At 36.0% G+C, this 72,089-nt stretch overlaps 5 protein-coding genes, 3 long non-coding RNA genes and 1 pseudogene across 9 annotated transcripts; 8 read left to right on the plus strand and 1 right to left on the minus strand.

Moving 5' to 3' along the window:
• Positions 1 to 5,803: 5,803 nt before the first annotated feature.
• Positions 5,804 to 6,547, plus strand: LOC133868275 (cysteine-rich receptor-like protein kinase 10; the record flags this gene model as incomplete). The annotated part of the gene is made up of 3 exons (XM_062305087.1): positions 5,804 to 5,921; positions 6,053 to 6,174; positions 6,284 to 6,547. Coding segments are annotated over 3 exons (489 nt in total), but the record flags the coding sequence as incomplete, so codon positions are not given.
• A 527-nt stretch (positions 6,548 to 7,074) lies between these two features.
• LOC133868065 (uncharacterized) lies at positions 7,075 to 7,880 on the plus strand. The gene is made up of 2 exons (XR_009900280.1): positions 7,075 to 7,232; positions 7,392 to 7,880. It is a non-coding gene; the product is annotated as an uncharacterized LOC133868065 (long non-coding RNA).
• Positions 7,881 to 15,972: 8,092 nt separating this feature from the next.
• On the plus strand, positions 15,973 to 24,637 carry LOC133868276 (cysteine-rich receptor-like protein kinase 10; annotated as a pseudogene).
• LOC133868094 (uncharacterized) lies at positions 19,370 to 23,474 on the minus strand. Its single transcript, XR_009900286.1, has 3 exons — positions 22,907 to 23,474; positions 21,096 to 21,194; positions 19,370 to 19,703 (listed from the first exon to the last, which is right to left on the minus strand). It is a non-coding gene; the product is annotated as an uncharacterized LOC133868094 (long non-coding RNA).
• Positions 24,638 to 44,386: 19,749 nt separating the features above from the next.
• On the plus strand, positions 44,387 to 48,810 carry LOC133868093 (cysteine-rich receptor-like protein kinase 10). Its single transcript, XM_062304917.1, has 5 exons — positions 44,387 to 45,286; positions 46,072 to 46,212; positions 47,228 to 47,465; positions 48,038 to 48,188; positions 48,283 to 48,810. Exons 1-5 carry the CDS (start codon positions 44,461 to 44,463, stop codon positions 48,598 to 48,600), a joined length of 1,674 nt encoding a protein of 557 aa, XP_062160901.1. The 5' UTR covers positions 44,387 to 44,460; the 3' UTR covers positions 48,601 to 48,810.
• Positions 48,811 to 55,456: 6,646 nt separating this feature from the next.
• Positions 55,457 to 58,557, plus strand: LOC133868092 (cysteine-rich receptor-like protein kinase 25). 2 transcript variants are annotated; one of them, XM_062304915.1, is made up of 7 exons: positions 55,457 to 56,393; positions 56,502 to 56,639; positions 56,760 to 56,881; positions 56,996 to 57,206; positions 57,451 to 57,688; positions 57,794 to 57,944; positions 58,046 to 58,557. In XM_062304915.1, the coding sequence occupies exons 1-7, from the start codon at positions 55,568 to 55,570 to the stop codon at positions 58,364 to 58,366; spliced, it is 2,007 nt and encodes a 668-aa protein (XP_062160899.1). In that variant the 5' UTR covers positions 55,457 to 55,567; the 3' UTR covers positions 58,367 to 58,557. The 2 variants fall into 2 exon arrangements, with proteins under 2 accessions (XP_062160899.1, XP_062160900.1); XM_062304916.1 differs by having other exon boundaries at positions 55,459 to 56,393; positions 56,763 to 56,881.
• Positions 58,558 to 59,790: 1,233 nt separating this feature from the next.
• LOC133868278 (cysteine-rich receptor-like protein kinase 25) lies at positions 59,791 to 60,441 on the plus strand. Its single transcript, XM_062305088.1, has one exon. It carries the CDS (start codon positions 59,791 to 59,793, stop codon positions 60,439 to 60,441), a length of 651 nt encoding a protein of 216 aa, XP_062161072.1.
• A 217-nt stretch (positions 60,442 to 60,658) lies between these two features.
• LOC133868279 (cysteine-rich receptor-like protein kinase 10) lies at positions 60,659 to 63,316 on the plus strand. The gene is made up of 3 exons (XM_062305089.1): positions 60,659 to 60,881; positions 60,977 to 61,101; positions 62,930 to 63,316. The coding sequence occupies exons 1-3, from the start codon at positions 60,815 to 60,817 to the stop codon at positions 63,314 to 63,316; spliced, it is 579 nt and encodes a 192-aa protein (XP_062161073.1). The 5' UTR covers positions 60,659 to 60,814.
• A 3,148-nt stretch (positions 63,317 to 66,464) lies between these two features.
• LOC133869410 (uncharacterized) lies at positions 66,465 to 68,971 on the plus strand. The gene is made up of 3 exons (XR_009900436.1): positions 66,465 to 66,575; positions 67,475 to 67,510; positions 68,826 to 68,971. It is a non-coding gene; the product is annotated as an uncharacterized LOC133869410 (long non-coding RNA).
• The last annotated feature ends 3,118 nt before the right edge of the window (positions 68,972 to 72,089 follow it).

Raw genomic sequence — 72,089 nt, forward strand, 5'->3', positions numbered from 1 at the left:
ATTTGGTCATAAAAATATTAATGACCAAACAGTAATAACGTCAAAAGCATTTGTTATTGGTCATATTGTCAAATGCCATAAAATCTTTGTTAAAATCCAACGGTAAAGCCATAAAAACTAATTTAAAGTTGATTTCTTTTTTCTTGTTTTTCTCATAAAAACTCATCAATGTCTTAATGTTAAACAAAATATTTTTGAAAACAGTAACAAATGAAACCATGTTTGTAACATTACAACAATCTCCACATGTTACCAACACTAAAATATAAGAAGATTGAAAGCATGCATCAATGTGGTACCCGAAAGTTTTAACCGCACCTAAGATAAATAAGTGGGAACTTAATGAATCGTGGTAGAGTTAAAGTCTTTTAACCAAATTCACAAGTTGACCAAACTTATCACCCACATAACTTTCTCCAAAAAAATTGGGTTATTCTATAGCGGGTTAGGGCCTTATACAGGCCATACGCCCCTAAGTTTCATGAGCGCTCTAGAGACCTACCCAAGTCTCGTAGAAAATGGCACCACCTCCACACTCACATAGGTGACATCTATCAAGAGTGCGTGCAAGGAATACTTCATCCCAACATGTAGAGACTATGGATCCATTAAAAGTTTTAAGCTCATCCTTAGCCACTCTACATCTTGTACTGTTTTACACCATAGGGATGGACTCCTCACTAATCTTCTCATTTAAGATAGTGGATAAACATAGAATATGACAGTACCTCACCATGATCACTTTTAACTTTGTTTCCCATGAAACCCCATTCATAGAATCTCTAATCACAAAGGTTGGGTATCAATCACAGTGTCATAATTTGGGTATAGACAAAAATTTCCTACAAACCAGTTTGTAGGAAATTTCATACAACTCACATATAAGATTGACATGTGTTCCTTGGCATGTGAGAAACACATGTTTTAATAGTATGTGCTTCTCACATGCTTTCTTAATAGTATTAATAAAAAAACATATGATTCTCACATGTTTAAAGGACACATGTCACTCTTATATGTAGGTTGTTCTATCCTTTGGGTATTAGTCCTATCCCCCTCGATGTTTCACTCATCAGCCTTCTTGCTAGTTGTAACGCCCCGCTTTTGCAAAAAGCATAAGTAAAAATTTTGAATTTTCACTTGACATTACTACAACATCAGAGTTATAAATTGGTAGCGGAAAATATAATTATCCAACGTATTTGAATTAAATAACACGACAGAGCTTTTAACTAAAATACTTCTAGACATCCATAAATAAAATACTTAGAACAAATACATGGAAATAGGTGTCAATAGTGACACAAAAGAATATATGGAAATTATTAGCAATCTTCTCAACATAAAAGGTTTTAAACACAGAAGATTACAAACAAATTACAATTTATGTGTCCTTAGCTTTAAAACATCTTGAGCTCTAACCATCATTTATAAAACCTGCAATAATATACATATACATATTTATAGAAACAAAAACACAAAATACCCTAAGTGAATCCGTTGTTTCCAATAGTAATATAAATGTTGATTTATTTAATAAATGCAACATAACGCATATGACTTTATAATCACATGTATATACAATATATAATCCATGTCGCGAATCATAGACATAAATTGAATATATACACAATTATAAAGCAGTAATATGACAGTTTTATATGCAAAGTTTAATTATTATCTTTTACACTTCTCTCGTGATGAAACCAACGGTCCGGATTAGTGTGTTGTTGGAGCCAACGGTCCCAACTGGCAATACCATCACCCCCCGCTGTATTAGCCAACTCTCACTTAAAGTTTATTTGTTTGTTGCTAGAATCCAAAGGTCTCAGCAGACTAAGAGCCAAAGGTCTTAACCCGTTTATTTATTAGGTTCCATTGGCAGCCATCACCCCCCGCTGCATACCAACTTTGTTATTAACCATTTTAGTTAAAATAGAAAATATGTAAAATCGCATGCGAAAACAAATAAATAAAGCAGTAAACACAATATTATAGGAAAAATCCACCAACTTCATCCTCAGTAAGTATAGAGATACTTACATCCCTTTTGTGCAGTCTCTTAGCTCATTATCTGCAATAAATGTACTCCGAGTGTTAACATCATCACTCATTTACATAGATCCATTTATTGTTTTATAAATCCTACTGTATACTTATAGATACAATTATTTATATATATTTACCTTCCATAAATCATTTAAAACTCATATTATTTTAACACTCAAAATCCTTTATCTTTAAATAACAATTCCTTGTGATAAAAACCACTAATAAGATAACTACCAAAAACCATTATGCTAGCACAACCGAAAACAGGGGAAACACAAACCATAATCGAGACAGGGGAAAGTGGGTAGACACCACACACAAAACAGCTAGAGCGCCAAAATCCAACCAAAAGCCATTCATCAATACAACAAAATCTTTACACCAAATACACAACTGAAATCATCAATCAAATACCCAAAATCAATATCACAAAATTATATTCCAAACACCCACTCTAAATCAGTGAAGACACTCCCCCCCCCTAAACCTGGTCTAGTCATGATATCCAAACACCAAATGGCTATAATACCACACACGCACACACACACGGCAGGCCAAGACAGGGAACCCAAAACAGAGGCAAAGCCGATCATCCGCACACACAGGTTCTTCCCAAAAATACATACAATCGGGTCAATACACAATAAATCCAAATACCCAGCAGAAATCCACAAGAAATCAAATAGAAATCATGAGAATCACTTACGTAGGGGAATTTTCGCTCAATACAGAAAATCCACTGGAGAAATTCACCGGAAAAACTTCTGATTCCACCGGAAAATATCTCTGGGCTTCATCGGAAATTTCACAGGAAGATCTCCCCTGGAAGTTGCCAGATTTCCGGCCAGAACCACCGGAAATCACGCCTCTGCTCGTCGGAAATCGGGTCTGGGTTCCTCCTCTCCGGCGGTTTCCCTCTCTCGGTTCTCCTCTCTGAATCACTCTCTCTCCCTATCGGGCTATCTCTCTCTCATGATCGGTACTCTCTTACTCTCTCTCTCTCTGTGTCTCTCTGGTTCTCTCTCTCGTCCTCTGTCTGGGTTCGGTGAATAGGAAGGGAAAAGGAACAAATAAGAAGAAAAGAGAGAAAGGAGAAGAAAGAACAAGAAGGAAAAAGGAGAAAATGTGAAAATGAGAAGAAAGGGAGTGGTTTGGTCTCTTGGTTCCTTTTCTATTTCTCCCAATCTCCCGATCTCTCACTCTCTCGCTTAGTCTCCCTGTGTCTCTCAGAAAAGAGAGCAAGGGAAGGAACGGGAAAGAAGGAGAAAGGAGAAGAAAGAAGAGAAGGAAGGAGAAGCAGTTCAGTGAGTGAGGTGCGAAATTTGCTTGAAGGAGGGTTTAATTTATAGACAGCGAAGCCCGAGTTGCCGCCAACGATGGTGACTAGCCCAGGAGCTCGGCCAAGAAGGAAGAAGAGCACGAGGAAAAAAACTCAGTCGAGATTTTTTTGTAACTGACTTAGGTTTTGAATGGTTCCCCTGTTTTTCCGTTTGGTGTTTGGTATGACTGTCAGTGTTCTGGATTTTCAGAAGGTTGATGTTTGAATTAGAATAGTTTTTTGAGTTAAAAATCTTGTTATTGGACAATGTATTCATTTTCTTTAATGATTATAGGGAATACTTTCCCAAGATATTGTCCCTGGTTTATGCTATATGTCCATGATAATAGCCCATTGCTTAGAAGATAAAGCTGATTTCCGGCGATTTGATTGTAGCCATTTAGTCCAGCTCATTGGTGTTGTTTCTGGTTAAGGGGATTCTTGTTTGGATGTATAGTGTACTGAAAAAGGGGCTCTAAAACGACTCAATTTTATTTTTTTTTTTGTAAAATTTTTTATTTAGAATCGTTTTAGGGTCCCTAAAACGGCTCTAAAAAAATTATTATTATTTTTTTAAAAAAAAATCGGTTTGAGCCGTTTTAAAAAGCGGCTTAAACCGGTTTGACCCGTTTTAATTAAAACGACTCAAATTAGAGTCATTTTAGTTCAAAACGGATCAAACCGAAATTTTAATACGCTATATGTTGAGCCATTTTGAAAACGGCTAAAAAAAAAAGGGCTCAAAATTTTAAGGCCTTAAAACGGCTTTAAAAAAAAGGGCTCAAAACACCTCTTTCTTTTATTTTTATTTTTTTATTTTTTGTAGTGTCATCTGATTCAAAAATCAAGTTAGCATCACAATATCCTTTCAATATAGTAGGATAACCACAATATGACAAACCAAAATTAATTACGCTTTTTAATTATCTCAACAATTTATTGATAGCATCCTAATGCTCAACACCAAGATTTTGAGTATATCTACTCAATCTACCACAATATAAACAATATCATGGCATATACAGTTTGCCAAAACATAAAGCTACCAATGACTTGTGCATATTTTTCTTGCAAAACACCGTTACCATAATTCTTAACTAAGTGTGTTTTTTTTTTTTTTTTTTTTATACGATGTGATATAAGTGGATTAAAGTACTCAAATATTTTAAACATCTTTTCAACATAATGTGTCTGAGATAAAATAGTGCAATCTTTATCTCTAATAACCTTAATGTCCAAAATGACATTGGCTTTACCCATATCTTTTATATTAAAATTAGATGCAATAATTCTTTTAGCTTTAACATAACATTAATGCTAGTTCAAAAATAAGCAAGTCACCAATATATATATATATAAACAAATAATGACTCATTCATTATTGTAAACTTGCTATGCATTTACCTATACCATTAATCAAATATGCATTAGACAAAATCACATGTCAAACTTTTCATGCCATTGTTTATAAGCTTGCTTTAATCCAATAAAGATTTCACCAATTTATACACTTTGTGTTCTTGACCGGGGATTACAAGTCCCTTGGGTTGCTCCACATAAATCTCTTCACTATTTATAAAACAATTTTGACTTCCATTTGATGTATAACAAGTTTAAAAATAGAAGCAATGGCAGACAATATTCTAATAGATAAAATCAGTGGTTTGGGTCTTCTGGCTGCAAAGACCCAAATCACCTCTTTTGATCTTAAAAAAAAAAAAAAAAAAAAAAAAAAAAAAAAAAATTTGAAGAGAGGAAACCTTAAAAAGATCACAAGATCGTATTTATTTTTACAGATGTAAGGGTGTATTTTGGGTTTGGGGAAAAAACTCAAAAATTAAAAAAAAAAAAAAAAAAAAAAAAAAAAAGAAAAAAGAAAAAAGAAAAGAACTTTTTGGAGAGGGGGTAAAAATTGAGCCATCGAGTTTTGTCATTTCGATATCTGTACTTTAATATTTATTTTTAAAACATTGAAAAGTAATGTTTAAAGAAAGTAGAAAGTTTAATAAAGAATTTGTTAGAGTTTATATTGAAAAATTAATAGCTAAAAACAAATATATATTTTGAATAGCTAATATAGCCTAGAATAGTTGGAGATGCTCTTAGACCATCCCAAAAGTCAAAATCATTGTTCAATTTCCAACTACGCCAAAGCCTTTTGAATTCTCAACTATTTTTTCTGGTTAATGTTTCGGTACCTACCAGATATTTACTATTATTGCATCTAGCATATGGATATTATTATTGTTTGAGCTCTATTGTGGGAAAATAAAATTACTGTTATATATATATATATATATATAGTCCCACAACGAACAATCATATTTTTTTTTTTTTTTTTTTTTTTTTTGTTAAAGATAATTTCATGCATTCATTAATCACAATGACGCATGTTAATCGTTGATGCAGGAAAAAGCAAGTCGTCTCTAATTATTATCATCGCCATTGTTGTCCCAATTGCTGGCCGGTTCTGTCGTGCTTTTCTCCATTGGCTGTTTCTTCCTGCGTAGAAGAACAAAGAAGACTTACAATACATTCCTAGCAGAAAATGGTAAACAAAAAAGAATAGCTTTAGTTGATCATCATATGTAATTAATCTCTAATCTCCTTGCAGCTAAACATTCGGCTATAATAATTTTTTGAATTATCAGAATTCAATATATTTACTGTTTTGTTGTGTAGTTGGGGTTGAAATTACATGTGTAGAGTCCCTGCAATTTGACTTGGGTACAATTGAAGCTGCCACAAACAACTTCTCTGATGATAACAAGATTGGAAAAGGAGGATTTGGTACGGTTTACAAGGTAGAATATAGTTAGCAACGAAATTTATTTATATTTACAAATACATACACATATACATGTGTGTGTTCATTGAATGTTCTATATAACCTTGTTTCAAATATATTCTCAGGGAACCCTTTACAATGGACAAGAAATAGCAGTGAAGAGGCTATCCAAAAGCTCTGGGCAGGGTGCAGAAGAATTTAAGAATGAGGTTATGTTGGTTGCGAAGCTTCAACATAAGAATCTAGTAAGGCTCTTAGGATTTTGCTTGGAAGGACACGAAAAGATACTCGTTTATGAATATGTGCCCAACAGCAGCCTTGATTACATTTTATTCGGTTTGGCCAATCCAAACTTATATCTACTTCTTTATTAATTTTTCATTTTGGGTCTATTTGAGACTTATTTATTTTCAAGTTGAATATTTAATTTTGACAAATACAGACACAGAAAGGCTAAGACAACTGGATTGGTTAACCTGTTACAAGATTATAGGAGGGATTGCTCGATGGCTTCTTTATCTTCACGAAGATTCTTGGCTTAGAATTATACATCGTGATCTTAAAGCTAGCAATGTTTTATTAGACGGCAATATGAATCCAAAGATTTCAGATTTTGGCATGGCAAGGATATTTGTAATGGATCAAACCCAAGGAAACACAAGTAGAATCGTGGGAACATAGTAAGTTTTTTATTACCATAACTGTATTTTCATAGTTTAAATCAACATATTCATTTCTTTTCTAGCTAGTAGCTTAATTATGAGAATTGCTGATAAGAAAAAGTTGCAACCTTGATAATTTGAGAGTTCTGTTTGAACTGAAATTATTAGGAGATAAATTGGCCTTTGAGCTTCCAAAATGTTACTTCTTCTTGGTTTTTTTTTTTTAATATAAAATTATTACAATGTGGTTCTGGTTTGTAGTAGTTATATGTCTCCAGAGTATGCAATGCATGGACGATTCTCTGTTTAGTCCGATGTATTTAGCTTTGGCGTCCTACTTCTAGAGATTATCAGTGGTAAAATGAACAATTGTTTCTACCAATCAGAACATGATGAGGACCTCTTAAGCTTTGTGAGTGTGGATCAGATTATTTCAATTTTGCTTTACTTTGTGAAAGCCAATGTAATCGCCCCCTAGTGCTGAAGAGAAAAAAAAAATACTAATAATCAATCACTACTGAAAAAGTTGAAAAGATAAGGATTCTGAATATTGTTTAATGAATTATTGCAGATATGGAAACAGTGGAAGAATGGAAACCCCCTTGAAACTGTTGGATCCAACATTGAGAGATTCATTTTCAAAAAACGAAGTCATTAGATGCATCCATATTGGCTTATTGTGTGTTCAGGAGGATCCAGCCAGCCGACCAACAATGGCAACAGTTGTTCTCATGCTCGACAGTCACTCTGTGAGCCTGCAGTTGCCGCAGCAGCCGGCATTTTTGTTTCGGAGAAAAGCAAAGAGGAACATGAATACAAAGGAAGCAGGGCATGATGATTCTACAACCCAATCAGTTCCATATTCTGTTGATGACGCATCGATCACCCAAATACACCCTCGATAGTGTGAGGAAGCGAGGTGTTGTCTGTCTTGGTGTTATTTGCTACCTAGAATTTAAACTTTGGTCGAACATATGTACATTCATATATAAACATAGACGCCCGTTTAAAAGTAGATGTGCCTAATAAAATGCAGAAGTGAAAACAAATATATTTGAATCCGGCTTCAGATTCTGGAATTTTATGAACGGCCATGATTGTTTTGGGTTCTTATTAACCCAAACGTCATCATTTTAAAAAGCCTGAGGAGGCTGAACCAAACGTTGGAAGTATTTTTGGTTTGAAGCCAATTTTTTGTACTCTGTTCTGATTTCCTCTTAACCAAACAAAAATTTTCTTGGCAACGTTCAAGATCAGAGAGAAGCTGAAAATGAAGCTGCAAAGTATTGCGACTTGCTGCAAGGCGGAGGTAAAGGTTGCAGAGATAGAAGCCTCATCTGTAAGAAACAGAGCAATCTTCAGATCTGGCACAGTATTTGAGAAATTGGAATATTAGGGAAAAAAAAAAAAAAACACCCAGTTGCTGAATTGCAAGGAGTGTGGCAGTGTGAGGAGAGGGCTGCAGGATAACTCCCCATGACCGCACGTCATCGAATTCAGGCACTGATGAACCCTAGAAACGGTGTGAAAATCCGCAGGACTCCAATCATGAAAACTTTAACAGCATGTACAAATTTATTGAGGAATTTTCATTGTAGTGCTGTAACGTGGGATTGGGCTGCTTTAGGGAAAAAACCAATCACTTTTAGGAGATACGTAGCTTAAGGTTAGTTATAATATTGACAAGTCTAACATTAATTATTTCACTAATTATCATCCGTCACCTCAATTTGTAACGAATTTTGTAATAAAAATTGAACATCTGCTCTTTTTTTTGTTTTTTTTGGCTACGACGCTTGTGCAGTGTGGAACTTTTTATTATTATTTATTCTTGTCTCAATGTCGGTTTTGAAGTTTTAAAATATAATTAAATGATTGAATTTATTTATTCATACCAGCTTAATCAAATCCAAATAAGGGTCCTGATAGACGATCACCTCTGGGCCTACTAGCATGCCCCTAATCCTTTCAGAAGCGATAAGCCTTAAGAATTTTCCATATACGCTTCTTCATCAAGGTATCCAATTGACATATGCGCTGGTTAAAGTTAACTACAAAAACGAGAACGTACTATGGGGATTGTTGCTGATTTGGTAACTCAACTAAAGGTCTCATAGCAGTCACTTCCACTTTCTAATCAAACGCCTTGGCAACTAATTGGGCTTTGTATCTATCTATACTTCCACCAGGTTTTTCTTCAACTTTAGATACCCATTTATTTCTCATCACATTATGATTACTAGGTTGTGGACAGAAAGTCCAAGTCTGATTATTCATTAAAGCACTGTATTCACTGCTCAATGCAGCACACCACTCTGGTTTAGCAGCAGCTTGTCGAAAAGTTAATGGTTCAAGAAGAAGATGAATCATATGAAAAGCTTGGATAGGATATCGAGTGGAGTTATAGAGTTTAAAGAATGGGAAGGCTTTGGGTTAACAAAAAAAAATAAAAAATAGTGAGATTCATAATCATTTATATAGCACAATCTCACATAGTACTTTACATTTATTTATATTCTCCACCCAATATAAGTTTTTATAAAAGCTATTACAAAATCAACAATCCTTTATTACTGAACATAGCATTCAACATTAACGATCCATATGAAACTCTAATTTAGCGATGTGTCATATATCGGCATATTACTAAATTTTTAGTAGTGACGAACTGATTAGTGCCACAAATCATATGTCACTAAAATTTAATGACGTGTCAAACCTCTTGACACGTCACTAAATACTTGTCAGGGAAAAAAAAAAATTTGTAGTGCCCTAGGCCTGTGGTTCATTTTGTATCGTAGATGATACTTCGTTTATGGTTAAAGACGGAGATTATACATTTGTCCAACTTCCGTTTAAAAATTAAGGGTGGCTGAACCACCCCCAAAAAGCAAAATGGAGGTGGTCGAAACCACCCCAAGAGCCTTGAGCTACCCCCGTTTGGTCTGACAAAGGCCAAACCCTAAATGTTCTTGTTTTTTTTTTTTTGGTTGGCCGAACCACCTTAATCGGGCATGGGCTAAACGGGGGGGGGGAGGGGGGGGGGGGGGTTTAAAATTAATTTTGTAATAAGTTTTATTATTTTTAGTTTAATTTTTATTTTAAGTATAGGACACATGTCACTTTCTTAAAGGTGTTGACGTGGATCGGACTTCCGTCAATTTTTGAACGGAAGTTGGACGAAAGTACCATATTCGTTTTTAACCATAAACGAGATACCATTTACAATATGAAATAAATCACAGAGAACAAAAAAATAAAATATTTTAACTCTTAAATTTATTATTAAATATGTATAACTTAAGATGGTTCCATAAATTTAATAATAAATTTAAAAATAAAATGTTAAAAAAGTATTAAAAAGAAAAAAAAAAAGAAAAAAAGAAAAAAAGAAAAAGAAAAAGGAATAAGTGCAAATATCATATCTCAGTCAACCAAGTTAGTCAAGCAAACTTGAATGCTTGTCCGTCTGTCCGTCCTTCCTTCCGTCTTTATACGTCATTAAGATTTAAGGCCAAGTTAGCTAGTCAAGCAACCGTGCATGGAAGAAAGCTCTATGAATTTGAATCGGTCAAAAAATCTATCCCTAAAAACACTTCAGGTCGTTGCCGGAAAAAAACTGGCATGAATTAATAGTTTTGGAAGGAGAAATGCCCGAGGGATTACCGGCCAACATTATTATTAAAACATAATTCAATAATGATATATTACAGATTTAATAATAAGTAGTCATGCAGCCTACCACTTGGTCCACTTTGAGTCCTTCAAGTGAACACCTTTTGTTCTTAAATGTGGGGTACTCCCGGTATGTTTATTAGAGGGTGATTCGGTGAAGTTTGTTTACGTTATCGTGAAATTAACTCTTAATCATATGGATCACACAATGAATTGAGAGATTGTCCTCAATTTGTAAGGCAATAAAAATTTGCATATGTGCCAATTTATGTGCTTGCAATTTGAAAAAATTTGAAAATCAACATTATGAGATTTGAGGTTGTGACAAATAACGTTTAAGGGGTTGGAGTGAACGAGTCCCAACTCGATCAAGTTTTGAACATTGAACTGGATCAAATGATAGAGGCATGCAAATTTATATCTTTGTAAGGTATGCTGGAATGATCGGGACCACAAGGCCAACGCATTACCATGTTCTATTTGACGAGGTTGGCTTTTCTGTAGATGATACTTAGGAACTTGTGCATTCACTTTCTTATGCGTACCAGACAAGCACAACTGCAGTTTATGTATATAGTATAAATATATTGAAAATTGTTATATTTTTTGAAGAAGTATACATTTTATATGTGTAGTACACAACCCTAACCTTACATATATATACTATATATAGCACTAAACTAAGGTTAGTGCTTTAATAATTTATAGTATATATACATTATGTATATATACTATTAATTATGTATATATTATTAATTAAAACAAGTATATATTTTTCATGTATATATGTATATATTACACAAATGTAAACTCTAGCCATATGTATATATGCATGCTATATAAATACTAAACTAGGGTTAGGGTTCAAACCATAGAATATACTAAAATATGTACGTAGTATTAATTAAAAGTTGTATTTATTTTTTAAATGATTTATTTCATATGTAAACTACACATCATTTGGTAACTAACTTCTGGTAAAAAAATAGACATTGAGAGGTATATCATTCTGAATATTTTTAATACAAATATATTATTTAAATAAGTATGCATCAATATATAAATGTATTATATATTTAATATATTAGTGACATGCCGCATGCAATAGGCAGGTCGCCGAAAATGCCACGTGTTGGATTATTTTCTCCCATGTGAAAAAAAAAAAATTGTAATTTTTTTTAAGATTACAATAGTTAGCCATGTGGCTTTCAGGCACGTGGCCATGCGGCCACATGGGATTCGGGCACGTAAACTGTAGCCACGTGGCGAAATGCAACATTTTTTGTAGTACGACTTCTGTCAATTTTTGGCCGGAAGTTGGATGAAAGTACCATCTTTGTTTTTAACCATAAACGAGATACCATTTGCGATACAAAATAAATCACAAGGAGCAAAAAAAAAAAAAAAAAAAAATTAACTATTAAATTTATTATTAAATTTGCATAACTTAAGATGGTCTCATAAATTTAACAATAAAATGTAAAAACAGTATAAAAAGAAAAGGTGCAAATATCTTTTCTTTTTTTTAAGACATGTCCACGTAAGAGGAGGAAAAAGAGGATTTGAATTAGTAACTTCTACTTTATGATGCGTAGTCTTAACCCAATTAATTGACCTACTCCTTGAAAACACAAATATCATATCTCAGTCAACCAAGGTAGTCAAGCAAACTTGAATACTTGTCTGTCTGTCCGTCCGTCCGTCCTTATACGTCATTAAGATTTAAGACCAAGTTAGCTGGTCAAGCAACCATGCATGGAAGAAAGCTCTATGAATTTGAATCGGTCAAAAAATCTATCCCTAAAAACACTTCAGGTCGTTGCCGGAAAAAAACTGGCATGAATTAATAGTTTTGGAAGGAGAAAGGCTCGAGGGATTACCAGCCAACATTATTACTAAATCATAATTCAATAATGATATATTACAGATTTAATAATAATTTTAAGAAGACAAAAAAAAAAAGAAAAGAAAAGAACTTTCTTCTAACATTACAATTTTGAAAAGATTTACGAGTATAGTTTATAGCTAGAGCCTTAATTTGTAATGACGCCAAATGGTAATTATACATATATAATTTTATGAGATATGTTATTTGCGCAACTTTTACACAACAATTCTATTGTAAAATATTTTTATTTTTTTATTATTATTATTATTTCAAAATGAAGCATAGTGCATCACTTATTTCTCTCTTCCACATCAGCATTGTTGTGAATTGTTATGTAAGACTTGCGCAAATAATATATCTCTATTTTTATAGGGAAAGTACATATGCCCTCCTTAAACTACTACTACTCAATTGTCAATGTGTCTCATAAATTACAAAAAAAATGTCCATATCCTCCTAAAGCCAACAAAAAGACAAAAATAACCCTACAAAAGTTTCAATAAGATAAATGTATTCTTATAAATTTGAAAGAAAAAAAAAAACTAAAACTAAAAATCCAAACAATTTTTTTTTTTTGAAAGATTGTATTTTTTTTTTTTTTAAGAAAAAAAAAATTATAAAACGACAAAAATGAAAGAATGCAAGGAGTTACCAAAATTATATAAAACAAAATGAAAAACCTTGTTTTTTTTTATACTTTTTTTATTCTTTTTTTTTTTTTTAAAAAAAAAATATTTAATTTATTCTTTTAAAAAAATATATATTTTTCTTTATATAATTTTAAGAATGTACATAATTTTATGAATGTTATTTTTGTCATTGGGGGACATTGATACAATTGGTAGTTTATGAGTACATTGACAATTGGTTGTAGTTTAACGAGGGTATATGTTCTTTTCTCTCTTTCTTTCTTTCTTTTTTTTTTTTTTTTTTTTTTTTCTTCTTCTTCTTTTATTTATTATTATTATTATTATTATTATTATTATATATGTATATATATTTTGATATATGTAAGAGTATGCGATTAGTGGTTATTAACGGCCTTCGCCTACCCCTCAAACTCCTAACCGGCTACTCCTCCCTAGGATGTTACCAGTTATTTATAACTGTTAGAGATCATGCATATAAAAAGTACACGCAGCGAAAATCTATTCCAGTAAAAATTTTGCTTTAAGATAAAAGAAAAAGCCAGATAAAACAAGTACTCAATTTCGCAATACTTACAATCAAATTCGGTTTCTTCTATGCATATAGGGCTATATAACTACGACTGAGATTTTCCTTGCATGTTGAATGATTTAGAAGACGTTCTTGACGTTCTTGGTGTTCTTGATTAAACTTTTATATATTCTCTTTGATGACTGATTATGACTATGCGTATGGACTCACAAACTATTCTCAAATCAATAGAATAGATAGAAGCATAAACTTAAGAAAACCAAATATTTTTAGTTGAATATTTCTCACAATAATCTTTGCATGTTCTTGTGCCTTTCACAAAAATATTTATGAAATTTGAGTTGCAGTTTTTCGATTTACGAATTGATGAATTCTATTAATCAATCAATGTATCATTTATGCTTCACTATGGTCCTTTATTTATATACTTGTGTTAGTATTTTATAATTGGCTACATTCTGGTTGACAAAATCACTTGACGTAAGTCTGTTGGACCAAAACAAGGATGTCGAAATATTCCAGAGTCTTCCAGATATTCAGAATTACTTTCACAACTTAAAAAAAGCCTTAATATGGCAATGTCAGTGTCAACAGCATGAAGAATGCAATTTTCGGTTGATCCAGAAGATTTTGTGCGAATTACAGTTAAGCAAGTTGGTTCCCTAATTACCGTCTAGATGGCTAGAGGAAGCGTCCGGACGCTCATCAGTACTTAATGAAGTGTCCAAACATGTCAGCAGACACCAGCCACAAAGAATACCTGTTCACACAAGCGTCTAGACAGCCCAGCGGACAACTAGACCCGAGAGCACCTGTTTGATGAAGAGTCCGAGCGAGATTGTGATGGCGACAAACAGTGGAACAGAGGCAAGCAACTGCCCGGACGCCAGGGTAACACCGTCCAAACAAGAAGACTAGATTTATTGAAGAAACGCGTCTGACCTCGTGAAAAGAAGTCGCTTGCTGCTTGTTGTCCAGACGCCGCCTAGTACAGTTTACGACTTCTATCAGTATTAGGTTTTCTGAAACCTGTATATAGAGGTCTTTAGGCTTGTATTATTTAGAGAATTCGGTATTGAATTCCTGTGTACCAAGAGAGGATGTTTAGGCAGAAACAAAAATATTTATTAGCTCTCTTAGGGTATTTGTGTGTGATTTGATCACTTTATGAGTCTAACCTAGAGAGGAGCCCTAAGTTAAAGGAGTCTATTGAAGACCTCTTCAAGTAGGAAACATGGTTGGGAGGTGCTCACGTTGGGTTACGTGTCAGAATTAAAGGTATGGCTACTGCATCGAAGGTATGTGAATATGAGTGCTTTGTAACTAGCTTTGTCTTTAGAATAGTGGATATTCTGGGTAAATTTCAAGAGTCCAAAACTCTTTAATTACTTAAACCCTTAGGAAATAATTTTCTAAGACCAATCATTTTTGATTAATTAGTCACTTGGGAATTAAATTCTGGGTATTCTGGGTAAATTTCAAGAGTCCAAAACTCTTTAATTGCTTAAACCCTTAGGAAATAATTTTCTAAGACCAATCATTTTTGATTAATTAGTCACTTAGGAATTAAATTCATTTGGCCATGTTTAATTTTATCAAATAAAACAATTCAAATAAATAAATGTATAACCGAAACTCAAATCAAATAGTCAATTTACATCACCTAAACGAGAGACCTAAAAGAAAAAAAAAAAAACAATTAGTTTCAATAGGTCTGTAACAATATCACACGATACTATTAATTACAATTGATTTAACTAAACAAACGTGACTGTACTTTAATATGTATTTTCGATTTAATATGTAGTTTTTTTTTAAAAAAAAAAAAAAAAAAAAAGGATGTCATGTCAGCATAGAAAGACTCCAGAAAAACGCTATAAGAACCTCTAGCATTTCTTAATTTATATAATATATAAACTTTGTGCTCCTCATGTAGTGTCTTAAAACATTAAGAGAATACCTTCTATCAGGATTCGTTGTAAAACCCCATATTTTAGAGATCTAATGACGCGTCGTTTTAAAAACAAAAAATTCAATATAAATGAAAACAACAGATTTATAAATGTAAATTTTATCAACTCCAATTAATTCTCCTGCCCCATTAAGATTTGAATTTTTTATTTTATTTTATTTTTTGACATTTCCAAACAAGAGAGCGTGTGAGGATTCGACCTAGTGACTTCCGCTTCATAAAGCATGATTTCTAACCGATTAAACTACTATTCGAGACAGATTTGAATGTTCTAAAATCAATTTCTTCCGTCCACGCATGTCCCTGGCGTATCTTTTAGGTTTTGGAAAAAAGAAGTTTTGTTGGCGTATCTTTTAGGGTTTGATCAGCGATCACCACCCGTGTCCTCTTCATATATATCTGTGTCTCATTGATGAAACAAACATGGAATGAAAGAGATCGACGGGAGAGATCGATCAATTAACTGATGAACGAACCCTGCCCAAAAATGACTTCTTTCAAATTTCTTATATTCCTTTTGTCTCTCTTCGTGATTTCGTTGCTTAGCCTTGCCGGTGGCAATGAAGCAGCACCCACTTACAGCTATCACTTTTGCTCAGGCACAGACTTCACCGACAACAGCACCTACCAATCCAATCTCGACCTCGTCCTCTCTTCTCTTTCCTCTAACGCCACTCTGGTCACTGGGTTCTCCAACGCCTCTGCTGGCGAGGTCTCCGGGCTATTTTTGTGCCGTGGCGACGTCAACACCAGAGTCTGTCAAGACTGCGTTGCCAAAGCAGCCAAAGAGATACTACAACGCTACCCCTTTCAGATTGGGGCTATAATATGGTACGACGAGTGCTTGTTACGTTACTCCAACGAATCCATCTTCTCCACCATTAACTACGGGCCCGGGCAACCCCTGCCGAACCCGCAGTCTATCCAAGAGGCAGAGAGAGAGCGCTTCATTCGGTTGATGGACAGCACATTGGATTCGTTGGCGACCCGTGCGTTGAATTCTGTGACTGGAAAGAAGTTTGCGACGGAGGAAGTGGAATTCAACAGTTCACTGGCGGTGTCACAGACGCTGTACAGCCTCGTGCAGTGCACGCCGAACCTGAGTGTGTCCGATTGCTATAAATGTCTCCGAGTCGCCATAGGAACTCTTCCTTCGTGCTGTGATGGAAGACAAGGCGGAAGGGTCCTGCTACCAAGTTGTAAAATTAGATTTGAAGTGTACCCATTTTACAACTTCACACCTGCTTCGCCTGCATTTCCTCCTCTTCCTCTTCCTCCAGGTATGAAAAGAGATTGTGATCCACTCCATTATCTGTCTAGGTTACTAGTAAATGGTAGATGATGGGAAAGAATTTCATTAACAAGTAATCACGTATTTGCCCAAATAAATTTTAAGTTATTTAGTAATTTAATTAATAGATCGACGAATCTCATTTATTTATTTTTTATTTTATTTTTATTTTATGTTATTTCTCTAAATTATTAGCAATTAGAACAAGTAAATTATGATTGATCCTTATACATAAAAAATCTCTAATTCTCAATTTTTGATTTTCCAAGTCTGCGAGTTTTGAAAATATTATATTATTTTAAAGATCGGGAAAAGGCCAATATGTGGCATGATCCTATTAATAATTCTATTTATCACTCTTCATTCAGAATATGTGGCATGATCCTCTAATAAAAAGCCAATTTTCAGATGTACGTATAAAATTACTCCAATTTAATTAATATACCTTACTATGTATCATTTGAGATTATTAATGTTCTCTTCTGTCAACTCAAAAATGACAAGTATCTTGTACACTTATTTTTATTTTACTTTTTTATTCAATGGATCAAAGGGGAAATTACAAAAGTATCTTGTACACTTACCCTCCTCAATGGGGATATTTTGAGGATAATTTGAGGATCCTGTACATTTACACTTCCAAAGTATAAACTGTACGTAGCTCTTCAAGCCAATTTACAAGCCACAGCTCTTAAGGTCTTGCCCCGCTATTCTCAATGGACTATCTTATTAATCTGTAGCATGCCAATGATGCATATTGTTGCATGCAGGAGGAAGCAAAATGTCGTCGCTGAAAATTGTCGCCATTGTTATCCCAATTGCTGTGATCTCTGTGGTTCTTTTCTTCATCGCCTATTCCTTCCTTCGGAGGAGACCAAGGAAGAAACACTACACTTCATCAATTCATCCAAAAAAACACTACACTTCATCCGAAGAAAATGGTGAAGAAAAAAAAAAAAAAAAATTCTTTGATCACGAAATAATTAATTTTATTTTTTGTTTTTTTAAAAAAAGTCTTTGTGGTGTCATAAATTTGTGATTCAAATCTTTTCATTTTAAGAATGATTGTATTTACTGTTTGGATGTTTAGTTGGAGTTGAAATTACAACCATAGAGTCCTTGCAATTTGATTTGGATATAATTGAAGCTGCCACGGACAAGTTCTCAGATGATAACAAGATTGGTGAAGGAGGATTTGGCGCGGTTTATAAGGTAGGAGTTATTTAGCATGCTAATTTTTTAAAATGTAAAAATTAAGAATTAATTTGATGGGATTACATTAAAATAGTATTATAAATACGTGCAATATTTAATTAAAATGGAAGGTGAATTATAGAGACATAATTCAAATTTATAATCTTCCCTCTGATATCATATGTTTAACATTTATTCCAAAAGCTGAAGTTGATAGAAAAAAAAAATGATTTAATCATTTAATTCATATTCTAACACGTACAGGGTATCTTTTTTAATGGACAACAAATCGCTGTGAAGAGGTTATCTGGAAGACACGGGCAAGGTGCAGCAGAATTCAAGAATGAGGTTGTATTGATAGCCAAGCTTAATCACAGAAATTTAGTGAAGCTATTAGGATTTTGCGATGAAGGAAAAGAGAATTACTAGTCTATGAATACGTGCCCAACAAAAGCCTCGATTACTTTATATTCGGTTGGGCCAATTTGAACTTATGTCCACTTCTTTTCTTTTTTAATCATTCATTTTATGTCTAAATGAATGCATGATTAGCCATTGAAGAATACATGATATTAATGACTTGCAAATCCTTCAATAATTCATTTACCATGAACTTTTCACAAACTGAATCATATCTAAGGAGCTGAAGCTCTATGAAATAATGAGAGAATAAAGTTTTTTTTTTTTTTTTTTTTGAAGTACTTTTCATTAAGAGATCTGAACTTATATTTACTTAATCTGTTGAATTTCGATCCTCTAATTCTAACTTGTAATTTTGACAAAATAATAGATCCTGTCAACCGAAGACAATTAAATTGGTCAATACGCTACAAGATCATTGGAGGAATAGCTCGTGGAATTCTTTATTTTCATGAAGATTCTCGAATTAGAATTATCCATCGTGATCTCAAAGTTCGCAATATTTTGTTAGATGACAATATGAATCCAAAGATTTCAGATTTTGGCTTGGCAAGGATATTTGTAGTGGATCAAACTCAAGGAAATACAAGTAAAATTGTTGGAACAAAGTAAGTTTCATGTTTATTTCATCTTTGCATAATCTAAATCAACAAAACTCTATTATCTTTTTGTTGGGGAGAGAAACATTTAGGGAGTCCAACAAGAGAGAGTTAACATACATACTAAGACACCACTTCTAACCCAAAAGCCTAAGCTTATGGGCTTAGGTACGTTTAAGTATATTAACTACTGTTTTTATTTATACTTTCTCTGTGACGACCCGTTTTTTTTTTTTTTTTTTATACAAAACGTAAAACGAGTCATCGCAGTGGCACGACTACGTGTTGCTCAGCCAACATATGACACATGCCCCATAACATGTACCTGATAATTAGAGTATGACATATATCTATCTATGCAGCGGAAAACATAAATCTGAACAGCGAAAATTACAACTTATACATCTATTACAAATTAATTACCACATAGAGCCATTTAACATCTATCTGTATGAGTCTTATTAACACAATATTTACAAAACAACTATGGTTTTACAAAGAATATGTGACACAAACGTCACAAGCTATACCAAACCTATAAAACAGTGGACAGCCTGTGGTCCGACAATTACAACCGTCGCGGTGAGCTTCAGTCATAATATCCCAAGCACACTGCTACCGACCCATCGACTATACCGTAGTATCTGCAGCCAAAGAAACATCATCTACACGGTTGTGGTGGTATCCACATCCGCATAGGTGAAATAATGAGTTCACCGCTTTAGTATACCTCATACTAAGACCTCAGTGATATAAGACTAACTGAGTTTTCACAAAGAACCAACCCCTATTTATTTTTTTGTCATGCGAGCACTATATTAGCCACAATTTACCAACAGCTAATGCAGCAAACACCGACTATTCAGAAAACATTTAAAACATACTATATAGCTGTGAACATATGTAGAAGTTCCAATCTACCGCTTGAAAGATTCTACATATAGACCCCTCTATAATAATACTTTTCACCGGTCGCTCAGACATATGTGCACACGATCACTCCATCACAAATATCACGTATACACATAAGTCTTAAGCAAAGAACATGGCATCTTACTTTTCCATACTAGGATAACATCCTTCAACAAAACACTCGCAACACCATCTCTAATTGTATTCCAGCTTCGTGCCTTGACGTCAGTAGATCATGAGAGCACTAGAGTTGAACTCAATCATGTTAACACGTCTTTCTTGAAGAACAAGAACAGTCAACCTTCTTACTCATAGACATGCCATTACTCGCGCCTGAGTAGTCATGTATCCATGTACTTTCAAGTTCAATGTATGACCTTAACACATGACTATCCGATAGAAATATACATAAGATCTTTTTCATGAAGACTCTTATGCATACCAATACGTCTAGTAAAACTACTCCTAACATAAAAACATCACTCATTAAACAATGCTATACATGATATGCATGCCTCAATGTGTTGCTGATACTGCCCCAATGTGCTGCTGATACTGCCTCAATATGTTGCTGATACTGTCTCAATGTGCTGCTGATACTGCCTCAATGTGCTAATACTATTACTCTGCCGATACTGTTACTCTGATATGTATGATCTATACTACATGCTCAATGTTCCGTGCTTGACCAGTATATATTTCACTACTGTATCACACTGAAATCATGCAGTTGCTAAATCACGTCCTCTTAAAACTAAACAAATCCAACATTTTATGCAACCCTTTAAAATCATTCAAAACATAATTTCTTCATAAAATCTAAACAATTTCAACATGACATGTTCTCAAACTCAAAACATAATTTCATAAAACATAAACAATTTCAACATGACATGTTCTCAAACAATTTTGCATAATTTAAATCTCAACCGCAGAACTTAACACTTAAATCGATTCAATACTTTTCACTCTTGCACTATTTCTTAAACATCATTGATATAATTTAAACATAATCGAAACTAATCAAATCATCTCAAAGCATGTAATTCATCATATGGTTGGTTCGGTTTCATAAACAATATATATATTTTTATCAATCCAATACATATAAAAATATATATTTACTCAGTGAGTGGAATACCCACCTTGGCTGCATTAGACTCCTGACTCGAACTTCCACTGGATTCCAATTACTCGAACTCTACATTGGAGAACAAGTCTACGTCTCCAATCACGACACAAGCCTGCAAACATTGGTAACATTAGACTATGCTATTGAATCACATACTTTATGACATCCTAACTACCCGCTTGCTCACACGTCACATCACTCGCTTCTAAAGCTAGCTGGGTATCCTAAGCTATTATTAGGTTAATCATTGGTTATAGGTTCATATTTATTTCACTTATTATCTTTAAAACACGTTTACTATTTTAGTTGTCCACTAATTATTATTACACCGAATTATCATTGTCAACACATTAATGGCATCTAACCTATCTATTAAGTTAACCATATATATTTAACGCATATACCAGCATATGTACATATACATATACAACACTTAAACCTAATCCGATGATACACTTAAGTGTTATATTCACATAGATAGGTGAATTAAGTACCAAGTTGCCTGGTTATTATTATTAACTATTAAGTCTTATAGTTAGTTTATCCATTTAAGCTAGCTAAGTCTATTCGGCCCATACACATATATATATAGAAGGCTTACCGAGTTAAGCACCACTTCATAACGCACTTAGGTATTTTATAATACATAAATAAACGCATTAATTATCTACTTACACTAATAGACGAATTTGAAGCCTATTTATGTATTTCCATAATATCATTATTTCATATTTGTTGTCTTAAAGTTATTTGAACAATTTACCATTTTAAAATATTCCTATTCAATCGTTACATTTAATATGTAATTATTTACTAATTACTAGTCATCTAAGTAGTTTAGATTTAAGACATTAACCTTATTTAACTTATTAATCTAGTACATCTTATTAAATTAAATTACAATCACATATTGAATATATTCATTTACTAAAGCTAATCATTATTCCTAGAATCAATTCACTATTTGTCCACCACCATTATATTTATACACTTCTTCATTTAATCAATCATTTTTTGCAATTTATATTCAATTAGACACCACAATTTCTTCTCTATTTTAACCGTATTTGCTATTTACATAAAAATGATCTAAACGATTTAATGACTATGGAGTTACTTAGATTAGACTATAATATTAAATTATAACATATCTATCTATTTACTCTATTTATTTATTTTACTCATTGCTCTTTATGCTCATTTTTCTCACATTTGCCCATCGCACAATTTCTCTTCCAATCTAATGTTTTCATTTTAATTATTGAACTTAACATAACTTCTTTCTCATTGGTCTCATGAACACAATATTTCTCCAATTTAATACAACCATTATCTAGCCAATTCACAATACAACACACCACAAATCCACTTACATATGTTCAACCATCCTCTTCAAAATCACAGCCCAAAACCCATAGTTGAAACACTAAAATACAGCAACCCATAATCATATCTCCAAAATTACCAACTCCAAATCCACAACCCAAAGCATTACACAACCAAACTATACAAGCCACCCAACCTTAGCATATTAAACACACATAACCGGCACTCAGAACACAACCAACGCCAATAGATCTTCCAACAACAACAATCCATTCCAGCACACACGGCCACAACAAATCCAGAATTTCTAACTAGATTAACCCATAAAATTGCCCCCACCATTCCAAACAATATCCCACAAAACCACTCCTCAATCAAAACCAAACCCAAATCAGTACACAAAATCAACCGGCCAAACAGTAGAGAAACCCCAAATAAAATCATGAAACCCTAATTTAACAATTCACAAATTAATCTACAAAATTATAGGATTTACACCTTGGGGATTTTCCTCAACAAATCTGCCAGAAAACGCCACTGGCAGTCGCCAAAAATTCACCGGAAAACACCCATAGAGAACCGGGTTTCACGGGTCACTGGGTCATGACTTTGGTGGGTCTTCCGGGTCTTACACACGCAGGGGTCACTGGGTAGTCCACCACCGACGGAAACCACCGGAGAACAGCCTCCAACCGCCGGAAATCGCGTCGGAAAGTCGCCATGGAGAACCGGGTCTCTCCTTGTTCGGTCTGGGTCACGGGTCGCATGGGTTACGGGTCTTCGTGGTTCGGCTCCTGGGTTCCGCCGGAGCTCCTTAGCTCGCCGGAAATCGACTTCTGGCCACCGGGAATCGAGTCGCCGTCGTCGGCGTCGTCTGGTTCCACCGTCGCCGACCCACCGACAACGACCCACTGATCGGGTCCTCCATCTCCGCGTCTCACTGTCTCTCTTTCCTTCTCAATCTCCCTGAATCACTCCATCTCACGTCACTCTCTCTGTCAGTCGGTCTCTCAGTTTGGTTGAGAAGAAAGAAGAAAGCCGAAGGAAAGAAGAAAGAAGGGAAAAGAAGAGAGGAGAAAAAAGGGTGGTGGGGGCTGCTGCGAGATTGAGGGGAAAATATTTCCCCAATAATCCATAGCCACACACGTGGCTATGGCTGAGGTCAAACTTTAGTCTTATTTAAAACTAGCCCCTATCATTTCTAAATTGCACTATTACGCCATCAATATTAAACTCTCTCATTTATAAATTCTCAATTCTCTATTTATTTTCCGTGGTCTTTACATTCTCAATGTAGGACACGACAATCACAAGTGCACTCACAACATTTTTGAATGTGAGAAATATGGAAAAGGAAAATGTATGGTTGTTGTAGTCCACAAAAACACATTAATATACATGTTTAGACATCACTTCAATCCAAAAGCTTATTCCAATAAGTTTGGTTCCACTTACGTATATTAACTACTAATAATACTCTATTTATCTTTAATCAATGTGGGATTCAACACTTACTCGTATACGCACAATACAATATCTTAGGAGATCAATTAGCTTGAGATAAACTAAATTCTACTAATATGACACTAAGAACAACCTTGTATACTTTTTGTCTCATCTTTTTACTTCAATTGTTGTTCTGATGGGGGTATTGGTTTGTAGTGGTTACATGCCTCCAGAATATGTTATACATGGCCGATACTCCGTAAAGTCGGATGTTTTTAGCTTCGGAGTTTTAATGCTAGAGATTATAAGTGGGAAGAAGAACAACCATTTTTATCAATCAGAACTTGCTGAGGACCTGCTGAGTTATGTAAGTATATATGGATCGTATCATTTCAATTTTTTGGCTGCTTTTATGAAAATAAAATAAAATAATATATGTTGCTTATTTTGAATGAACGAATGCAGGCTTGGAAACAATGGAGGAGTGGTACACCCTTGGAATTGTTGGATCCCACTGTGAGACAATCTTGTTCGAGAAATGAAGTCGTTAGGTGCATCCAAATGGGCTTATTGTGCGTTCAGGAAGATCCGGCAAACCGACCTACAATGGCGACAATAGTTCTAATGCTTAACAGTTACTCTGTTACGCTGCCATTACCAAAGCAGCCAGCATTTTTACGTCCAAGTGGAGCGAAGCCGAACAAGCCAGTGGACCTGTAGTCTGATCAATCTACAAGCCCATTAATTAATGAAGCATCATTTACTGAAATATACCCTCGATAGTTTTCTGTTCTTTGAAATCAGTATACGTTTGTAAGTTGTGGAACTCTTAGCCTATTTTTCCTTATATGTAATCTTTATGATGAATGGATACAGAGTATGAATTGTGGAGTGTAGTCCCCAATAGATAGCTAAGTCGGCTGGGGACCACGCCTCATGAAGCGGAGGTCATTAGTTCGAATCTCCCCTCCCCCTCTTATGTGGACATGTCAAAAAGAAAAAAAAAAAAAAAAAAGAAAAAAAAAAAAGAAAAAAATTGTGGAGTGTATGAAGTGATTGAGATGGAAATGTATGGAATTGAATGAATGAAAGATATAAATAACAAGGCTATTCGAGGTGCTTGGCCTCGAAGGAACTTGCGTACGGCCACAAGAATGGAGTTTGAAAAGAAAAGCTTATTTTAAGACCGTTACGTGAATGATTTCAGAAACATAACCATTTTAACGTGGGTTTGAAGAGGTGGAAAAAATCTCTCCGAACGCACATGGTAGTAGATAGAGACTTTTAGAGTATCATGAATGCAAAATTACTACCTTTTCAATTAGACCATCCCAAAAGTCAGAGTCATAGTTCCATTTCCCACGTACTGCGCCAAAGCCTTTTGAGTTCTCAACTACTTCTAACTAATGTTTCGGTACCTACCAGCTGATATTTACTTTATATTATTGCATCTGCCATCTATTCCTACAACGAACCAACCAATGAACCATAAAAGTTTTTTTTTTTTTTTTTTGAAAGAGAATTTCATGCATTCATTAATCACAATGACGCATGGTAATTGTTAACGCGGGACAAAGCAAGTCATCTCTAATTACTATCATCTCCATTGTTGTAACAATTGCTGGTTCTGTCGTGCTTTTCTCCATTGGCTGAAGACTTACAATAATAAATTAAAGAAGACTTACAATAATATACTAGCAGAAAATGGTAAACAAAAAAGAAAAGCTTTAGTTGATCGATCATCACTAAACATTCGGCTATAATAATTTTATGAATTATCAGAATTCAATATATTTACTATTTTGATGTGTAGTTGGGGTTGGAATTACATGTGTAGAGTACCTGCAATTTGACTTGGGTACAATTGAAGCTGCCACAAACAACTTCTCTGATGATAACAAGATTAGAAATGGAGGATTTGGTACGGTTTACAAGTTAGAATATAGTTAGCAATGAAATTTATTTATATTTATAAATACATACATATATGTGTGTTTTCATTGAATGTTCTATATATATAACCTTGTTTCAAATATATTCTCAGGGATCCTTTACAATGGACAAGAAATAGCATGAAGAGGCTATCTAAAAGCTCCAGGCAGGTTGCAGAAGAATTTAAGAATGTGGTTATGCTGGTTGCAAAGCTTCAACATAGGAATCTAGTGAGGCTCTTAAGATTTTGCTAAGAAGGAGACGAAAAGATACTCATTTATGAATATGTGCCCAACAGCAGCCTTGATTACTTTTTATTCTGTTTGGCCAATCTAAACTCATATCTACTTCTTTATTACATTTTTTATTTTGGGTCCATTTGAGACTTATTTATTTCCAAGTTGAATATTTAATTTTGACAAATACAGACACAGAAAGACAAAGACAACTGGATTGGTTAACCCGTTACAAGACTATTGGAGGGATTGCTCCAGGGCTTTTTTATCTTCACGAAGATTCTCGGCTTATAATTATACATTGCGATCTTAAAGCTAGCAATGTCTTATAAGACGGCAATATGAATCCAAAGATTTCAGATTTTGGCATGGCAAGAATATTTGTAATGGATCAAACCCAAGGAAACACAAGTAGAATCGTAAGAACATAGAAAGTTTTTTATTACCATAACTGTATTTTCATAGTTTAAATAAAAAAAAATCAGTTCTTTTCTAGCTAGTAGCTTAATTCTGAGAATTGCTGATAAGAAAAGTTGCAACCTTGATAATTTGAGAGTTCTGTTTGCACTGAAATTATTAGGAGATAAATTGGCATTTTTGTTTCGGAGAAGAGCAAAGAGGAACATGAAAACAACGGAAGCGGGGCATGGTGATTCTTCAAGCCAATCAGTTCCATATTCTGTTGATGACGCATCGATCACTCAAATACACCCTCGATAGTGTGAGGAAGCGAGGTGTTGTCTGTCTTGGTGTTATTTGCTACCTAGAATCTAAACTTTGGTCGAACATATGTACATTCATATATAAACATAGACGCCCGTTTGGAAGTAGATGTGCCTAATAAAATGCTGAAGTCAAAAACAAATATGTTTGAATCCGGCTTCAGATTCTGGAATTTCATGAACGGCCATGTTTGTTTTGGCTTCTTATTAACCCAAACGTCATCATTTTAGAGCCTGAGGAGACTGAACCAAACGTTGGAAGTATTTTTGGTTTGAAGCCAATTTTTTGTATTCTCTGTTCTGATTTCCTCTTAACCAAATGAAAATTTTCTGGGCAACGTTGAGATCAGAGAGAAGTTGAAAATGAAGCTACAAAGTATTGCGACTTGCTGCAAGGCGGAGGTAAAGGTTGCAGAGATAGAAGCCTCATCTGTAAGAAATAGAGCAATCTTCAGATCTGACACAGTATTTGAGAAATTGAAATATTAGGGAAAAAAAAAAAAAAAAAAAAAACCTAGTTCCTGAATTGGGCCCAAGGAGTGCGGGAGTGAGAGGAGAGGGCTGCAGGATAACTCCCCATGACCGCACCGCATCAAATTTAGGCACTGATGAACCCTTGAAAGAGACGCTCCCAACTACTCTTAAACGGCGTCAAATCAAAAACCCTTCAAACATTTGGTTCAGTCTTCTTGGGGTTTAAAACGGTGACGTTTGGGTTAATAGGAACCCAAAACAATCATGGTCGTTCATAAGATTACAGGATCTGTGCTGGACGTTCGTTAAAATTACCAAATCTGTGCTGTAGTTTTAAATTACAGCACAGAAGCCGAATTTAATATGTTTTATTCTCGAAAAGAGCCCTTGTAAAGTCCCATCCGCCACAAGAGTGTGCACTCCATTTGATAAAAATGATTTATTAAAATTTTTTTCTACATATTAATGTGCCAAGCGAACCCTGCCATTTAACTTTCTTTTTTTTTTTTTTGAACAGAACCTTGCCATTTAACTATAAACAACGAAACGGAAGTGTTTTTTTTTTTTTTTTTGTAACAATTCATAATTGATAAATATTAAGAGTATAATATTGACAAGTCTACCATTAATTATTTCGCTAATTATGATCCGTCACCTCAATTTGTATAGAACTTTGTTGTGAAAAACTGAACATTTACTCAAATTTTTTATTTTTTGATTCTGACGCTTGTGCAATGTGAAACTTTTTATTATTATTTTTTCTTGTCTCCATGTCAATTTTGAAATTTTAAAATATAATTAAATGATTGAATTCATTTATTCCTATTAGCTTAATCAGATCCAAATATGGGCCCTGATTGACTTTTGCCTTTGGGCCTACCAACGGGCCCCTAATCCTTTCAGAAGCGATAAGTTTTGAGGATTTTTCATATACACTTCTTCATCAAGATACCCAATTAACATATGCACAGGTTAAAATTAACTACAAAAATGAGAACGTACTATGAGGATTGTTGTTGTTTTGGTAACTGAACTAAAGGTTTCATAGTGGTCAATTCTACTTTCTGATCAAACGCCTTGGTAACTAATTGGGCTTTGTATCTATCCACGCTTCCACCAGGTTTTTCTTTAACTTTAGATACCCATTTATTTCTCACCACATTATGATTACTAGGTTGTGGACAAAAAATCCAAGTCTGATTATTCATTAAAGCACTGTATTCACTGCTCATTGCAGCACACCACTCGGGTTTAGCAGCAGCCTGTCGAAAAGTTAATGGTTCAAGCGGAAGATGAATCATATGAAAAGCTTGGATAGGATATCGAGTGGAGTTATAGAGTTTAAGTATGGGAAGGCTTTGGGTTAACAAAAAAAAAACAAAAAACAAAAAACAAAAAATAGTGAAATTCATAATCATTTATATAGCACAATCTCACTTAGTACTTTACATTTATTTATATTCTCCGCCCAATATAAGTTTTTAACAATAAAAGCTGTTACAAAATCAACAATCCTTTATTCCTGTTCAGCCTATATTGGAACATAGCATTCAAGATAAACGATTGACGTGGAACTCTTAAGTAACATACTGTACGTCTTGAGTTTATATTCCATAAACAAAAGGCTGTAGATGCTTTATTCGGACTATTGAGGTTGTAGTTCAGTAATGGACATTTCATTAACAGACCATGGCGTTGCCTTGCTTGTAGACTGATCAGTGCGGGGGAAAAATGCAGGCTCTTGCGGTGATGGTAGTGTAATGGAGCCATTGTTGAGTGTGAGAAGTATTGAAGCCCTGGTGGGTCTATTAGCTGGATCTTCCTGAACACATAATAAGCCAATTTGGATGCATCAAAGGACTTCATCTCGAGAATAAGAATCTCTCAAACTTGGATCCAACATTTCCAAGGGCCTATCATCCCTCCAATGTATCCAAACCTGCAGCAAATTATCACGTAGTACACAGAATGTCAAGCTTCTCTTCTCTGCACTTGGCATCAAAGACAGGAAAAAGAAATTACAGAATTTGTTTGATACTCACATAGCTCAAGAGGTCTTCAGCACCTTCTGATTCATAAAAACTATTGTTTTTCTTGCCATTGATAATATCTAGAATTAACACATCAAAACTATACGCATCTAACTTCACAGAAAATTCTCCGTGCATTGTGTACTCTGGAGACATATACCCATTGCAAGCTAGCACCATAAATATAACTGTGTCACTTGAAAGCTAATAAAGTCTTTTTAACTATACTCTAATTGTTAGGGTTGAGTTCATAGCCAATTGCTTTTCCAAAATGATATAATACGCATAACATTTGTACACACATTGATCAAACTATACACCGTATATAGTTACCAATATATGTTGTTCGATTTCAGTGATCTATATTAAATTATTACTTATTCCAAAAGCTTAAGCTCGTAGGATAGAGTTAATTTAATCATATAAATAATTTTTAATTATCAGACTCCCCCTTAATAAGTGAGACCCAACATATTATAGAATATTTAATTGAAATGTGACATGAATAAATGAGAGAAGGTTTGAAGTAAGAACCTTTACTCTTATTAAAATAAACAAGATAATAGAAAACTGTATTGTGTGTATAGAAAGTGCTTATTTATAGTTGAATAAGGCCAATTAGAATAAGAAATACAATCAAGTAACTAATGAAAAGTATTATAAAATTAAATCAACCTATGCAATGAAATAAATCAGCAAGGCAAATAAGGTAAATATCATATCTAATATCGTGTTGAATCACCACTTATATATTACAAAAGCTTAAATTGATAGGAAACAAAAGATTTAATCATTTAAATATTTTTCTAACAATCTATACGTTCGGTTGAACAATAAATGTACTCCTTAGTTTTGATGAAGCAAAGAATAAGAAAACTTTTGAACTTACTAAGTCCCCACAACTCTACTTGTGTTTCCTTGTATTTGATCAATTCCAAAAATTCTTGTCATGCCAAAATCTGAAATTTTTGGATTCATATTGGCATCTAGCAATACGTTGCTGGCTTTGAGATCACGATGTAGAATTCTTAATCGAGAATCTTCATGAAGATATTGAATTTCTCTAGCAATTCCGCCTATTATATTGTAACGTCTTATCCAATCCAATTTCTCTTGTTTTCTTGGGTCTACAAGTTCATTACAAAAATTACTCATGCTATATGAACAAAAGATCAGATACAAATGCATATTGGTTAAAAATTACTCTTATACAATCATAATGGCAAAGACTATTGGATATATGTTAAAGTGGACATACCATATAGAAAATAGTCCAGACTTTTGTTGGGTACAAATTCATAGGCGAGTATTTTTTCTTCTCCATCCAAACAAAATCCCAATAGCCTTGTTAAATTTTTGTGTTGAAGTTTGGCTACTAATACAACTTCATTCTTAAATTGTTCTGCTCCTTGTCCAGAATTTCTCGATAACCTCTATTTTTTGTCCATTAGGAAGTATACGTACCTTAAGAATGTATTTCACCCAACCTTTAGAACAGTTCACTCGGTACAATTCCTAAAATCCCAATATTAAAGTTTGTGAACTCCAAATTACTCATATATATATATATATATATATATATATATATATATATATATATATATATATATATATATATATATATATATATATATATATATATATATATATGAGTTAATTAAGAACTGGGACACCTAGTCCTAACCCTAGGGTGCACGACCAAGGAGAGAAAATTACTCTCCTTGCCCCTACACCATACAGTCATGGGGAGCATTATTCTCCCCATGCACCTAAGGCTAGGGTTTCAACCTTAGCCAAGTACTACTATACCACACAGACAGTTTTTTCTGGACGGTTTAAAACCGTCCAGGATAATGGGTCGGTAAAATAATTTGCGGACGGTTATTTGTGAACCGTCCATAATCTTTTTTGGATGGTTTGACCAAAACCGTCCGTAAAAAATTACGGACGATTCGGGTAAAACCGTCCGTAAGAATATACGGACGGTTTTGGTAAAACTGTCCGTAAAAATTATGGACGGTTTGGGCCTAAACCGTCCGTAATTTACAGACGGTTTGAGCCCAAACCGTCTGGGATTGATTATGGGGGAATACCCGAATAATTCTGGACAGTTTGGGCCCAAACCGTCCAGAATTATTATTTTTTTTTAAAAATAAATATTTAAAATCCAAAAAAAAAAACCCTAATACAACATTTCCAATCTATTTTCAAAATCCCAAATTCAAATCTAAATTCAAATACAAATTCAAATCCAAATCTATTTCCAAATTCAAACAACTCACAACATAACAATAGTCCAATAGCTTACATATTTAAAACATAATTAAACAACTCACAACGTACTAGGTTACTCACAACGTAACCTATTACAGAATTCAAATATAAATACATAACTAAAAATCCAAAAATATTAAAACAAGTTGTTTCCATGCACACACTACTAAAAAACCGGATTTTATGGACGGTTTTATCATAGACGGTTTTCAAAACCGTCTATAAAAACACTATTGTGGACGGTTTTTTATTAAATCGTCTGAAAAAAAAAATTACGGACTGTTTAAAAAAACCGTCCTTAAAATTCAGACGGTTTTAATATAACCGTCTGGAATTTTACAATTACCAACGGTTATATTAAAACCGTCTATATTATTATTATAGACGGTTTTTTAAAACCGTCTGGAATTTTCTAATTCCTGACGGTTTTTCTAAAACCGTCTAGACCTAGTTTCTAAAAATAAAAATCCCTAGCTCAGCTCATTCTCTCTCTCGATCCATGCTCTCTCTCTCACACACACTCAGCCGGCTGCCTTAGCTTCTTCCTCCGCTTCTCCGGCACTCTCTCTCTCTCTCTCTCTCTCTCTCTCTCTCTCTCTCTAGCTCAGTTCCCCCTAGCTATCTCTCTCTGGCTCGCGCGTATTCGATCCCTCCGGTCCCTCTCGATATCTAGAAGTCGATCCCGCCGGCTGGCCCTTCATCGTCTTCTCCGGCGCCATCTCTCTAGAAGTCGACCCCGGCTGGCCCTACATCATCTTCTCCGGCGACGCTCCGACGCGTCTCAGCTAGCCTACGCCCGTTTTCCCGACGTACGCCGGCCCACGTCCGGTTTAAAGGTTTGATTGATTTTTTTCCTAGCTTGCTATAATTTGCAATTATTTATTGGACTTGGTTATTTGTATTTTTGTTTTGTGGGTTTTTTGTTTTTCCGTTTGGGCAATTTGGAGATTTTCGATCTGTTTGTTCAATTTATTTGTCTGTGTTAATTTGGTTATTTGTTAATCTTTCTCTTATTTTACTCTTAACTATTTTGTAAATTATTTATCCATGAAACTAAGATTCCAAAAATTGGACGGGATTGGTACAGACAATTAATATCATCAATCACCTTAATGGGCACCTCATATTCAAAGAATATCCGTGACAACATGGTTAACACTTTTGTTTTCGGTTCTATAAAAATATATATCGACAAACAATTAAAAAAAAAAAATTAATCACACTTTTCCATTTTAAAAAAAATTAGCTATAAGTCATGAGAGTATAAAGGAGGCAGAGAATTTACTTGTTGAAGTTTTTGGCAGAAGTTTAGACCTCTTACCATTTTTTTTTCTTGTAAATTAAGGGAATTAACGGAGGATTAGGAAGGGTATGAAGGCTGAATTATGAGGTTGACATGTGAGAAATTAAAACCAGTGTTTGTTCCTCCTCACATGGCTGCATTTTGGAATAATTAAAGAAAAGAATTAGATTCCTTTCCATCTTTTCATGTTTTTGTTACTAATTCTTTCTAGCATGATACAATAGCAGAATGTATTTTTTTTAATTTGAAAGTGATTGAGGAATTTTGTCCATTTTTTACCATCTTCTTTCTACATATTTCTTAAGTATTTGTTAAACTAACTTGGCCAATTGGTATATAAGGACCTCAAATTAAGTGTTAATTAGAATATACAGCGAAAAATAATTAAGTCTCATATATATTTAAAATATAAGCAATTGGGTCCAAATTCGTTAGCTTAAACTTTTGGGTTCAGTAATATCCTAATTAATTAATATGTTTTATTATGGTCTCATATATAGAAAGAATTCCCCTAAGGAATAAATCACCTCAACACTATATGTTGTCTTATTAACATGTGAATTTTTTTAACATCTAATCAAACCAAAAGTTATATTGCTTTAAAGAAATAAACTCAGAGATAATTTAATCTATTTCTAATTAATGATAATTTAATCTATTTCTAATATAGTAATATACTACAGTACTTATATGTATATATATCAACACTTCCTCTCGATCTCTCACATAACTGGGTGTTAAAAATACATAAAAAAAAACAAATAATAATTATAATAAGGGGTAATTACCTTTTCCCCCCATGAACTACCAAAAAATGCGCGATGCCCCCATGAACTACCAACTCGACCAAAATAGAGCATTCAACTACCAAAGATAACCATTTTCCCCCCTTCCGTCAGTCACACGCCGTTTTACCCTCATTTTCTTCCTCTTTTCCCCCTATGAACTACCACCATCTTCCTCTTTTCCCCCCATTAACTACCATCATCTTTCAACATGCCCCCATATAAAACGGCACATGACCCGTTGACCGTTTGTTTTAACCCCTTTGACTGACGGAATGGGGAAAAATGGTTGTCTTTGGTAGTTGAATGCTCTATTTTGGTCGAGTTGGTAGTTCATGGGGGCATTGCGCATTTTTTGGTAGTTCATGGGGGAAAAAGGTAATTACCCCTTATAATAATTTTAAGTATTTTTCTTGGTTTTGTGTATCTTTTTGGTTTGTATGACGATGGATGAATGAATGTTCAGAAAATTATAGATGGAATGTTTTTGATGTTTATGGAAATATACTTGTTTTAAAAGTTATATTGAAAAGATATGAACAATTTAAGATGCTCAATCTCCAAGATTACAACCAAAACCTTAATGTTTATCTTATGGTTGTCTAAACCTTTTCGAAATTTCCTTTCCAAGTAAAAAGAGAAAGGTTGTTTGTTGTACCACCATATAAATCCATGAGGTACAAATTACAATTAATACCATATTGGACTTGTCATACCACAAAGACCACCAATGCATGATTGGGAATCAGTCGCCTGCAGAACGAGTGTGTTCAAAGGGGTCAATCTATTGGTCGCATAACGATGCGTGTGCACAAGTGCTAGGACGAGAACATCCCGGTCGTGTACGCGGGGTAGGGCTAGGGCCGACTCCCGGTAAATCCACCTCTTATACCTCCGGACAAGGATCAATCTCTAGTGGGCCTACTCCCAAAGAACAAGAAATGGCTGCTGAGATGGAACGTTTGAAGACTTTGTACGAAGCACAACAGGATGAGCTTGCAGCTGTCAAACGTATAGTAGCCTTGATTATGGCAGAGAAACAATCATCAATGGGAAACAACGAAGAAGGTGATGTTTTGGTTTACACTTAACTTTGCCATCTTCAGTCACTAATTGTCCCCTCTTACTGTTCATTGGGATTGTTATATTTTTATTTCAAATTTCACTAGAATAATTTATGGTTAAAGATGAATGCTAATAGTTAAGAGGAATGTTAACTATTATATGCTTAGGTTGAATATTGGAATTCTTGTCAACATGTCTTTTTAGTTATTGGGGGAAAACGTCGTCAAACAATTGATGTTGATTAGGTCAGGTATTTGATTGATAATGCTGTTGAGCTTGAGAAGATAATAATTGATCCTCGATGTCAAATTATGAATATTGAATCGCCATGGGAGTATGATGAGATAGTCTTGTGTGTACAAAACTTTTAAACACCTTCTCATTACTTGTGTTTAGTTTTCACCTAATGGCATGTTAATCATCTTTTCAAGGAAAAAAAAATGTTAATCATAACTTCATTAAGATGATTCTTACCTAACAATTTGAGATTTGTATACCTATTGCAGCAAACACTGGAAGCAGAAATGAACAAGATGGTTGAAGCAAGCAATGCACACAGGTCGTAAATCAGATTAATTCTCCTATGGGCCGGCTTGCTTGCATTGATGATTATAATTGTGTATGGAAACAACTTGTTTTAATATTTTTGGATTTTTAGTTATGTATTTATATTTGAATTCTGTAATAGGTTACGTTGTGAGTTGTTTAATTATGTTTTAAATATGTAAGCTATTGGACTATTGTTATGTTGTGAGTTGTTTGAATTTGGAAATAGATTTGGATTTGAATTTGTATTTGTATTTGAATTTAGATTTGAATTTGGGATTTTGGAAATGGATTGGAAATGTTGTATTAGGGTTTTTTTTTTAAATATTAATTTTAAAAAAAATAATAATTCTGGACGGTTTGGGCCCAAACCGTCCAGAATTATTCGGTATTCTGCCCATAAAAATCCCAGACGGTTTGGGCTCAAACCGTCCATAATGTTTACGGACGGTTTTACCCGAACCGTCCGTAATTTTTTACGGACGGTTTTGGTAAAACCGTCCATAAAAGATTGCGGAAGGTTTTAGAAAAACCGTCCGCAATCTTTTTTACCGACCAATTATCCTAGACGGTTTTAAACCGTCCAGAAAAAACCGTCTGGAACTTTTTCCAGACGGTTTTTTTTCGATTTCTGGACAGTTTAAAACCGTCCAGAAATCCCATTTTTTTTGTAGTGACAATTATAATCATCAATGCATGCAAGCCGGCCCAGAGGAGAATTAATCCGATTTACGACCTTGTGTGCATTGCTTGCTTCAACCATCTTGTTCATTTATGCTTCCAGTGTTTGCTGCAATAGGTATACAAATCTCAAATTGTTAGGTAAGAATCATCTTAATGAAGTTATGATTAACATGTTTTTAGGTGAAAACTAAACACAAGTAATGATTATAAAATAACTGCCTAAATACGTACTCATACAAGCAAACTTCATTTTTTTTTTTTTTTTTTTTTTTTTTTTTTTTTTTTTTTTTTTTCGCTTCAAATGATAGAATAGATCCTTAAACTAGTAGTAGCATTAGGAATTAAGTAGCTAACTTTTAACTGTCAATATCACACCGCTAAGCTAATGATAGAATAGAGAAAATAATGACGGTATTTTGCACTACAGAGCCATTTCAGCACCTACACTACCAAAGAGTAGCAAGTTCTACAAAAGATCACTGATAAGCAGCTAAAATTGTAGCTAATAGAAAATACGAGTTGACGACGTTTTCCCCCAATAACTAAAAAGACATGTTCACGAGAATTCCAAGATTCAACCTAAGCATATAATAGTTAACATTCCTCTTAACTATTAGCATTCATCTTCAACCATAAATTATTCTAGTGAAATTTGAAATAAAATAAAACAATCCCAATGAACAGTAAGAGGGGACAATTAATGACTGATTAATCAAAAGTTAAGTGTAAACCAAAACATCACATTCTTCATTGTTTCCCATTGATGATTGTTTCTCTGCCATAATCAAGGCTACCATACGTTTGACAGCTGCAAGCTCTTCCTGTTGTGCTTCGTACAAAGTCTTCAAACGTTCCATCTCAGCAGCCATTTCTTGTTCTTTGGGAGTAGGCGCACTAAAGATCGATCCTTGTCTGGAGGTATAAGAGGTGGATTTACCAGGAGTCGGCCCTAACCCTACCCCGCGTACACGACCGGAATGTTCTCGTCCTAGCACTTGTGCACAGCATCGTTATGCGACCAATAGACTGACCCCTGTGAACACACTCGTTTTGCAGGCGACTGATTCTCAATAATTTCTCTTATCTTCTCCTGCACAAAACATCCAAGGGTGAGAACTTGAACCTAGAACTAATATGTTGTATTTACCACTTACAATAGTTTCTCCAGCCGCCGCATTCACAAGGTTCCCATCTTTCTTGGTGTGCGAGACAATGAGCATATCATCTCGGTTCGGTGTTTCTCCTATGTCTTCCTCCTGCAATATCATTAACATTATCAGTTATAAGCTTATTATATTACAGCAGTATGTACAAGCCGTGAACGTTTATCTATTAGACGTACCATTTCTCGTGCAACCTGTGCGATGCTCTTCAATCCCAAAGTGTGAAGAAGTGCGTTTTAGGCACGGCTTATCTTGGACTTCAACGCTCTCTCCTATAAATTTGGTAATGTAAATATGTGGATTTCTTCTACAAAGAAAAGACCAATAAGAAATACATTAAAATACCTTATTAGCCGAAGACAACCACGTATCAACTTGCATTTCGAAGTCTTCTGCATCGAACACTGGCGCTGGTGAAGCCCTACTGACCACAGATTGTACGGTATCACCTTGTTTCAACTTTAGACCCTTCTTCACCTCGTACCTGTGTTGCCTTCTTTTCTTTGCTAGGTCCATCAACGTTAATCTTTTTATGTGCGCGAGTAGGTGAATAGGCTCAAAATAAAATTTTTGCTACACAGAAAATGATATCCCATATCTTAATTAATTGGAAATGTAAGACTACAAAACTATAAATAAGAAGTTATTGACATGGAAATAAAAATTTTTTTACCGTTAGGGTGCGCCACATATCTTCCTTCCCTTCCAATGGTAATGTCCTCCAGTTACCATGCAGCCGTATGAATTTACCACTTCTTATGATTTTCCCACAAATTCTTCTAAATTTCTCAACCCCCTGGCCGGTTGGTTGGTAGGATAGGTTGAATTCGATCACCACCTTTTCCCCATCAGGTATGTGCCATATGTCCTTAGGACTACCAACAGTCCTAACATTCTTTCTACCCTGCTCATCTGCAACTCATAAAAAAAATGTTAGTCACACTTGATTATTACTATAATAGTAAAAGATTACCAAAGTGATTGACTAATCAAATATAAAAAAGTTCATACCTATTGTGTAAACTTTCCCATCCCGTAATATATGCGGCACCCGAGTAGTACCACTATGTTGTGAAGTCTCGAGTACTGATTGTGCTGATGATCCAAACTCCATATCAGGTGCTACATATTGTTTAGAATCTACAACCCCTTGTGTCTCGTTAGGGTCCTGTGTCGTTTCGTCTAACCCTACAACTGGTTGGTCATGTACTATATGCTGAGAATGTATGCCCCCTTGTGTCTCGTTAGGGTCCTGTGTCGTATCGTCTGACCCTACAACCGGTCGCTCATGTAGTACATATTGACAATCTACGCCCCCTTGTGTCTCATTAGGGTCTTGTGTCGTATCGTCCGACCCTACAACCGGTCGCTCAATCGGTGTGCGGTCTATAGGCGTCCAAAAATCTTTTCCTGGTCGCGACATTCTTTGTTTAGGGGCCATGTCTACCTACAAACACATGAAAATGGGTCACATTTAATAGTAAATAAAGTATACAATATTTTTGCAACAGAAACGACATGCTTAGAAAATAAAAGTGAGACGACTATAAGTAAGTCATTCTAGACACCATATATTTGAATTATATATCATAGTTTAACCATATTCATACATACAATTATTATGTTGCTTGGGTGGCCGGTACATTAGTACGTGCACAATCAATGTCATCAAAACCAACGTCACCCGTTACGTTGACGTTGAACGGCTCGTGCTCATGATAACTGTCAGCCTCAGCATAATCATCACTTTCACCACTGCCAATATCATACACATTTCTAGGTTTTGTCCTTACAGCAACAGTCCAATTTGTATTTTTAGGATCCTCGACATAATACACCTGCGATACTTGATTTGGTAGTACGAACAGATCATCGGTTAGTCGCGCACCCGTGTGTATTAGGTTCTTGAAATTGACAAGATCGAATCCATATTCGTCTTTTTTGTATCCCTTATTCGGATGATCTCATCACCATCCGGCACTTTGGGAGGACCAACCATTTCCTGCGCATCGTTGAATCGTCTCTTGTTTCTTCTCCATGGATGATCCGGAGGCAACCATCGCCTATGTCCCATAAAGCAAAATATTTTACCATAAGTTAGCCACGTTGATTGCGTTTCATGCCTACAACAAGGACATGGTTTCCGGCCATGTGTACTCCAACCTGACAAATCATCGTATGCCGGAAAATCATTTATCGTCCACATCAAGGCCGAACGCATTGTGAAATATTTTTTTAATGTTACATCAAAAGTTTCTACTCCTACTTCCCATAGTTTTTTTAACTCACTTACAAGGGGCGCTAGATACACATCTATATTCTGTCCTTGTGCACTCGGACCAGGGATAATCAAGCTTAACATAAAATACGGTTGCTTCATGCACATTCAAGGAAGCAAATTTTATGGTACTAACATTACCAGCCAAGTACTGTGACTAGAGGACATGTTCCCAAAAGGATTGAAGCCATCTGACGCTAAACCAAGCCTCACATTTCGCGGGTCTGATGTGAATACTGGGTAACGTGAATCGATTGCCTTCCATGCTTCTCCATCGGCCGGATGCCTCAACACACCGTCTTTTGTACGGCCTTGAGCGTGCCACTTCATATGTGGGGTTGTATGATGGGACATAAACAACCTCTGCAGCCTTGGTATTAGAGGGAACCAACGCAACACTTTGACCGACTTTTTTTTCAAACTTTTTGTCGACCCATCTTCATTAGTTAAGTCATCCTTCCACCTGGACTCATTGCAGAATGTACATTTGTCCAACTTTTCATTTTCCCTCCAAAACAACATACAACCTTTGCGACAAGCTGATATCTTCTCATACTCAAGGCCCAAATCCTTCAAGTACTTTTTTGCCTCGTATGTGTCTTTAGGCAAACTTGCATCTGAATGCATCAGCTCATTAATGAATTCGAGCAACATGGAGAATGATGTATTGCTTCAACCGCTTATACACTTAATACTATATAGACGCACAATAGCTCCCAATTTGCTATGTTTTGTATTTCCATGGAGTGGCGTATCGGCATCCTTTAGCAATTCTTCTAACTTATTCGGCACCCTGTTAGAGTCTTCAATTTCAACATCCACAGACTCGGATTCGGCTTCGGCGTCAACTCCCACTTGAGACCCACCGACTTCTACACAAACATCGTGCATCGCAAAAACGTCAATAAGCATGTCTTGCATCCCACTGGACCACCCATTTAGTGGAATGCTATCCACTTGAAGCGTCCTGGGAGCTTCATGTGTTGTCTCGTTATGAACGGGAGGGACAGGTAATTCCCCATGCATTATCCACTCAGTGTAACCCTCAATAATCCCGGTACCTGACGTTAAATGGGCAAATACAACTTCACAGGACCATGATTTGCCCAACAAACACTTTTTACAGGGGCACACAATGACCCCTTTTCTACTCTCATGTTCACGTGCAAATTTCACAAACGCCATAACCCCACGAATATACTCTCGCGAACTTCGCGGCAACTTCATCCAACTCTTATCCATCTTTCTAACTACATCATGTGAAGAAGAAAAAAATATTGAAAACTGAAAAAACAGAGGTGTTTTTCCTGTGCAAAAGCTGTTATAAGACATTTTTATGGTAACAAAAACATATATACCGCATAAGCTATATGGTAACAAAATATTTTTATATTTCTAATAAAGGGTTAATCGTTCACGAAAGTTAGAAATATGAAAAGAGGAACAAATTATGTATATGTCAAGTTTAGCAGTCTTAAATCCCATGTCAAAACAAGACCTAAACACCATGTGGATTCATTTATAACTTCAATAATGTGTCTAAGCAATATTAATGTCAATAACACAGTAGTTGTCCAGTTCTAATTTGTCCAACATGGGCTGGAGTTATCTATAAAAGCACACAGTTGGGCCAAAATTTAGCCCAAAGAAAACAACTCCACCATTTCCCACCCAAAACAAGATGAAACTGAAAATTATGGTTTAGTTTCTCTTATATTTTGGAGTAACATTTAGGACCAACATCATCATACTATTAATAGTTCATAGAAAAAGATCATAAAAGAGCAAAAAAGTAAAAAGGAGAAAAAGGAATGCCAAATCATTCCTTAATTTGCTCTTTAAATTCATCTGGATGGTAAAAATTAAAAATTAAAATAATAGAGAATGATTTTTTTTATTAACGTAAAAAAATAAAAATAAAAAATCGCTTACTTTGTTAATGCTTTTTAGATAATATTTTTTTGTTTGAAAGTGTTCTGGTGATATAAAGGTTAGATTAAAGTGATTTTTAATAATTTTTATAGTATTTTGTATTTTGAGTTATATATATATATATATATATATATATATATAAATAAAAGAAAAGGATCAAACAAGAAATTAAGGCAAACGTGGCCAAGAGTATTAGGTTAACAATTAGGTTTGTTTGTTTTGACAATAAGCATAGCTAGTTAGGAAAGGTAGTTATCCTTTATTAACCCTTAGAATCGTAAGAGGGTCCTGAGAGATATGCTTCAGCCTTAATTTCCATAAAATTATTAAGTGCATGCACACTGACTAGCACCTATCAACAAACGAACAAGTCCTCAGCCCTACCTTGTAGTGGATATGCTTTTCCAGCTCTAATTATTTATTAATTGGGTTATCAAAAATATATTTGGAACTCGATCGGAAAAAATTAACAAATTAAGGCCGGCCCGGGCCTGGTGTCTTCATCATATATAGAGCTAACAAACATGTGTTGGCTCAGCTGGAAGATCATTATAAAATCAATTAATTAAATGGCCGAAAGTGATAGCTAGGTGTTCATCAATATTCACCCACGGCCGTGTATCTCCCATGAAGACAACCTAGCAGACTTTTAAGCCTTTATTTTCAGTGTTTGCAAGTCTCTCCTTAGCCCAAAAAGAAAAGGAAAAAGTTACTGTGGAGATTAGGACTTCATCAAATTATATCCTCCAAAGTCATTGCCATGCTTTGTCCTATAATTTGAGAAACGATTATGATATTGAAAGAAGTAGAAATCTGTCTTTATTTTTTGTCCACAAACTAGCTTTTCCTTCATCTTCTTTAGTTGACTAATGGGGCAGGTCCTTACCTTTCTCTATCAACCTTCACCAAATGTTTTATTGCGGATCAATGAAATGGCGGCAACAAGCAGCATTCCCAAGCAAATCATATTGGGATATATGTGGATCCGAATATATAAAATTTCAATATATAAATTTGTCTGATATACTAGTACTACTGATGACGATGCGTGGTGGATTAACAGTCCCAAATGTTTGTATTTATTTTAGAGTTTTGACATATTATGAGCTATTTCGGTTCTCTAATAAGTTAATTAATTACATAGGTACGTAGAAGACTGAATTGCAAACTAACTTGGTATAATAACAGATCATACTTATATGATTATGTTTCAACATTTGTTGTGCTTCAAATTAATGTATATTACTAATAATTGACAATTAATGTAAAACTAAAGCCAGTTCAGTTTGCTTGCTGAGAACCACGAAGGAGAAGGGAAAAAAACCAACCTTTAAATCGGGCGTCGGGAAAATGGAGGCTATGTTTGGCTCCCGGGATAGCTGGGACGTTTGGGGGCGTCACCGGAGAAAAGGAGGAAGCTAGGCCGGCCGGGTTCGACTTCCAGAGGGAGGGGCCGGATGGGTCGAGCTGAGGTACAAGCTAGCCGAGCTAGCGAGGGAGAGCGCCGGAGGAGGGAGAGAGCACCGGAGGAGGGAGAGAGCACCGACGGAGGGAGAAAGTGCCGGCGGCCGTGTGAGAGATAGCACCGGATCGGAGAAGGGAGAGAGCGCCGGCGGCCGGGTGTGAGAGACTCTGAGAGAGGGAGAGTACTGTCGAACTTTCTGGAGACTGTGAGCTGGGTTAGCTGGGGTTTTTTTCTTCTTCTAATTTTAGGTTATCAGAGCTCGACGGTTTTGAGAAAACCGTCTATAAATATTATAGACGGTTTTCTCAAAACCATCAATATATTTTAACAGATGGTTTTAATAAAACCGTCTGTGTTTTTAAGGACAGTTTACTCAAACCATCCGTATTTTTTTTTCCCTGACGGTTTAACCAAAAAATGCCTAGAATTTTTTTTTATAGATAGTTTTAAAAACCGTCTATAAAAAAACCGTCCAGAAAACCCATTTTTTTTGTAGTGTCTTAAGCATGGGCTTGAGTTTTATCCATTAGGTCCAATGCTCATTTAACTCCACTTAAGCCTTTTAGAATAAATTTAAAGAGCCTTAAACACTTTGATTGCTTAAGCCCTGGCCTTAGGAAATAATTTTCTAATTAAGACCAATCATTTCTAACTAATTAGTCACTTAGGAATTAAATTCATTTGGCCATGTTTATCAAATAAAACAATCCAAATAAATAAATGTATAACCGAAACTCAAATCAAATAGTCAATTTACATCACATAAACGAGAGACTTAAAAGAAAAAATACAATTAGTTTCAATAGGTCTGTGACAATATTACACGATACTATTAATTACAATTCATTCCACGAAACAAACATGACTGCACTTTAATATGTATTTTCAATTTAATATGTAGTTTTATTATTATTATTATTATTATTCAAAGTAGGATGCCATGTTAGCATAGAAGGACCTCTAGCATTTCTTAATTTATATATATAAACTTTGTGCTCCTTACATAGTGTCTTAAAAGATTTAAGAGAATACCTTCGATCAGGATTTGTTCTAAAACCCATATTTTAGAGATCTAATGACACGTTAGTTTAAAAACAAAAAATTCAATATAAATGAAAACAACAGATTTATAAATGTAAATTTTAAGGAAAAGTACATATAACCCCCTCAAACTATCACTTCATTGTCAATGTATCCCCCCAAACTATCAATTGTGTCAATGTCCCCCCCTAAACTACCAAAAAATCACAATCTCCCCCTAATTTTATAAACTCCAATTAATTCTCCTGCCCCATTTAGATTTGAATGCTTTTTTATTTTATTTTATTTTTATATTTTTATATTTCCACACGAGAGGATATATAGAAAGATTCAAATTAGTGACTTTTTCTATACGTATAAGGTATGATTTTCAATTGATTAAACTACCTCTTCAAGACAGATTTGAATGTTTTATAGAAAGATTCAAATTAGTGACTTTTTCTATACGTATAAGGTATGACTACCTCTTCGAGACAGATTTGAATGTTCTAAAATCAACTTGTTCCGTTCATGCATTGTCCTGGCGCATCTTTGTTGACCATATATGGTCAAAAAGCCCCAATTGCATCTCTGATCAGTGATCACCACCCGTGTCCTCTTCATATATATCTGCACCTCATTGATGAAACAAACATGGAATGGAAAAGATCGACGGGAGAGATCGATCGATTAACTGATGAACGAACCCTGCCCAAAAATGACTTCTTTCAAATTTCTTATATTCCTTTCGTCTCTCTTCGTGATTTCGTTGCTTAGCCTTGCCAGTGGCAATGAAGCAGCACCCACTTACAACTATAACTTTTGCTCAGTGCCAGGCGAAAACTTCACCGCCAACAGCGCCTACCAATCCAATCTCGACCTCGTCCTCTCTTCTCTTTCCTCTAAAGCCACTCCGGTCACTGGGTTCTCCAACGCCTTCGCTGGCGAGGTCTCCGGGCTATTTTTGTGCCGTGGCGACGTCAACACCAGTGTCTGTCAAGACTGCGTTGCCCACGCAGCCAAAGAGATACTACAACGCTGCCCCTTTCTGATGGGGGCTATAATATGGTACGACGAGTGCTTGTTACGTTACTCCAACTTCCCCATCTTCTCCACCATTAACTACCATCCCGCGAAAATCCTGGAGAACCTGCAGTTTATCGAAGAGGCAGAGAGAGACCGCTTCGTCGGGTTGATGGACAGCACATTGGATTCGTTGGCGACCCGTGCGTCGAATTCTGTGAGAGGAAAGAAGTTTGCGACGAAGGAAGTGGAATTCAACAGTTCACTGGCGGCGTCACAGACGCTGTACAGCCTCGTGCAGTGCACGCCGGACCTGAGTGTGTCCGATTGCTATAAATGTCTCCGACGCGCCATAGGAAATCTTCCTTCCTGCTGTGATGGAAGACAAGGCGGAAGGGTTCTGCTACCAAGTTGTAATATTAGATTTGAAGTGAGCCCATTTTACAACGTCACAGCTGCTTCGCCTGCATTTCCTCCTCCTCCTCTTCCTCCTCCTCCAGGTATGAAAAGAGATTGTGATCCACTCCATTATCTGTCTAGGTTACTAGTAAATGGTATATGATGGGAAAGAATTTCATTAACAAGTAATCACGTATTTGCCCAAATAAATTTTAAGTTATTTAGTAATTTAATTTTATCCCAACAGATCGATGAATCTCATTTAAAAAAAAAAAAAAAAATTATTTTTATTTTTTTATTTTATGTTATTTATCTAAATTATTGGCAATTAGAACAAGTAAATTATGATTGATTATTATCCATAAAAAATCTCTAATTCTCAATTTTTATTTTTCCAAGTCTGCGAGTTTTGAAAATATTCTCAATTTTTGTTTTTCTAATATTAATAATTCTATTTATCACTCCTCATTCAGAATATGTGGCATGATTCTCTAATAAAAAACCAATTTTCAAAAAAATCAGATGTACGTATAACATTCCTCCAATTTAATTAATTAATATACCTTACTATCTATCATTTGAGATTATTAATGTTCTCTTCTGTCAACTCAAAAATGACATGCAAGTATCTTGTACACTTTTTTATTTTATTCAATGGATCAAAGGGGAAATTACAAAAGTATCTTGTACACTTACCCTCAATGGGGATATTTTGAGGATAATTTGAGGATCCTGTACATTTACACTTCCAAAGTATAAATTGTACGTAGCTCTTCAAGCCAATTTACAAACCACAAACCACAGCTCTTAAGCTCTTGCCCCGCTATTCTCAATGGACTATCTTATTAATCTGTAGCATGCCAATGATGCATATTGTTGTATGCAGGAGGAAGCAAAATGTCGTCGCTGAAAATTGTCGCCATTGTTATCCCAATTGCTGTGATCTCTGTGGTTCTTTTCTTCATTGCCTATTCCTTCCTTCGGAGGAGACCAAAGAAGAAACACTACACTTCATCCGAAGAAAATGGTGAAGAAAAAAAAAAAAAAAATTCTTTGATCACGAAATAATTAATTTCATTTTTTGTTTTTTTAAAAAAAGTCTTTGTGGTGTCATAAATTTGTGATTCAAATCTTTTCATTTTAAGAATGATTGTATTTACTGTTTGGATGTTTAGTTGGAGTTGAAATTACAACCATAGAGTCCTTGCAATTTGATTTGGATATAATTGAAGCTGCCACGGACAAGTTCTCAGATGATAACAAGATTGGTGAAGGAGGATTTGGCGCGGTTTATAAGGTAGAAGTTATTTAGCATGCTAATTTTTTAAAATGTGAAAATTAAGAATTAATTTGATGGGATTACATTAAAATAGTATTATAAATACGTGAAATATTTAATTAAAATGGAATGTGAATTATAGAGACATGATTCAAACTTATAATCTTCTCTCTGATATCATATGTTTAGCACTTATCCCAAAAGCTAAAATTGATAGGAAGAAAATTAATTTAATCATTTAATTTATATTCTAACACGTATAGGGTATCTTTTCTAATTGACAACAAATCGCTGTGAAGAGGCTATCTGGAAGACATGGGCAAGGTGCAGCAGAATTCAAGAATGAGGTTGTATTGATAGCCAAGCTTAATCACAGAAATTTAGTGAAGCTACTAGGATTTTGCGATGAAGGAAAAGAAAAGTTACTTGTCTATGAATACGTGCCCAACAAAAGCCTCGATTACTTTCTATTCGGTTTGGCCAATCTGAACTTATGTCCACTTCTTTTCTTTTTTTACCATTCATTTTATGTCTAAATGAATGCATGATTAGCCGTTGAAGAATACATGATATTAATGACTTGCAAATCCTTCAATAATTCATTTACAAAAGGAGCTGAAGCTCTATGAAATAATGAGAGACTAAAGTTTTTTTTTTTTTTTTTTTTTTAAGTACTTTTCATTAAGGGATCTGAACTTATATTTCCTTAATCTGTTGAATTTCGATCCTTTAATTCTAACTTGTAATTTTGACAAAATAATAGATCCTGTCAACCGAAGACAATTAAATTGGTCAATACGCTACAAGATCATTGGAGGAATAGCTCGTGGGATTCTTTATCTTCATGAAGATTCTCGAATTAGAATTATCCATCGTGATCTCAAAGTTAGCAATATTTTGTTAGATGACAGTATGAATCCAAAGATTTCAGATTTTGGCTTGGCAAGGATATTTGTATTGGATCAAACTCAAGGAAATACAAGTAAAATTGTTGGAACAAAGTAAGTTTTATGTTTATTTCATCTTTGCATAATCTAAATCAACAAACTCTATTATCTTTTTGTTGGGGAGAGAAACATTTAGGGAGTCCAACAAGAGAAAGTTAACATACATACTAAGACACCACTTCTAACCCAAAAGCCTAAGCTTATGGGCTTAGGTACATTTAAGTATATTAAGTACTATTTTTCTTTATATTTTCTTAATGTGGGACAGGACAATCACAAGTGCACTCACAACATTTTTGAATGTGAGAAATACGAAAAAGGAAAATGTATGGTTGTTGTAGTCCACAAAAACACATTAATATACATGTTTAGACATCACTCCAACCCAAAAGCTTATTCTAATAAGTTTGGTTCCACTTATGTATATTAATTACTAATAATACTCTATTTATTTTTAATCAATGTGGGATTCAACACTTACTCGGATACTCACAATACAATATCCTAGGAGATCAATTAGCTTGAGATAAACTAAATCATACTAATATGATACTAAGAACAATCTTGGATAATTTGTCTCATTTTTTTACTTCAACTGTTGTTTTGATGGGGGTATTGGTTTGTAGTGGTTACATGCCTCCAGAATATGTTATACATGGCCGATACTCCGTAAAATCAGATGTTTTTAGCTTCGGAGTTTTAATGTTAGAGATTATAAGTGGGAAGAAGAACAGCTCTTTTTATCGATCAGAACTTGCTGAGGACCTGCTGAGTTATGTGAGTATGGATCGTATAATTTCAATTTTTGTGTTGCTTTTATGAAAATAAAATAAAATAATACATGTTGCTTATTTTGAATGAACGAATGCAGGCTTGGAAACAATGGAGGAGAGGTACACCCTTGGAATTGTTGGATCCCACAGTGAGACATTCTTGTTCGAGAAATGAGGTCGTTAGGTGCATCCAAATGGGCTTATTGTGCGTTCAGGAAGATCCAGCAAACCGACCAACAATGGCGACAATAGTTCTCATGCTTAACAGTCACTCTGTTACGTTGCCATTACCAAAGCAGCCAGCATTTTTACATCCAAGTGGAGCAAAGCCGAACAAGCCAGTAGACCTGCAGTCTGATCAATCTATAAGCCCATCAGTTAATGAAGCATCATTTACTGAAATATACCCTCGATAGTTTGCTGTTCTTTGAAATCAGTATATGTTAGTAAGTTGTGGAACTCTTTAGCATATTTTTCCTTATATGTAATTTGTATTATGAATATATGGATACAGAGTATGAATTGTGGAGTGTAACGAACGTATGAAGTGATTGAGATGGAAATGTATGGAATTGAATGAATGAAAGATATAAATAATAAGGCTATTCGAGGTGCTTGGCCTCGAAGGAACATGCCTACGGCCACAAGAATGGAGTTTGAAAAGAAAAGCTTATTTTAAGACCGTTACGTGAATGATTTCAGAAACATAACCATTTTAACGTGGGTTTGAAGAGGTGGAAAAAATCTCTCCGTACGCACATGGTAGTAGATAGAGACTTTTAGAGTAATCAGATCATGAATGCAAAATTACTACCTTTTTAATTAGACCATCCCAAAAGTCCGGGTCATCGTTCCATTTCCCACTATGCTAAAGTTTTTTGAGTTCTCAACTACTTCTAATCAATGTTTCGGTACCTACCAGCTGATTTTTACTTTATATTATTGCATCTGCCATCTATTCTCACAACGAACCATCATAGTGTATTTTTTTTTTTTTTTTTTTTTTTTTATTGAAAGAGAATTTCATGCATTCATTAATCACAATGACGCATGATAATTGTTAATGCAGGACAAAGCAAGTCATCTCTAATTACTATCATCGCCATTGTTGTGCCAATTGCTGGTTCTGTCGTGCTTTTCTCCATTGGCTGTTTCTTCCTGCGTAGAAGAACAAATTAAAGAAGACTTACAATAACATTATATACTAGCAGAAAATGGTAAACAACAAAGAAAAGCTTTAGTTGATCATCACTAAGCATTCGGCTATAATAATTTTTTGAATTTTCAGAATTCAATATATTTACTGTTTTGTTGTGTAGTTGGTGTTAGAAATAAAGAGAATACAAAAAAACACAGAGAACAAGAAGAGGGAAGAAGAGAAAACACAAGGTAAACCAAACGACTACATTTTGACTGATTTTCATTACATATTTTTAGTTACAAAATACACCAATATATAGACTTAATATAGACTTAATAAAGGTTAAAAATCAGAGGACAAAAGGAAAAACTAAATGAGAAATACAAGAAGGTATGGGTGGAAGATTGTCTTCCGAGATAAAGGAGAGGTTAGGAAGATTTGAGTAATGGTTTTAGTGACTTGCAGATTGGCGTGGATGACTTGTTGTTTTGGATGACTTGCTGTAAAGATTTATTCTCTAACATCCTCCCGCAAATTGATGGGAGGAACTTCCTTCAGTTTGTCTTTTGCTTCTCATTATTATTATTATTATTGTTGTTATTATTATTATTATTTGTGGATTGACGCGCGTTTTCAAACTGGACCTCAAAGCCAAAATTAAGGTCAACTATGGGCCAAAAAGAGCAAACAAAAGGTAAAAATGTTGAAATGGGCTTAAGTCTTGGAACATTTACCACAAATAAGAGATTGAGCCATCAATGGGCCAAGGAAAGAGTCAACAAATGGCTTAAAATAGGTTTGAGTCTTAAACAGTACCACAAGCAAGAAATTGGGCCATTAATGGGCCACAAGAAAAGAGCTAACAAAAGGCTTAAATGTGTTTGGGTCTTAAACATTACCTCAAGCAAAAAATTAAGCCAACAATAAGCAAAGAGAAAAGAGCCAAATGACTTTAAAATAGAATTGAATTTTTAAACATTATCATAAGCAAAAATTGGGCTAACAATATACTAAGAGAAAAGAGTAAACTATGGGTAGAGGCTCTTTCCCTTTTTTTGGTTTTTTTTTTTCAACCGATTTTTTTTTTTTTTTTTGGTGTTTTTTTATTTGGCCAAGTACAACACTAGACGTGATCATGTAGACATGTTATAATTGCATCTATCTCATCAGCAACAAAGATGAATCTAGAAAGAAGGCAACATGCCAACAACCATGTGAGTCTTACTGACAGCATTGTAGAAGGCACCAAGGAGTAATGATAGGCAGGGGCCATCTTACCGGCTCCTGCCCGGCCCTTTCCTACGTGGAAAGGGCCATTTTAGTTTTACAGTTTTTTTTTTTTTTCAAAAAAAAAAAAAAAAAATTCAAATTTTGAAAACCCCTCGGTTATCTATTCCCATTAGACCATTTTCTTCATTTCAGTTCAGAGCTTCCCCCAAAATTTTTCCCTCCCTCTCTACATCTACCCATTTTCTTCCCACCGTCGACCGCGAAGAACGACCCGCCACCGCCGTTCTCCATGCACGACCCGCCACCGCAGTTCTCAACGCACGACCCAGCGTCGCCGTTCTCCACGCACGACCCGCCACCGCCGTTCTCAACGCACGACCCGGCACCGTCGTTCTCAATGCACGACCCAACTCCGTCGTTCTTCCAGTTCCGGCAGCGACCATTCGACCATTCCAAACGTCTTCATCTCTGTAACCAATTTTTTGGTCCCCAAAACCACTACAAACGGCCACTGTCGTTCTCCATCTCCGGCCAAAACCCAACCACCGTGCGATCTCGATCTCCGACAGAACGACCGCCGACGAGCCTTAGGGTTCCGGCGACCCATTTCCGGCCCAGATTTCCCCCATTTCTGGCTCTGGTACCGATCTCCCCCATTTTTGCGTTTTTTCAATTGTTTTCAGAGTTGCTTTCTTTAGTTTCTTGCTGTGATTTGTGGTTTTTTGCTATTGGGTTTCCGGTTATAAAATGCCTTCAGAATGGGATGTCTATGAATTCAAATAATTATCATTGCTGATTGTACCAACCAAAGAAGGCGAAGAAGAAGAAGAAGAAGAAACTCTCCGAGGTAATACCCACTCTCTCTCTCTCTCTCTCTCTCTCTCTCTCTCTCTCTCTCTCTCTCTCTCTCTCTCTCTCTCTCTCTGTGTCTGTCTCTCTCTCTCTCTATCTTTACGGTTTGGTTCTTTGGTTTCGTTGTTTAGTAATCTCTCTATACGGGTCGGTGTGTATCGTCCGTACGTACAGCTAGGATTTTCTGTGTAGGTGTGGGAATCTGTGAGATCGGGTTTTGTGGTGATGTTTGGTTGGTGAGAAAGGTTGTTGAAAGCGAGAGAAAATGGAAATTGTTGCTAAAATTGGAGTTGTCTATGCTGTTTTTTGGTTCTCTAGAAATGGCAACGAAATTCAAGAGTGAGAGTAAACGTGGAAATTGTTGCTGAAATTGGAGTTGTCTATGCTGTTTTTTGGGCCTCTAGAAATGGCAACTAAATTCAAGAGTGAGAGTAAACGTGAGTCTGGTGGTAGTTGTCATTTAACTCTGATCGGAAATTGTTGCGGAATTTGGTGACATACTTAGTTGCTGATTTTCCATCCTTTTCCTTTGGTTTTTCCACCAACCAACCGGGGCATTAAATTAATCATTGATTTTATTTATTCTTCTGCATGTGATGAAAATTTATATGAAATGTGATGGGTGCCAAAAATTAATCATTGAATGTAACTAATACTTGTTATCTCTCCTTTTGATTTTCTCTCAAGATCCAGTTTTTTTAGTTGTTTTTGGGTGAGATTTGGCTGATTCTTGGTCATTATTTCGTGCCCTAGATCTTGAAAAGCCAATACCCAAAAGCTTGAGCTTCTAGATCCTTGAACCGGGGGTACAGTTTTTTGCGTGGATTGGGGATCTCATCGAGCTCGATTCAGCTCATTTCCTTTCCAGGTAATCTATCATATCCCAGAGGGAGGGATTTCGATGGGTATGTTTTCTCTGTTAATTTACAATTCGGAAGGTTTTTGTTATGTTTGTTTTGAGTCTTGACATATATGGGGGCAGTATTAAAAAAAATCACGTGAACCATTTCCCCTGTTTTTTTAGTTGCTTGCTGTGATTTAAATCACTACCAAAGGAACTGATTTAAAAATGTTTTTCAATTTATGGATGGACACAAAAAAAGTGCTCAACATATGTGGATTGGTTCCAGATTTTGTTTAGATGTTATAAAAAGTGTTCTTAACAGACGCTTCCTGTAATTAAGCTATAAATGAAAACTTCGGATTATTCTTTTCCTATTCTTAGCATCTTTGGAATTTTATTTTATCTTTTTTAATTCATCTGTTTAGTGTAAGAAGGCGATTTAGTTTACTTGATTAGATGTTTTTTTTTACTTCTCTTTTTTTTTTTTTTTTGGGGGGGGGGGGGTGGGGTTTGGTTTGGTTTGTCAAGGGGAGTATGACTTTAGATCTTGTTCACTCTTATTTCTGTCATTTCTTTGTTGACCTGCAATCACTTCTGTTGCTATTATTTTTGTAAATTAACCATGGGAATTTGTCGATGAAGGAGTTTCAGCTTATTTACATCAGCTTTTAGTATGATTATATAATTCATGACAAATGCTTAGGGCTTTACTGCTCCTATTTTGCTGATTTCAAGATAAATTGTTTCATCTTTCCTTTGAGAATGATAGCTAGTTCCATTACTATAGTTGGGTTGTGATTATTTTGGTTGGGTTGTGATTATTTTGGTTGCAGAGGAAGGTTGAAAAGAAAAGAAGTTGGCTTGCAATTATATAGGTCAACTTTAACCCTAACCCGTTTAATTAAACGAGTCAAACTACTCAACCTTAACTCATTAATTTTGTGTTACGTTCATATCGGTTCACAAATCTTGTGAAAAATTTTCAGTCCTAAATGTCACGTATTGAATTTAGGTTATGTCGAAGTATAAATATAAGATGAAAGTTAATCTTACACTTCGTGTTATATCACACGGCTCAGTGTCTCGCTCATGACATTCAACCCCATACTTCTTTCACTTGACCGTTGACGCATGATTATCGTATAGCTTTTTTCTCTGTTAATATGATAATATTATTTATTTATGTTAATTTTATTCTATAATAACATTTTAGAGGACTAATAGCAGTTTTCTAAATCTTCACTCTTCTTTTTCTTTTCTTTTTTACTTTCATTAAATTAAGGAAATAACCAAAGAATCAAAAGTTATACCCCTTATATAGGGAAGCAAAAGTACTTCATTTAACATTATTTAATATAAAAAAAATTCTTTTATCTTTTATTTATCTAGCATTTATTTGAAACAATATTTAAATGATTTTTTCTCTAATTATTTAATTTAAAAAACATTCAAATGGTATAGAAAAACGATAAGGGAAGTTATTGTAAAATGCATTTTAATAAGAAAACAAAAAGTGATTTAGTTCTTTAAATTGATGAAAAGTTTAAAGGAAGCTGCTAGTACTTTTATAGGGCTAAAAATTCTCCAAATAAAAATTAGAATTGCACCTAATTCAAGCAACTAATTGATAGAGAGCGAGTTCTTCGAAACTCCATTGGGTGCCTAATCTATCACGTCACTCATTAATTTCATATAATTTTCCATATGCTTTAGCAATCAAAAACACAGGAAATAGAAAAATGAGCATGACCGAGTTTGGGTCTCAACATTCTTGAGAAAATTGGAAAATATTTGTCAACGCGGTTCAATTAGTTGATTCTTTTCTTTCTTTTTCTTTTTCTTTTTTTTTTTTTTTTTTTTTTTGTGGTATAATGGTTGGAAACGAGTGGTTTTTTTAAAAGCAGATGTCAAATCATCCCCTTTTTTTTTGGGGGTGGTAGGTATCAAATTCTCTTTGAAATTGGTTGTTTTTCTTCTCAAATGTAGACTTACGAATTCAGACTTGCAGACTTAAAAAAAATTCAGATTTGCAGACTGACCAGCCCTGTGTTTGCGCAATCTCAACCCTAGGCTAAGCTTAAGCTTAAAGCTTGCTGTTTTTTTTTTTCTTGGCCACTTTTTCCTTCCTTTAACATTCTCACCCAAAACTCTAGAACTAGAAGAAATCCCTCGGCCCAAAAAACCTGATGAGTGATGGACTAATGATTCTCCTGAATCCAGATGGATTAAACGCATCGTGTAGTCTATAGATAAAGGCCAAGGAGCAGCTGGCCGGGTGCTCCTCAAGGAACTTCATGTGAGTTTTGAACTTCAGTGGATTCTTAAAGAATTTTTTTCTGGGTACTTATGATTTTTATTTGTGTAAGGTGGCTTGCATGCATAATGTATTGGTCTGTTAATTAGTGTACTTTTTTTTTTTTTTTGTTTGTGTTTAATATATACAAATGCTCTGAGGTAAAAGTTGAAGTTGAAACTGTTATTAATCCTCCAAAAAAAAAAAAAAAAAAAAAAAAAAAAAAGAAAAAAAAAGAGAGGTTGAAACTATGAAACTGTCTTGTTTTGTTGGGCGGCATTAGGTGACTTGGCGCTCGGTGGGTTCACCTTTTGGTATGAAGGTGGGACATGAACAGTAAAACCCACCTTCCAAATAAAATAGTGAAATTAAGTACATAATTCTAAATAAACATGAACTTAAGAAAATCCCAGGTTATATATATATATATATATATAAATTATGATCTTATAAACTGAGCATCTAGGAAAGGAATTGTCTGCTTTTATTTTACATAAACACGTTTTTACACCTGCGTTCGGACCCTCACAAAATATTTTGATTCCTCTCCTGAGTGGACAGTCATGAGTTGTCTTTTTCTTTTCTTTTTTTTCTTTTTTTAAGTATGTCATGAGTCGTTGATATTAATTATTTGGATAGTTACGTACAGTTTCAGCCAATTCTACACCGTCCAAATCCATTATTGCAGGGGACCTCAATCCCTTTGCTCTCTTCTGCAACTGGGATCATCTCCCTAAACTTTTCTAGGGTAGGCACATCCGCACTGGCTTGACTTCTGTTACAGTCAAGATTAATTTCTAATTAAATCATTCGAAATTACAAAAACTTTCCAACCATCCGAATTATTTTATTTAAAAATTATGCTAATATTATAGTAGAAGTCATGTAGATGCCATTTGATTAGCTATAATATAATAGTTGATTTGTAATAGTTTCTAAATCTAAGAGACAGATTAATTACAACTCCCAAGTATTAATGATCCTGAGCGAGACCAAGATATTGATCACAAGAGAATATTGGCCATGCCTTCTTTCAATGTCTCCATCGTCCCTCTGCTCCTTTCCTTGCTCTGCTTGCTTAGCTTCACCAGTGAAGCAGCTGACCGCGCACACAAGTGTTTCAACCAAATCACTTCCACCCCCAACAGCACCTACCGGAGTAACCTCAGCCAGCTGCTCTCTTCCCTTTCCTCCAACGCCACGAATGAAAGTGGGTTCTACAACACCACCGCCGGCCAAAACCCCGAGACCTCAATTTACGGCCTCTTCCTCTGCCGTGGTGACATCGCCACCTATGACTGCCAAGACTGCGTGGCAACCGCAACCAAAGAGATTGTTGAGCGTTACTGCCCTTCAGAACAAGCGGCCGTGACATGGTACGATAAATGCATGTTACGCTACTCCAACGGGCCCTCGTTCTTCTCCACCATGGACGAAGCGCATAGATTTTCTATGGGGAACGGGTATAATGCAACAGACCCAGATAGCTTCCGGCAGCTCGTGGCAACCATAATGAATGAGCTGGTTGCTCGCGCCGCAAATGCTCCGTCCGGTGCTAAAAAGTTTGCTACGAAAGAAGCCATTTTCAATAAATCGCAAACGATATACAGCCTTGTCCAGTGCATCCCTGACCTTTCCAGGTCTGGTTGCAATAGTTGTCTTCAGGCACTCGTAGCAAACCTCGCGGTGTGTTGTGGTGGACAGCTTGGAGGCACAGTTATGGATCCTAGTTGTAATCTCAGGTACGAAATATACCCGTTTTATCAGATACAAGCCGTCGGGGAACCGGCTCCGACACCGGTGCTTTTTCCTCCTCCAGCTCCAGGTGATCAAGGCACGAGACCAAAAGGTAAAGTGAAAACTTGCTACACGCTATCTTTACTATGTTTCAAACATAATTTTCAACAATTATACTGCTTAGCATGCATGCTCATGAAACAATTTATTGTTTATGTAGGAAAAAGCCTAATCCCATTGCTAGGAATTGTAGCCATCGTTGCTTTAATTGCTGTCTCTCTGGTGCTATTTGCTATGAGCTACTACTTACTACGAAGGAGAGCAAGAAAGAAGTTAAATTCTCTACTGGATGAAAATGGTACAATATATATTTGTAATTCATAGTTTTTGATATTTTAACAAAGATCGTATTTCTTCTTTTTTATATGCTTCCACACTCCAAATTTTCAAACAACGTTTGCCCTATTTGTGTGCATAGCAGCCAATGAAATTACAAGTATAGAGTCCTTGCAATTTGATTTGGCTACAGTCAAAGCTGCTACAAACCAGTTCTCAGAAGATAACAAGGTGGGGAGTGGTGGATTTGGTGAGGTTTACAAGGTATGGAATTGCTACTCTTCTTCTTTGATTGTTATTCTTTTTTGTTTTTTTTGTTGGGGACTCATAAATTTTATAAAGTAAATTGTATTAACTGCTGGTCAAACTGATTCTCAGGGTACACTTCCCAATAGACAAGAAATAGCTGTGAAAAGACTCTCAAGAAGCTCTGGACAAGGTGCAGAAGAATTTAAGAATGAGGTTGTCTTGATAGCAAAGCTTCAACACCGAAATCTTGTGAGACTCTTGGGATTTTGCTTAGAAGGAGAGGAAAAGATACTTATCTATGAATTTGTCCCCAACAAAAGCCTTGACTATTTTCTATTTGGTCTGTCCTAATTTTTAGTCATAACCCCAATTCCCTTGTTTGTCTTGCAAAATGCGTGGATTGAGATTACATTTCAATTTTTGTTTTTGTTGAGTCTTATCATATCTCCAAGGATCAAGTTCATTAAGGAAGGGCTCATTTTTGCAAGAGATAGAGTATATGCATGTGCTATTGAAATGAATGCAGTAGTTAAATATGTATTTTACTTTGATTTGTATGTTTAAATATTTAATTTTGTTTCCAGATCTAGAGAAGCAAATACTATTGGATTGGTCAAGACGATACAATATTATTAGTGGAATTGCTCGAGGGATCCTTTATCTTCATGAAGATTCTCGGCTTAGAATTATACATCGTGATCTTAAGGCCAGCAACATTCTATTAGATGAGAACATGAATCCAAAAATTTCTGATTTTGGCATGGCAAGGATTTTTGGAGTTGATCAAACTCAAGCAAACACCAATAGAATTGTTGGGACATAGTAAGTTAATTACGAATATTTTAAAAAGAAAAGTTTTTAATCAATACTACATACATTTTAAAGGTTTCATATTCTTTTTAGTGACATCATTGAGTTGATTTGCAGTGGTTATATGTCTCCTGAATATGTAATACACGGCCAATTTTCAGTGAAGTCCGATGTGTACAGTTTTGGTGTCTTAATACTAGAGATTTTAAGTGGCAAGAAGAACGATTCTTTCTGTACGTCAGAAACTATTGACAACCTCTTGAGCCAGGTGAGTATCCAACAAATACTGCAAGCTTTTGTTTCTTTTGTAATGCCTGCATCATCACCACTGAGGGAGAGGCTATAAGAATATTTGAGCAATTGATGCAGGCTTGGAGACATTGGAGGCGTGGAACATCCTTGGAGTTGTTGGACCCGAGTTTGAGAGATTCTTATTCAAGAAATGAAGTTGACAGATGCATCCATATTGGCTTACTGTGTGTTCAGGAAAATCCAGCAGAAAGACCAACAATGGCGTCAATAGTTGTCATGCTAAGCAGTTACTCTGTTACTCTATCATCGCCTCAACGGCCAGGGTTTTTCCTTCATAGTAGAACAGAGTCAAATGCACCAACAAGTGGGCTGGAGGCAGATCAATCTACAAGCAATTCAGAGCTATTGTCCGAAGCATCAATTACACACCCTCGGTAGTATACTTGAACAATGTGTTACCCAGTATAAGTATATGTTATTGGAACCTCATCAATCTAGAATCCAACCAATTGCACCTCTTTTTCTTCAACCCTTCCTAGCCCCTGTTTTTCTCCTTTCCCCTGTTTTTCTTCTGTCTTTTAGGCCTGAATATGCATGTTCAGATAATTTATCACTAACGTTATTCTTTATGCCTATTTATTATACTCATTCATATATATATATAGAGGCCCGGTACACTCACGAACTTACTATGAGACCCAAGATCAGAGATATCAATCAGCCCTCATAATGACTTTTGACTTTAATTTGTCTAAACTTTTTCAATGTAGTATATTTTATAATGGGCGTCTAAGTTTGTTCTCACTAAATGAATTAGTTCTTTTCTACGTATTGGCTATGTTTCAGCAAGTGTTTAGGAGTTTGGCTGGGAACTAGACCCGTTGAGATTGGGATAAGAGTCGCATAACGAAACACAAGGAACTTGTGTCCTAACTAAAATGGGTCCAGGTTCAATTATAATAATTGACATACTACATGAATGGATTTTGTATAAGGAGATACTCAAACAATGCCTAAGCTAAAAACAAACATCTACTCAGTAAGATGTGGGGTAAAAGAATATGTAAGTTTACTCTGATTCAACCTATTAAATTAAACCGGTTACTCTTCAACTCTTATCTATTAATTTTGTATTGGGTTCGTGTAAAAAATTGTTAGCTTTAATGTCCTACGTCGTGTTCGGATTGTGTCGAGATATAGGTATAAGATTATATAGGTTAATTATAATCTCGATTTATTTAATTATACGGATTAGACCTTTCAATTTTAACTTTTTAATTTTGTACTGAATTCGTATTAGAATTTTCACATGGTATCAAAAATTGTCGATCATAATCCCCAACCCGTAAGGAGATTTGGATACTAGGAAAAAAAAAAAAACGAAAGAAAAAAAATACACCTGAGGAGGACGGGCATGGTTTGTGAGAGTGAGAAGATATATATATTTATTAAAAATAAAAAAAAATAATAATAATAAAAAAAAAATCTGGAAAATTGGGGCTGCCAGATGAGGCCCTTCCGCGTGGGCCAATGTAGTTCGGGCACGGCTCTTTTGTGGCCACTCGCCTGAGTCTATTCGGAAGGAGTCAATTCAAGGAATCAAATTTTCGGGCAAAAATTTTAGGAGTGACGCGTTTTATTTTGTTGAAAAATGTCAAAATTGGCGTCTTTTCCAAAAATCAAAATATGAAATTTCCTACTTCCACAGTTCTACTGTTGAGGTACGTTCCCAACTTTGACTGAGATCTGCGTTACCGCGAGTTCGGTGGCTTGACTAAGTTGACTTGCTTCATTACTAGCTTCGATTCTAACTCCACCGGCCACCATATCTTCTCAATCCCGGAGTCGCCTTGGTCACGATCATGGGCTTGCTGATCAACTTCAACCTCTGCATGACGACCCTTTTTGTCCTCTCCTTGCTGATCGCCTTTCTTAGCCAAACCAGAACTGAAGCTGCTGCAACTCGCCTCAACACTGCCTGCCCAAACACAACCACTTTCACAGCCAACAGCACCTACCAAGCCAACCTCAAGCACCTCCTCGCTTACCTCTCCTCCAACGCCACCAGCAACCTGGAATTCTACAACGCCTCAGCCGGAAACTCCGTTGACACGGTTTACGGCCTATTCCTTTGCCGCGGCGACGTCCCAGCCGAAGCCTGCCGAGACTGTGTTTCCGTGGCAACCAAAGAGGTAGTCGGCCGCTGCCCCGAGGGGAAAATGGCAGTGGCTTGGTACGATGTGTGCATGTTACGCTACTCTAACCGGTATATCTTCTCCACCATGGTCCCCGACCCTACCGCTTACTCTTGGAGCACAGAGAATGTTTTGGGTGCGAACCGGTTTGACGAGCTAGTGATGGCGACAATGAATGATTTGGCAACCGGCATTTCAAATGTTGGGTCTGGAGCTAAGAAGTTTGGGACGAAAGAAGCGAAATTCACAATGTCACAAACGTTGTACACCCTTGTGCAATGCACGCCGGACCTGTCGGGTTACGATTGCAATATATAGGTGTCTTCAAATAGCTATGACGAATCTGCCGGGTTGCTGCAGTGGAAAGACAATGGGTAGAAACATTGGGTAGAAATTTTTTTAAAAAAACCGACTTGCCAAAAAGAGAATGTCCAAAAACTTATATACATGCAGACAATTAAAATTACATTTCACAAATGTGAGACACACAGTGATAATATGTATAGTTGGTAAATACGTTAAGGTTTAATTTTGTCACAACTACCGGTCAATAAAACACCTATAATTAGAAACAATTCAACGTACCCCCACTCCTAATCATTGAAACGGGAATAATATTGTTTATGCAGGAAAAGGTGAACTCTCATTGCTGGCAATTATTGCCATTATTGCTGCGATTTCTGTCTGTGCGATGCTATTCGTTATGGGCTACTGCTTCCTCAGGAGAGCAAGAAAGAAGTACAATGCCATACAGGAAGGTGGTGGTAAAGATTAAACGATGTCGTTTTATATACATTCCTATATTTCCTAAGTTACACTTGTGGTTGCTTACATTTACTGTTTTGTTGTGCAGCTGCTAATGGTATTACAAGTACTGTAGAGTCATTGCAATTTAATTTTGCTACAATTGAAGCTGCCACCAACAACTTCTCAAATGATAACAAGCTAGGTGAAGGTGGATTTGGTGCGGTTTACAAGGTAAATTATTAGATGTTATTTTTTTACGTCGGAGGAAAGCAATGCATGAAGGAGAAATCTACAACAGAATCATTGCAAGCTGTTGAAAAAAGAACCAAAAGAAGAAGAAGAAGAAGAAGAAGAAGAAGAATTAATAAACCCACGAAAGACAGATAAGAGCCAATGAAAATGATACTGCATAATGGTAGGTGAACGGGCCGGGGATGCATGCACAATTAAAAAAATTATGAACAGAGACCCTTTCAACAACAAATGTTTTCGCCAGGCTTTAAGCTAAGTTTTTAACGACTATTTTTGTATTCAATAAGACAAAAAGAATAGACGAATTAAAATCAAAAGGTGGAACTTCATGAAAGAATATTGACCTTCATATTAGGGTTTTTCTGAAGCAACGTGAAAGAGACGTGCATGACGATTGAAATAGGGTACACATAGTTAATAGGCACTTAGGAGCTTTAGAATATAATAGTCGTGCCTATTCCTCGCCGTGCTTTTTGGATCCATTACGTATTTTTTTTTTTCTTTAATTAATTTTTATTTTACTTTTATATTGTTATTGCTTGCATCGATTATGAAATCTCTTGGTATATATAAAATAATTAAAATATAATAACAAAGTCCAAGGTAGCATGATTTTGGCTTACGAGCCAAGTCTGGGTGGGCTCCTTTAATGATTAAAATCGGGCAGTTCAAGATCGTGGGCATACGCGGGCAGCCCTTAACGTTGGATGACCTTGTCTACCCGCTGACCGAAGTATTTTGAGGAATCTTGGAGTAATGAAAAAAAGTTAGATAGAGGAATTTTATGGTTAAAGTAGACGTAACAAAGATTTATATGGGGCATAGCATGGGGAAGACGTAAGATCTTCTTATGCCATCAATCTATTTCACCTTCTTATGATGAAGCTTCTTTCTATTTTTCTCAACGATCTTTCTCATGTCCACTTTTGTCACCATTTACTTCTGTCGTTGCTTTTCGTCTTTTCATATAATAGAAAATTTCTTAAAAAAAAAAAAGAAAAAAAAGTGCAAAACAAAGGAAGGCTCTAAAAAGTACGAAGGTAGGTAGGATGTAGGAATTGTGTTTCCCATGTTGTGTTAAGGTACTGTATAAAATTTTTTAAAAAATTCATTTATAATTTTTTTATCTTTTATTATTTTAAAAAAAATATTCAAATTTTAAGTGTCAATTTAGGGTATGTATCTTTTATTTTATTTTTTTTAATTTTAACCTCCTGTTAGAATTTTTTGCTAAATCTCTCAAAATTTTCAAAATAATCCTGTGTTTATTTTTTTAATAAAAATTTTATAAAAAATTTCAATGATCCAGGTATGGGTATTTTTGTAAATTCCGTTAAATTCTGACAAATACCTAAATCCTAACGATTTTTTTCTTTTTTCCAAAAAAAAAAAAAGAGAGCTATTTTGAGAATTTTGACAGGATTTAATGAAAATTTCAAACCGAAGGTTGAAACTGAAAAAATTGAAAGATGAATACCCTAAATTGACATTTTTTTAAAAATTTTGGTACATTTTTTCAAAAGTGATAAAAGATCAAAAGAAATAAATGAAGTTCTTTATAAAATTTATATTTAATTAAACGGATTATACCCTAATTCTAACCCACTAATTTTATATTGGATTTACGTTTCTGTTTTGAAGTAAAAAAATATATATTAATAAACAATTCAAACCACAAAATACTCATTTGAGTATAGCGTATCCAGTAATGCAAAATCTGACAATGCTTAAGCTTTTGTTGCTGGCATTATAGGAATTGTAAGTACCTAGTAAATTGTTCTAACAACTACTTAATTTGTATTCTCAGGGAATACTTTCTGATGGACAAGAAATAGCTGTAAAGAGGTTATCAAAAAGTTCTGGACAAGGAGTAGGAGAATTTGAAAATGAGGTTATAGTGGTTGCAAAACTTGAACACAGAAATCTTGTAAGGCTATTGGGATTTTGCTTAGAAAGAGAGGAAAAAATACTTGTCTATGAATTTGTGCAGAACAAAAGTCTCGACTACTTTCTATATGGTTTGTCTCTTTATTGGAATATAATTTTCTTGTATATCAATAAGAAATCAGGTCATTTTTCTTCCAACTCCAAGAATAAAGACTTGCAAAAAGCTGTTCCCCTTGAGACAATTAGTTTCCACCCATGCAACCCACACGGATCCTGCTTGTGTAAACAGGTTCTAAATGTGGTTTAACATTGCTGCTTCGTTCCAAAGCTCCAACCGTTTAAGCCCTAACCCTCATTCTCTTTTAGTTACACAAACTTTGTCCCAAGAAACTTTTGCATTAGCTTTAGTATCCCTACCACACCATAAAAATCTTTTGAACTTCTGCTATAAAAGCCTAATAACCCTCTTAGGGAGAATGAAAACTCTGGCCCAAAACACCTGGAGGCTGAAAACTGAGGATATTAAATGAAGTCTACCAGCAAATGAGAGATGCTGAACAAGCCAAGAGTCAATCCTGGCAGTAATTTTAGAAAGAAGAGACTTACAGTCAACAGCCGAAAGCCTCTTAGAAATGAGAGGCACCCCCAAATACCTGACTGGCAGAATCCCTTCTACCATCTGCAAACAGTTCAGTAAATCATGCTTCAAATCAACCGGAAGACCAACACAGAACACCGTGCTCTTAGAAGGGTTGGCCTTCAGACCCGAGAGTTCTTTAAATTCTCCAAGAACATTCTTAACTATAGTGATCGAAGCCATATCCGCTGCAATGAAGATGAGCAAATCATTTGCAAAGCACAAATGAGTTAGCTTCAAGTTTTGGCATCTAGGATGAAAACCAAAATGCCCTTTATCAATTGCAGATTCAGCTAAAAGCCGGGATAGGATCTCCATGGCCAAGACAAAAAGGTAAGGGGAAATAGGATCCCCTTGCCGCAGCCCTTTTCTTCCTTGGAGATAACCTACCAATGACCCGTTGAGGGCAATGGAGTAGCTTGGACTGGTAATAAATTCCTAAACCCAAGCAATAAATTTGTTAGGAGCCCCAAAGCGTGAAGACAATGTAAAATGAAGTCCCAGCTGACCGAGTCATAGGCCTTCATGAGGTCTATCTTAAGAGTACACCTAGGCTGACCTTTGTCCTTATGATAATCGGTTATCAACTCCTGAGCAAGGAGGATATTCTCCACAATACTCCTCTTAGGGATAAAGGCTCACTGATTAAGACTCACAATATCTGCAAGGCTTGAAGCAACTAGTTAGCAAGTATTTTAGTAATACTTTTGTAGATTAAGTTGCAACATGAAATATGCCTATATTCCCCCATTGAAGAAGGATTCCTCTTTTTTGGGACAAGGGTAATGATGGTTGCATTCACTTCCTTCAATAACTTCCCAGAGAGAAAAAAATTCCCTAATAGCCTCTACCACTCCATCTCCAACAATAGGATAGGTGTCACGGCCCTAACATTGGCTGTGGCGCGGCAGCAGGGGTGTGTGCCTTGCACCCTTGTTGACCGCCGAGCCATGGCATGAGGATGGCATGCCATGGGTGCCAGAAGGTTGCTGCTGGGTCCATGGATGGCACATGGCCTAGCTACTTGCTGGATGGTTGGTTGAGGCCCAACCTTGAGATGTTGGCTCGGTGATGCTGCTCGGAATTTGTGGGTTGGCTCATGCTGGAGCTTGAGCAATGCTGATGAGGCCCAAGTGCTGCTGTGGGGCGCAGAACATGCTGGTGAAGGCTTGTGAGTGGGCTGGGCGTGGCCCAAGCCCCTGGTTGCTTGCTGACCCGATGACTGTCGCTGGATGCTGCTGAGAGGGGCCACATGGCACCCTGAATGTCCCTGAGTATGCTGAGTAGTGCCAGCACGAGTGAGCGTGCTGTGCACGTGTGCAATGTGCGCACCAAAAGGCTTCTGCATGTGCTGGGCGTGCAGAAGGATCTGAAGATGGTACTGACCCTGCCATGGGCGCTGCCCAAGTGATCTACTGCTGCTGTGTGTGTCAGTGAGGCTAACAAGGGCGCTGTCCAAGATGTCTGCGGGGAAGACATGCTGCTGAGTGAGCTCAGACAGACCCTGACAATGGTGCAGCTGCTGGTGGGCGAATTTGAATTGTGCTGTGGCTGTGCAAGGCAGAAAGCTGGGTGCTGCTACATGACTGCAAGAGGCAGGCATGTGGCAGTGTGCTGTCTGGACAGTGTTGAAGCTGCTGCTGCCTTGTGAGGGCTGCTGTGCGATTGCAGGAGGACCTGCATGTGTGCTGCCTTGGGGACAGTGCACCTGACATGCTGTTGCTTGAATTCAAATGGACCAAGATGCTTGCTACACGTGGCCTGAGTGCTGAGATGCTGCTGTGCTGCTGGGAAGCATGGATGGGCGAATTCAAATGGGGCTGCTGAGCCTGCAACACATGGCAGGCTGGTTACTAGGCATGCTGAGTGGTGACAGCATGCCATGCTGCCTTGAGTGAGGGCAGTAGGCGTTGGGCTAGGTGTCAGCCTACTGCCAGGAGCATGAAGACCTGCTGGGGCTTTATAATAGAAGCTTGGGGCTTCATTGCTGGATGGCTTATTCTCTGGACAGACTTCACTAAGTGTGCTCCATGCTGTGAGGGTTAGTGAGTTGCTGCTGAGTGAGTCCATGTGCTGCATGTATGTAATACCCCAAATTTTTATTAGACAACTTATAAAAATACCTATGTTTATTAATAATTAGTTTTTATTATAAAAGTAACTCTAGTTAATTTAACTAGATAAAAGTTAACTATGAGTTAACTAGATTTTTTTTTAAAGATTAACTTAGGTTAATCTAACTAGGATAAAATTTAACCTTAGTTAAAAAGAGAGGAAGAACTTGCACGGCAAGTTAAATTATCCTTTTAAAATTTTCTGCTCTTCTGTTTTCTTTTTGGTCTTGTTTCTCCTTCCTTCTTCTTTTGTTCTTCTTCTACCCGAGAACAGAGAGGGAGCTTGAGAGGAGAGAAACAGAGATGAGAGAGAGAGAGATTGAGATTGAGAGACTAGAGAGATGAGAGAGAGAGAGAGAGAGAGAGAGAGAGAGACCGAGCATAAGAGAGACGAAGAGGGAAGAGAGGCCGTGACCCGTCGACCCAGGTGGCGCAGCTCCGGTGGCCAGAATTGAAAACCGGCGAGGCAGTGCGATTCCGGTGGAGCCCAGGCCGATTTCCTGTCGATTGTGGGGGACCCGAGCGACCCGCGAGCCAAACCAGTCGGATCCGGGAGAACTTGTGCGACCCGAACCTTCCGGAGGTTCGATCCTCCATGTCCGGCGGTCCCTATAGCGGTTTCCGGTGAGCCGTTACCCGTGTGCAGCAGCCCAGCCGAACCTTCAAAAACCCACGGCCCGTGCAACCTGTGTGACCGCAACCCAGAACCCGCGAACCCGTGACCGACGACCCGAGAGGAAGACCCGGTTCTTTCTGTGCTTTTCCCGGCGACTTTCCGGCGGAATCAGTGGCTTTTCCAGTGAAAGATCCTTGGGGTAAATTTCTACCAACCTATGATGGGTTTATTTTGAATATTGGTTGTGGATGATTCTTGGTCGTTTGAGGTGTAAACTGTGGATTATGATGGGTTGTGGATTGTTCCTGTTTCGGCTAGTGGGTGTGTGCTCTAGCAGTAGTGAGTTAGTGTCTTGTTTTTCTAGGTGGTGTTTCGGCCAATGGATTATGTGGGTGATTTTTGAAATGATTTTTAAAGCTGGATTTATCCACTGTTTTAAGCAAAGCAATAGTGAAATTAGAGCGGTTGGAAATGGCTTTTAATTAAAAATCAAGGGGTTCTTATCTGTGTTTTTAGTGGCTGATTTAGAATTGGTCGAAGTTGGAATTTTAAATGGCTTTGGTATATTTACTGTAGTTGGTTGAATACACATATTTGAGATTGTTGGGATTTTGAAGATATGTAGAGTACTTTATTTTAATTAAGATGATTTTAAATAATAAAAGGTATTTTGGATATTAGTGCCGGAAATTGTGATTTCATTTGGTTATGTTTAGAATAAATTCTGGAAGATGACATTAGTGAATGACTTTAGTATGGATTATGGATTTGGTGATTTAAGAATCAATGTGATTAGGATTTTTATGGATGTCAAGTTGGATCTTATGCTAAGAGACACATGTATTTCCTGTTTTAGCACTTGCGGGACTTTATTGGCATGAGTTTGGTTTAATATCTGGTTGCTGGGGGTCATGGATTTTTGGGGATTTATGTGAATAAGCCAAATGATTTCTTGCTTCTTATATGTTGGAATTGCTAACTATTGAGGATTTAGTTTGCTAAGGTAGTGATGTTAGTTGGATTACTCTGATTTTCAAGAAAAGTCATAAGCTATAATTTTAGAACGCTCAGCTAAATTTATCCTCGTGTTTTATTTAGGTAAAAGGTCGATCCTGACGCTAATGGCAAGTCCAGGTAAGGGGATACAACACCGAAAAACCCCCAACAAGATTTTATTATAAATCTTTTGTAAAAGTGTTGGGGAATTTTACAAAGCGTTGATCATGTGATTTTTAATGCGAAGCTTTTATTGCTCATATGTTATTATTCAAGAATTTTGTGCATAAATTATAGTTATGAGTAAGAGCATTTTTAAAGATATGATTTATGCATAATTACAGATATGATTAAGAGCATTTTAAAGTTATGATTTATGCATAATTAAAGTTATGATTATGAGCATTTCAAAAATTATGAATTATGCATACTCAGAGAAATGATAAAGAGCATTTCAAGATATGATTACAGAGAATTCCAAAGTATATGATTCTATTCAAGAATACAGTTTTGGAAAGAAAAGAGATTCTAAAGTTAAATTCTGCACATGACTACAGTTATGAAAACGGCTCTTACAGTTTTAAAATAAAGTATACAGTTAAAGCAGAGCCCACAGTATTACAGAAAAACGTTCATGTGCAGTAACTGTTTAACCCTGAGGCACTATTACAGTTAGGATTGGTACCCATAGGGTAGCATGGCAAGCATACCATGTGTTGGTGTGTGCTACCAGCCGAGGTTGGCCTTCGCCTAGGGAAGATCCCCAACTCGGAACCGGCTCTCCCCTGTGACGACAGGCTGAGTCCATAGGTCTGTGTGACAAAAGCCAACGTGCTCCGCTCACGGGTAACAGCGGTTTAGAGTCTATAAAGGGTTAAACCACAGAGAAAGGATTAAAGAGAAAACTGATAAAAAGAATATACTGGATCATAATAAACTGTCATTCTCATTTATAAACTGTCATTCTTATATCATTATTCATATTCTTCAAATTTTATTTAATTGTTCATATGCCATGCCACATGTCCTAAAACAATACATTTCACTTTATGAAGCATGCTTTAATATGTGTTTTCTTATAAAACATAAACAGCCTAGCATATCACTTCTCAGACAACTATTCATAACTTGAATCTTGAACTTATACTCAATCTAAAGTCACATATCATATTCATACTTTTAAACATCATCGTAAATTTTAATATACTCAAAAACACTTAATTCATCTAAAATAAATTAAAATCAACATACTATTGGTTTAGGTTATAAATCAATTTACATTATGCAATTCATCATATGTGAAAATAATTCTTATCAATGAGTAGAATAAATCTGTCATTATGCATGACTAAAGATTATGGCATAAAGGTTTATAACATGTTTTATTCCCCTGGTGTTGTATTTTCCTTACTGAGTTGTCGAACTCACCCCTTCTTCCTCCACCCCTCTCCAGATGACAACCGTAAGACGAAGTCTTTTTCTTGTAAGGGAGTAGACCTCGCTGAGAGCGATAGTTCGTGATGAACCAGCCAAACCCTAATATTGTATAGTATGATTTGTTCCTTTTGGAGTTCATGATTTTGTATAGATTATTAATAGAAAGGTATAAAAATATGAGTTTTAAATTTATTTGTTGTAATTGCAAGCTTCCATTTTATGATTTTAGTACTCAAACTCACGTTTCCCTTATTTCCCAAAACGGGGGCGTGACAATGTATGCTGGAGAGTTATGAGTAGCTGAGGGCAAGTCAAGAGGACTTCAAGGCTGCTGGAAACAGAAGGTGTGCTGCAGAGGTGACTAGCATTCCGAAGTGCAGGAGGCCAAAGGGTGCTGGAAGCCAAAGTGTCGAAGGCGGCTGAGACCAAAGCTGGGCTGTGGTGCTGTTGGAGACGTGTGTGTGCTGGAAGAGGGCCAGCCACAGTGAGAGCTTGGTGAGTGACTGTTTGGGGAAGGGTTTCCTTGTAAAGCCTTGGTGGCTTGGGTCATTCATGTGTCTCTTGTATTAGCCTTGGTGGCTGAGTTGTATAGGACTATGGGCTCCAATGTGTGTAAGGACCCTAGTCATTCCTTTGTACATTCGTTGAGTGAATTGTAAAGGTTGGGAGGTGTTGCTCCCGTAAAACTAGACGCTGCGTATTGTGTTGTGCTGTGCGGTGCTTGGTGATTTCCCTAACCTCGGGTTGGTGCAAAAGAGCTTCCTAAAGCTTGCTGGACAGTGGCTTGGGAAGGTGTTGGGGTTGCTTAGGACTGCTTGGTGCTTTGCCTAAGGCCATCACGGGGCTGAAGCTGGGCTTGCTGTCGAGCGAAAAATTCGGCCCGTGACAATAGGCCTTATGATAAAACCCAGCCGAAAAGCTATAAGGGCCTGGGGCTTTGCTATTTTTCATAGCAAAAATAGTCTTCCTAATCTCCTCATTAGACATCGATCTCAACATTCATCCCTGCTATACAAGTATCAGAGAACTTCTGTTGAATAAGCTGTGACACATTCTGAGCTGGGTGTTTCGGAATCCAGACTTTCTTTTCCTTCTTGGAACATGCATAGACTGCATGTCCAAACCCTCCACATAACTAGCATTTAGGAGGTAGCCAAGGATACTCCACTCCTATAGTAATTGAGCTTCCATTAGCCCTACAAATCACCAATTCTTTCGGACATTCTGATTTAGTATCAATCTCCACCAAAACCCTCGCAAAGCCCAATGTTTTTTGTTCTTCTGTGATTGTATCAGCATGCAAAGCTTTACCCACACCACTAGTAACATGACTAAGACAAGTGGGGTTCCAAAATTCCAGAGGAAGATGGAGTAATTTTACCTAAACTACAATGGATGTTAAGGTGAGGTTTAATACTTGCATACCTGGTGACCATTTACGCAAGATTAGAGGCTTATTGGCCACATGCCAAATCCTAGCTTCCACACCTCATTATAGGTAGCTTCATCAGAGAACCGGAAAATGTACATCCCATTTTCTAATGAAAACACCTCAACTTCCCCATATTGCTTCCACATACTTTTTCAACAAGAAATAAGGCAGGGGTTTATCTAAGAATTGCCCAACTAAGCTTGTTTTCTATTTGTCAATACCCTCTTCCACAGCCTCTTCCGGGGGTGAAACTGCAGCTTTACCTCCAGCTATCTTAGGAGCAAAGTATTCCAATTTGCTCAAGGAATTGACTGTTTGAAACAATCCCCTCCAATTAGAGGCTCTGAACCAACCCGATCAACATTATCTTCCTTATAATTCCCTATGAGAATACTATCATCATTTGAATCCTCACTGTGACAATCAAAATCTTCGTCACGAATGATTAATTCATCAATAAGACCATTATCAGCAATGTGATCATCACGAACAATATGATCATCAATTGGTTGAGACCCTGCCTCCGAATGATTAGAAACAGAATGGGGAATATCAACAATACAACCCCCTTCTTGACCGGAACCTTGATCAAGGATATCATTAGCAAATGCACCTTGATCTACAGAGATTTTCGGTACCAGACTATGTACAGGGATACTCTTACCATTACCCCTTTACCAATTACTACAGTCAGATTACCTCTCCCCCGCCCTCTACCCTTAGTTGATTTTCTCGCCATTTCCTCAAACCCCTTTAAATCTCACCACCAGAAGCAATAATAAACCAACCAAATCAGGAAGGATTGGAAAGGAAAAGAAACCTGCTTCGATGATTTCTTCGATCTCCAGCCATCAACCCCAGCAAGCACGCGCTGTCACGCGCCGTCCAAGGTTCGAATTTTCTTTTTCCCGCTCAAATCACAAAGGGGGAGCTGACATGGAGAGAGCTCTATCAGCACTTAAACCCGAAAACTCCTGATTGATGACCAATAACCCAAAGAAATGAAAAATTCGGATACATTTCTCACAAAATCTCCTCATTAATTAGACTTGTTATCATAATCACTACACAAAAATCTAACAATCTACCTAGGAACACGGACGGAATTAGGGGGGCCGGTAGGGCCATGCCCCCCGCCCCCCCCCCCCCCTCAATTCCAAAAAAAAAATAAATAAATAATTAAAAGGTAAAAAAATTAGCCTATTAACCTTTAACAACAAATTTTTTTAACCCCTAACTCCTACCCATTAAAGTTTATGACTCCATTCTCGCCAACCTATCTTCTGTTTTCTTCCTTTCTTATTTTGCTACGTACTCAAGATTCTTTTATATTTATCTTGGAATGATATTATTATAAGGAAAAGTAACAAATTAGGTCTTAGGTTTCCGAAAAGAAAAATCACATCATCAGTTGTTATCATTTTAAAAACACTAACTCCATTAGTTTTTCCGTCAATTTGTTGACAAGGTATTCACCACGTCAATCAGTTGCTAAGTCACATGTAGGCTAGGCTTGCACCCACGTAATAATGTGGGCATATCAAATGTAGAATCTATGTAAAATTTCAAATTATATATCATCGAAAGAAAAAGAGAGGTGGATTGAGTCTCTTCTCATTCACATAAGTAGAGGGAGGAGGCAGAGATGGAGGGAGGGAGAGCCGGTATGGGCCTCGGCTCTATCCATTCTCTTACAAAATTTATTTATTATTAATCCAACACTAAATGGGAGCCATGCATACCACACCACTTTATTTTGCATTTTTTTTTTTAGTCTAAAAAATTGTTGAGATGTTTCATAATAAGATTCTAATTTGGCTTTTTTTATATTCTCCTCCCTCTAATGCT

The sequence above is a fragment of the Alnus glutinosa genome, chromosome 5, assembly GCF_958979055.1.
Source record: "Alnus glutinosa chromosome 5, dhAlnGlut1.1, whole genome shotgun sequence".
In the NCBI taxonomy this organism is placed as follows: Eukaryota; Viridiplantae; Streptophyta; class Magnoliopsida; order Fagales; family Betulaceae; genus Alnus; species Alnus glutinosa.

Excerpts from the sequence above, each read along its gene's own strand:
- LOC133868093 (XM_062304917.1), top strand. The coding sequence starts at position 44,461 with ATGAACGAACCCTGCCCAAAAATGACTTCTTTCAAATTTCTTATATTC. Across the intron at positions 45,287-46,071 it reads TCCTCTTCCTCCTCCTCCAG|GAGGAAGCAAAATGTCGTCG; the intron begins GTATGAAAAGAG and ends TGTTGTATGCAG. Across the intron at positions 47,466-48,037 it reads AGTAAAATTGTTGGAACAAA|TGGTTACATGCCTCCAGAAT; the intron begins GTAAGTTTTATG and ends ATTGGTTTGTAG.
- LOC133868092 (XM_062304915.1), top strand. The coding sequence starts at position 55,568 with ATGCCTTCTTTCAATGTCTCCATCGTCCCTCTGCTCCTTTCCTTGCTC. Across the intron at positions 56,640-56,759 it reads TTCTCTACTGGATGAAAATG|CAGCCAATGAAATTACAAGT; the intron begins GTACAATATATA and ends TTGTGTGCATAG. Across the intron at positions 57,945-58,045 it reads TTGACAACCTCTTGAGCCAG|GCTTGGAGACATTGGAGGCG; the intron begins GTGAGTATCCAA and ends CAATTGATGCAG.
- LOC133868278 (XM_062305088.1), top strand. The coding sequence starts at position 59,791 with ATGGGCTTGCTGATCAACTTCAACCTCTGCATGACGACCCTTTTTGTC.
- LOC133868279 (XM_062305089.1), top strand. The coding sequence starts at position 60,815 with ATGCTATTCGTTATGGGCTACTGCTTCCTCAGGAGAGCAAGAAAGAAG. Across the intron at positions 60,882-60,976 it reads GTACAATGCCATACAGGAAG|CTGCTAATGGTATTACAAGT; the intron begins GTGGTGGTAAAG and ends TTTGTTGTGCAG. Across the intron at positions 61,102-62,929 it reads GATTTGGTGCGGTTTACAAG|GGAATACTTTCTGATGGACA; the intron begins GTAAATTATTAG and ends TTGTATTCTCAG.